The 72,089-nt window shown below is 39.9% G+C and overlaps 2 protein-coding genes and 1 long non-coding RNA gene across 5 annotated transcripts; 1 reads left to right on the forward strand and 2 right to left on the reverse strand.

Moving 5' to 3' along the window:
- Nucleotides 1-21,633: 21,633 nt before the first annotated feature.
- LOC137290527 (chondroitin sulfate synthase 1-like) lies at nucleotides 21,634-34,669 on the reverse strand. Of its 3 annotated transcripts, XM_067821546.1 has the most exons (4): nucleotides 34,572-34,619; nucleotides 30,134-30,237; nucleotides 23,637-24,442; nucleotides 21,634-22,262 (listed from the first exon to the last, which is right to left on the reverse strand). In XM_067821546.1, exons 3-4 carry the CDS (start codon nucleotides 24,411-24,413, stop codon nucleotides 21,663-21,665), a joined length of 1,377 nt encoding a protein of 458 aa, XP_067677647.1. In that variant the 5' UTR covers nucleotides 24,414-24,442; nucleotides 30,134-30,237; nucleotides 34,572-34,619; the 3' UTR covers nucleotides 21,634-21,662. The 3 variants fall into 3 exon arrangements, with proteins under 3 accessions (XP_067677647.1, XP_067677666.1, XP_067677656.1); XM_067821565.1 differs by lacking the exon at nucleotides 30,134-30,237 and having other exon boundaries at nucleotides 34,572-34,669; XM_067821555.1 differs by lacking the exons at nucleotides 30,134-30,237; nucleotides 34,572-34,619 and adding an exon at nucleotides 28,688-28,850.
- A 5,276-nt stretch (nucleotides 34,670-39,945) lies between these two features.
- On the forward strand, nucleotides 39,946-40,395 carry LOC137271957 (uncharacterized). The gene has a single exon (XM_067804341.1). The coding sequence runs from the start codon at nucleotides 39,946-39,948 to the stop codon at nucleotides 40,393-40,395; it is 450 nt and encodes a 149-aa protein (XP_067660442.1).
- A 5,584-nt stretch (nucleotides 40,396-45,979) lies between these two features.
- LOC137278537 (uncharacterized) lies at nucleotides 45,980-46,585 on the reverse strand. Its single transcript, XR_010956664.1, has 2 exons — nucleotides 46,515-46,585; nucleotides 45,980-46,066 (listed from the first exon to the last, which is right to left on the reverse strand). It is a non-coding gene; the product is annotated as an uncharacterized lncRNA (long non-coding RNA).
- Between the last annotated feature and the right edge of the window lie 25,504 nt (nucleotides 46,586-72,089).

Below are 72,089 nucleotides of genomic sequence, written 5' to 3' on the forward strand. Positions count from 1 at the left end.
AGGAAGCAGAGAATGTTGTTATGTTGTTATGTCACGTTCGGGCGAAACATGCATACGTTTAACTGGGTTGATTTTACAGTCTTAAGCTGTTTAGGTTGGTTAGAAACGAACATACAGTTGCTCACACAAACGTGTGATAAAGCAAACTAGCAGATATTACTGTGACAGGTCAACCCTGGTGTGGAAGGGAGTGTGGCTTAAAGGTTCAACTGTCAAAAAACGATCAGGTCACACACAAGCCAAGGTGGCACACATGTTACGTTAAAAGAAACAACATGCCCCCTTCCCCCTTCCTTCTATACACCATACTGATAAGCCTTTGTGATCGGTAGGTGAAAACGTTTGTACGTTTTCTTTTTAATATAAGTTGCTTTACAGTTAAAATAACTGGCCTTATGTACACTTCTTGCGTATGAGGAGACACTGATTATTACAATAAAACACAGACAGATGTGTACACACAGACATGAACCAGTAGTTCCCTAATTTTATTACACACTTGTATGAGTTATCCGGCTGATCATAGCTGCACAAATTTCATCTAAACTTTCTAAAAGGATGATTAGAATGTGTTAATGGTTCACGGTTTTCTGAGATTTTAGTTACTGAATATACTGAACACCTATTTTGTTTTCAGGTAGATAATAATTTCGAGTGATTGCAAAGAAATCATAAGCTTAGGTAAATAAGCACTTTCAATAAATACTGAAAGCTTACATTCTTAGAGCATTTCTGTTGCCCATGAGTTTTCATTTTTGATTTTGCTTTTTGTTACGAGAGTGTATGTTCTGCAATTTGTATTTGTTATTGATTCAGTTATAGTAAATATTGGGTCAGAATGTTTCGAGTTTTGAGCGATAATTATTATGAGTCACATTTCGTATCATCGGTAATGGTGTTTTAACTTAAGAGTTGCTCCCTTTTATGTCTTGTGATTGTTGGTAAACGAGGCCGACCGCCAAGCTTCGATACTTTGCTCGAATGCTCAAGAATCAGTGTTGGACACATGGACTTATATTCGGAGTTGTATCATCAACTATTTCTCACTGAAAATCAAGACTTTGATGAGTTGATATGATATTTGTGACCAATTACTTCAGGTTTGACTCAGATGCATCGTATTGGAAACCTCTATTTGGAATCTTTGTATCTTGCCCTTGTTCACTCTATACATTTTCTATGAATTGGTTAGACTTGTCCGTATTATTTTGCTAGTTCTGAGGTGATCTGTTACGGCAAATTATTAACCGTAACGAAATTGGTGGCTTCTCTAGACTAGAATTCATTTGACATTTGAGACCTATTGTGAAATTTATTTCAATTGTTTTTTGCAAATTTCCAACAAGATATTTGTGGAACCAGCAACACAGTGTTTGAACTAGAGAAGTTTGTATTGTCCCCTCACCCTGAGACAGTCAGTCAATTGCGCAAATTAGATTTGTTGCAAATAGCTTCACATCTCAAACTTGACGCCAAACCTGTAATGATGAAATTTAAGATTCTGAAAATTGTTTCGAATAACTATATTGATAAGGGAGTTTTGGAACATGATGTTTTGGAGATGGTTCAAGAGAAATCTTCAGATCAACTGGAATTAAAGAAATTTGAAATTCACTTACATTTCACAGAGCAGTTGAACTAAAAAGGTTAGATAAGGCATCTCAACCCTGAAATTCTTCCTCTTTTGATATTACAAACCATGATAGTCTGATACTGCCTTTTAATGATAAAGAAGTAGACAAATATTTACTACATATCGAGATTCGTGGGCTATATGCTACTGCAAACTGTTTTAATTCACAAACTGTGAAGGATCTTTTTATCAATGTTAGTCCTCGTTTAATTATAACATTTTAAAGGAATTTCTTTAATTGAATTGTAAATTGATTAATATTTTATAATTGGAAGATTAAATTAGTAACTCAACTTTGTATAAATTGCTGACAGATGACTCGATGTCTCCAGTTTAAAAATCAGGCTGTAGGTTCCCCTGCACTTCTCTCCTCCATACCCCTTACATTTGACAGATCGCAACTTGGTGCCATAGAAGACTTCAACGCACAACTATGTGAACGACTGATGTATGCTAGCTCCCTACACATCCCGCAATATGTATATAGATCACACTTGAAGCCCTACTGGAAAACTGATGACTTACACGAACCTCCTTATGAAATGAGAGTGACTAGACCAGAGTGGATAGCAAACAATAGGCCAAGGGGACAGACTTCAAAATTGTACATTCTTTTAAAAATGCTAAAAGGGAATTCAGGCGCTTACATCGAAAATCAGAACGTAAACAATGTAAAGAGATACGGACAGAAATAGAAAAGACGTGAGACGCTGACATGAATACATTTCATAAACATGTCCGTACGCTGAGACGTGAAAGTCCACTTATTGAAAAACTAGTTCACATTGAATGCAGCGCTGTTTCATCAGCTGACATATGTAATCTGTGGGGCGATTACTACTCACACTTAGCGAAACCTCACCAATCTGACGCATTCGATAAGAACTTGGAACGCACCATTGTACCACAACTTCACCCAATTATTAAAAACAACGGCTGTATACACAATCAACTTGACGATATCCTGCATACAGACATCACCGACTTAATTTAAGAAGAAAGAAATTGATCAAAAGAAACAAGTCTCAGGACCTGACGGTATCACAAACGAACACTTAATATTTGGAGGAGAGGCACTTGTAGTCACACTCAAACACATATTCAACCACATACTAACGTGTCAGTACTATCCACGAGCGTTCAGGCAAGGTATGATAATTTCTATTTATAAAGGCACGAACGACAAGCATGATCGACGTAATTATAGAGGCATAACCCTCACATCGCGCCTGTCTAAACTTAGAGAAAATCATTTTAAGGAGAATAGACACATACACACACGATAACCTCCAATCCTTTCCTGATGCTCTACAATTTGGTTTCAAAAAAGAGCATGGAGCAGTCATGTCTGTATTCACAGTTTTAGCAGAATGTGTTAACAAGTATTTGCTGCATTTTTGGATAGTGAAAAAGCTTTCGACTGTATTTGGCATGCGGACCTCTTTGTCAAATTACACAACCTTGCGATCAAAGGCAAAGTGTGGAATCTTCTACGGTACAGCTATACAGATATGCTTATTTATCATAAAACGGGGAAAGGTCTCATGAGTTCCCTATTAAACAGGGTGTTGGGCAATGTAGAGTTATGTCAACCTGTTTTGGTTTTTTTTGTTTGTTTGTTGTTTTATTTTTTTTGTTTCTTTTTTTGCTTATGCTTATTAACAACCTTATCTGTGAATTAATGAAAACAAACCATGGTCTCTTCATTCATGGAATACACATACCTTGTGTGTTATTAGCCGATGATACAACACTCCAGACCAGATCTCTCACGTTACTGCAATATTCACTTACGATTACAAATGCACGTTCTTTATTATCTCATCCATGTCTATCCACATTTAAGACAACCCCTGCAACTCTGTGTCGAAATCGGACCAAGAACAAAAACATCAAAAGAATGTAAGCACAGTAATCGACATTGCTTTGACAATGACAGCCATATCATCCTACACTGTGAATTATTTAGTTTATGTCCCACAGAAACAATTTCTTCTCCAGTTTGATTGATAAACTTGATGTTGATATATATGTGAAAATAGATATACTCGACGACGAAGGTATGCTGGCACTATTTCTCGGCGCAGATATACATGACTTAACTGAAATAAACTATGATACATGGGAATACATAATACTGTCATTTGTCATTTCATGTGGAATGTAAGGAAACATCTGATGTTCATCTATTAAACACAGTCCTATTGTTTACAAATTGTACATTGTAAATTATCTTTTAATGAGCAGCCTAAAAAATACTCCCATTTTGTTACAAATGTTCCATTTTGCTAGATGTATGTGATGTATTTTAAATAATGTATCTGCGTTTGTATGATCTTCGGATACATCTCTAGAGGAAACAAAGACTTTCAGTCAGTCACTCATTCCCGTGGTTCTGATCCTGTTTGTGCATATTGCAAGAAGCCAGGTCATTTGATTTCTGCATGTTACAAACTCCAGTTTATAAATCAGGCTACAGGTTCCCCAAATACTTTTGTATCTGTCGCACTAAGCCTTACTTTTCAGGTGATTCTGAGGAGAGTTTTATTTGTGAGAGTAAGTCCCTTAGATTCTGTAGTTCGGAAGGAATTTTTTGCCCTTTGTTTCTAAGGGTTCTGGGTCGCTTGTGAGAGATAATCCTACCCCACGGCCCGTTATTATTTTGGCGGATACTGGAGCTCTTTAATCTCTGATTTTGAAGGATATTTTTGCCTTTTGTTGATGAGTCTTCAGTGAACTTGATGTTTTGCTTCAGGGTTTAGGTGGCAATATCTCTGCTCTTCCCCGTTTTGTGAATTTGACTTTAGATCTGATTTCAGGTGAGGTGAAATGACACTCTTTCCAGAGTGCAGGTTATTAGTGCGCAGTGTGACGATCTTGAGGTACAGAAGTTGGCTAGTAAGGGTGTTTCTTTTGAGGAGGTAAGCAAGGTTCCAATTTGGTATTACTACAAGGATGGCGTTCTCTGATGAAGAAAAATAGGTCGCTGGATGTTCCTGCGGAGAAAGAATAGAAATTGTGTCATCTAATTGTAGTACCAAAATTATTTCGAAAGCATGTACTTTCATTGCCACATAAAAGTCCCATGGCAAGTCTGGGTGTAACAAACTTGTGAGAAAATTTTGGCACATATCTTTTGGCCCAGTTTCAGACAAGATGTGGCTGAATTTTGCAAGACCCGTCATGCATGCCAAACAGTTGGGAAATCAAATCAGAAAATTCCTTCCTATTCCATAAAACCTATGGCTATTCAGGAACCTTACAGTAGAGTTATTATTAACTGTGTTGGTCCACTACCTAAGACTAAGTCTGGTAATCAGTATCTGCTCACTCTCATGTGTGCTTCTACCAGATGTCCTGAAGCAATTTCACTTCGTATGATTGTTGTTCCTGTGATTGTCAAGGCTTTGATCAAGGTTGTTTTGCTAGATATTGTTCAGTCTGATCAGGGCTCACATTTTATGTCTAACAAGCTATGTACCAGCTGGGTAGTAAGCAAGTTAAGTCTAGTGCTTACCATCCAGAGCTCTAGAGAGGTTTCATCAAACTTTGAAGGAACGAGTTCCACCCGTAACCGCCAGTAATTTCCCCTACCAATCTGCCAAAGCCAAAATCTAAGCACAATGATTCCTCCCCAGATCCTTTGTTAGATCTTCTTCAACATGGACTGAGAGACGATGCAGACAATTTCTAACGTATGATTTCTCTTCTACTAAATCCATTAATTCACCACCATTCCCTCCAGCTCCTGTTTCTGTTGACACACCTTATCGACCCAAACACACATTTAAACATCCCGCTTGAATCGCAGTATCTCAGTCCTTCACCCCCTCGTCCCAGGAAATGCAAGACCAAAACCCGGCACATGACTCTCTCTACACCGGCCAATCCCCCCTCCGATACCCCGCTATCCTCCTCACTCACTGCTGCAGCACCTAACCACCCCTCAGTTTCTGATCCTATGGCCAGAGCTACCATGCCCATTAATTGTTTCCACTTTATGTTCTTATGCACGCCTTAGAGCACTCTAGATTTTTGTAAACGCCACGGATCTTTAAGAGCACAAACTCACTGCCCTAGCTGTCACTAAATACTAACTCGAATCTATGGTATCAACAGGAAGGGTAAGAATGTAGTGTTCCGGTTTCAATGTAATATAAAACCATGCAAAAACTCTAACAATAAACACGTTCCTGGATGTATGGATACATGGTTTTCTAGATCCAATATGTCTTTGAATAAGTCTATTGTCCTCACTCACTCACTGTGCTCATAAAATGAGCTAAACTGACACAGAAAGACCAGTTTTGATAGCGATGCTAGAGTCCTGGAAACATCTAGAGAAACGGTATCGGACTATTTCATGTACTGTACCGAGGTATGCTCTTCAGTCGTGGAAACATGATAGGGGGTGCTAGCATGACGGTAGAAATTGACGAGAGTAAGTTTGGTAAACGTAAGTATCATTGGGATAGAGTAGTCGAGGACCAGTGGGTTTTGGGTGGGATTTCTTACGGACAATGTGGCTCGGGGGAGTCATGTGACATGAGACTGTTTGAAGGGTTACAACGGACTTGTTGGCGTGAGGTTAAACACACTATCGTCGATCATTCTGAAAATTTCAAAGGTGTTTCATGCTGTTGTCATGCTGTTTGGATTTAGAAAAAGCCTGTGAGACTACATGGAAATACGGCATATAAAAAGATTTACATGACTTTAGATCGCGAGACCGATTGCCTCAATTTATATCCAACGTTTTGAATGACAGGCAATTTCACGTCCGAGTGGGTTCTACCCTGTCTAATCATTATAATCAGGATCAGGGTATCCCACAAGACAGTATTTTGTCTGTCACTTTATTGAGCATTACAATCAACAGTTTAAAGTTTTTAATTAAATCGATTGATGGATCACTTTTTGTGGATGATTTTTAAGCATACTATTCAAAGGCAACTGCCGCTGTGTTTAACAAAATCAGTAAGAGGTGTCTTGAGAACGGTTTTATAACTTCTAAATCGAAAACTAATTGTATATATTTTTGTAGACGATCAAAGACGCATAAAGACACTGAACTGTTTTTAAATGGCACTCCAATCAACGGTGTAAAGGATTCTAAGTTCTTGGGCTTAATGTTTTACTCATATTTAACGCTTCTACTACATATCAAATCCCTTAAAACTAAATGCCTGAAGACACTTGACTTGTTGAAAGTCATTTCTAACCTTAAGTGGAGAGGGAATCAAGCTACCCTCTTACAAATGTATCTATCATTCGTCCGTTCAAAACTTGATTGTGGCTCCATCGTATATGGTGGAGCCTTCAAAAGCAACCTCAAACTTTTAGATTCTGTTCACCACCAAGGGCTACGACTTTGTCTTGGCTCCTTTCGAACCTCGCCTCTTGACAGCCTCTATGTCGAGGCTTATGAGCATTCTCTTAAACAACACTATAAAATTATCTTTACAGTATATATTGAAACTATATTCCATTGAGACAAATCCTGCATATAACTGCATCTTTAATCCCCTGTATGAAGATCTGTATAACAAGAAGCCTTCTCTTGTCCAGCCTTTTGGACACAGAATTAAAAGTTTTGCTGCCGGCATTGAGTTGTAAAGTTTATCTCCTTCCCGTCTTCTTTCTTGGCTGCCTTGGCAATTGGTTCGGCGACAAGTCGACCCAATATTAACCACTTTCAAAAAGTCAGAAAGAAATGAATTACAATATTAACAAGAATATAATCTATTAAAAAGTACATATACTACATACAAATCACTATTTGGGTCTAAGGATGGTGGCCCAATAGCTTGTGCCACTGTCATTGGATCCAGAACAATATCTTTTGGATTTCCAGACCACAGCTCCATATTAACAGCTTTTAAATATATTTAAAGACACCCTAAACTTTAAAGCTGTCCACATTTGTTTCAATGACACAAAAATATGCGATCACAAAACAATGCCCAAGCCAATTATATATCCTGTGAGACTTGAAATGAAAATAGTGTTTATCGTATATCGGTTATCACGGGATAGCACAGGCAGGTGCATTGTCTGGGTATACCAAAGAGATGTTGGATGTCCGTGCCTTTAGTCAAATTAGTTTTGACTGTCCTGTTTCAATCAAAGATCATTAAACTCATAGTGCGAGAAAATGTCACACATGTAAATGTGATGTCGCATTAGATCCAGATTTCACATATGATAATCGTGTGGTGCACTATCGCTACCTACAGCTCTACTTATCTTTGTGGGTGAAGCTGAAAAAAAGTACATCGAGTACTCAGACTTGATCAAAGTCATGAATGGAGTCATACCTCCGCATGACCTGATCGGATCTCGGCATAGGTTTTATGCGATGGTTTGGTTCCTGCGATGGTTTGGTTCCTGGCATTTTGGTTATTCCATATACCTATAATATCTCTAATCAGGGTGCACTTTCTATGTATCTTTTTTGTCTCCAAATTGGTATGCAATATTCAACACAAATGCAATAAAAGTTTTACTGCACCTCTGGTTTTCCCTGCAGATTTGCAGGCGATTTCGCAAATCATTTTATATACCACTAGAGGTTACGCGAACTCTGATTTCACACGTACTAAAACGTCCGCATCTGAAGTTTTGTGCATGCACTAGGTTGTTGTGTTTGGGCGTTTGAATCAAACATGACACTGGTGTGTTTCAGCACACCTGTTGTAAGCTATTTTTTGACAATGTTTCATTTCGCTCAAACTCAGCCAATATTGAATGAGTTGCTTCACTGAATATTGAAACTTCATGTCGTTCAAGCTGCCCATTAAGCATACGTAAACTTTCATTTACCTAATTATAGTTATATAAATGACCTTGCCACATTAAAGTTTATGTATAACTATCAACGTTTAGGGTGGCCGCATGCCTTTTGTATGTAGTATACATTCAGGCTGATACTGTTACAACATTATGTTTCCAGCAGGGAAGTAATAAATTACCACTAATAGTTGTGTTGTAAAGAGATAAGCAGACCTTCTGGCAGGAGGAATGCGTGTTATTGATGTCTTGGTGTTTGCCGTTGTCTTATGTTTCAGCACCTGAAAGGTATGGTTTTCACAAGGTCAAAAGCTGGAAAAAAGATATAGTTCACTTCATGATCAGCAATACAAAAACATAAAAAATAAAACGTAAAAATCCGACTGCGACCTTGAGTATTGATGCCCTTAAATAAGTGGACAAGAATCGTATGACAGTTAAATATTCATGCAGAGGCAAGGTCCGTTGTACTTCAGAGTGAAATGTGAACGTCGTGGGATGTGTGTATATTTATTGCGCGACGTCAAGGATAGGTCAGGAAGGGTGTGAGAGTGAGTATTGTTTTACGCTGCGTTTAGCAATATTCCAGCAACATAACTGCGATGCACCTGAAATCGGCCTCACACATTAGACGCATGTGGCGAAACTATGGTTTGTCATGGAGTTGGTGGGGTAGCCAAGTTGGTGAAGTCTATTCACGTCAAAGACCCAGGTTTGATTTCCAACATAGTTGCAATATGTGAAATACATTTCTCGTGTCCCCTGCAGTGGTACTGCTGGAACATTGCTAAAAGCGGCGAAAAACCATACTCACTCAACGGCCCTCAGCAAAGCACATGCTACAGCACATGTTAATGAAAGAATGTCTGAGGCATTTCCAATGTTGACGTAACAAAAACAACAATGTCTGATCATATCGATCATATCCCCCGTTTGGATTTAAACTGTAAACCCCCTTGTTGATGGGCTATTTCCAGATTGCTTCAGCAAGAGGCACCAAACTTGAAACGCTTGAACTTTTCTGTAAAGAAGGCCTATCCTGTTCCTAAACCACTGAATTGTATGGAATACCCAACACTACCCTTAACAACAATGTGGTTAAAGAGTAGTTCTTCAAACCAAAGAGTTTCAATACCACTTCTTCATCCACCTTTGAAGATGGATAGGCCAGGAAGCTGAAGACTAAAGCATCCCAAATGGTGTAAATCCAACTGGGGTCCATGTAGGTAGCAAAGGTACTGCGAGTCCATGGTCCCTTGTCTGGTGATCTACCTTCTGTTGTTCTGCTGTCTATAGGCTGTTTTATATGGTATTGTCCAAATAGTCACAGTTTTAACATTCCACACCAGTTTTAATTAAAATTATGATATTCTAGTTGTTTTACTGTCCTTCGTCGACAGGGTATTACAGGATACATCGAGTCATGTTCAGTGTTAACTGTTCTCGTCACGATATGGCTGCAATATTACCGAGGTGACGTTAAAAATTAACTCACTCACTCACTTAAGCATCCCAAGTCACATCTCATTTATTATTAAGCTGTGGGACCTACGTATCCTCTCAGGAGAACAATAATGTTAAAATATTTAACTCCCTTTAAAGGTAAAGACACTTACAATCTAAGATTCTAAGTTAAACGTCCAATCATTAAAAATATCCATCTACCGTCTAATTAAGCCTTATGTAATCAATCATAAACCACCACCACTCCCCCGGGTACCCTTTCGACGCGGGTATGTTTTCAATGTTACACCGACTGAGACTGAAATGGGTCAATCACAGGAAACCATCACGACAACAACGCCCGGTGTTCAGGACAATAGGGACGTGATACAGTGTTTCTAGCGTAACAACGCTAGAACGTGTAGGAATACTTTTGCATGACTTTTTGTCAGAAAAGAAAGGTATCTATCTGTTATATTGATATTATTTACATTATTGAAATATGATGAGAATACAATGAGACAATTCTTGGTGAACCAATTATGCGAACAGTTTTTTTTATACATGCAATGCCAATTGTATCTCATACTGGATTTGAACCCACCCATGAGAGCACCTGATCGCCAGCACACACATTCAGCCGCTTAACCCGCTCAGCTACTGCAGGATTACACTTTCCTAGTATAGTACAGATTGTCTAGAGAGAGAGAGAGAGGGGGGGGGGGCAGACAGGGAGAGAGATGAGAGAGGGGAGTGAGAGAATAGAGGAGAGTCACAGAGAGATGTCCTGAAAAAGATAGTTGCAGCATGACTCAAAAGAAAATTCCATGTATCATGGTTCAATCGATTTTGATTAAACTGAGCCCAAGTGACAATTAAGTGACACAGGTGACAAGAGTATTCTGTGTAGAAACGTGAAGGTCAAGAGCACATACATAAACATTGTTGCGCATACAGTAGTATATCTGAATACATTATTAATTCGGTAGGTTTCTTTCTATAGAAAGGCTTTTTACCTGTTTCACATTGTGTGTTGACAAGAGTTTGTTAAACGTATTCTTAGTATGAACTGCGTGGTATAAACGGGATGTAAGTTGCTCATTCTGTTCATTATAACATGGACACACTGACTGAGTAAGTTTAGTTTTACGCTGCTTTTAGTAATATTCCAGCAACATCACGGCGGGGAACACCAGAAATCAGCGCTACACATGATGCCCATGTGGGAATTCGGACTCGGAACGCTTTAACCACTAGGCTACCCCACCGTCCCTGGACACACTGATATCAGATGGAGTTCATCTTCTATAACCACTAGGCTACCCCACCGCCCCTAGACACACTGATATCAGATGGAGTTCATCTTCTATAACCACTAGGCTACCTCACCGTCCCTGGACACACTGATATCAGATGGAGTTCATCTTCTATAACCACTAGGCTACCCCACCGCCCCTGGACACACTGATATCAGATGGAGTTCATCTTCTATAACCACTAGGCTACCCCACCGCCCCTAGACACACTGATATCAGATGGAGTTCATCTTCTATAACCACTAGGCTACCCCACCGCCCCTAGACACACTGATATCAGATGGAGTTCATCTTCTATAACCACTAGGCTACCCCACGGTCCCTAGACACACTGATATCAGATGGAGTTCATCTTCTATAACCACTAGGCTACCTCACCGTCCCTGGACACACTGATATCAGAGGAGTTCATCTTCTATAACCACTAGGCTACCCCACCGTCCCTGGACACACTGATATCAGATGGAGTTCATCTTCTATAACCACTAGGCTACCTCACCGTCCCTGGACACACTGATATCAGAGGAGTTCATCTTCTATAACCACTAGGCTACCCCACCGCCCCTAGACACACTGATATCAGATGGAGTTCATCTTCTATAACCACTAGGCTACCCCACCGCCCCTAGACACACTGATATCAGATGGAGTTCATCTTCTATAACCACTAGGCTACCTCACCGTCCCTGGACACACTGATATCAGATGGAGTTCATCTTCTATAACCACTAGGCTACCCCACGGTCCCTAGACACACTGATATCAGATGGAGTTCATCTTCTATAACCACTAGGCTACCTCACCGTCCCTGGACACACTGATATCAGATGGAGTTCATCTTCTATAACCACTAGGCTACCTCACCGTCCCTGGACACACTGATATCAGATGGAGTTCATCTTCTATAACCACTAGGCTACCCCACCGCCCCTAGACACACTGATATCAGATGGAGTTCATCTTCTATAATATTCACGTTACCTTTAGAACAAATAAATTGATTGTCATTCAGTGTTAACTTATTAGACCGGAGACGTAGTTTACAGTGTATACGGGGTAAATCTTTGTGGCTTAGTTAACAATTCTAGTCCATGTGCTTCTATTACAGATTTAAAGTTACAGTAAAATAAGAGTTCCGACCTAACTCCGACCTAATAGCTTATCATACTATTCTTGAAACGGAGCTTCTACATTAGAGGCGTGACGATTTATCGATACGCATGATACATCAATCCATGGACCGCCGATACAATGAATCGATATTATAGGATATTAAACGATCTTCCCCTTTCATATCAAGTTTATGTCCCGAGTTAAATAATTTTGATGTGTCACGAGCTTTAGCTTTGAAAATATCGTTAAAATAAAGCAATATTTTGCTTTCCTATATAGAACCATGTAACGCGGATTAATACATCATATTGGTGATTGGAAAGTCAACCGCTTCACTCCAGGGAAACGTACGCTGCGTATACGGCGCCTAATCACAAGAAAATAAACAAATTAAGACAGAATCAAGTTGTAATCAAAATTTAATTCTTTTCAGTTGAGGATTTGTTTTCAAAAACAATGTAATTCATCAAAACACTTGTGAAGTGTAAATATTTTGAACTTGAAGACGTGAAATTATAGAAAAGTGTCTCCTTAAGAAGAAGAAGAAATTATATGTAGCTTTCACAGACTTCAAAAAAGCCTTTGGTTCTGTTGATCGGTCAAAAATATGGAAATGCTTATGTAAAACTGGCATGGGAGGAAAAGTGTTAAATTCAATTCTTAGTATTATATCACTCTGTAAAGGCTTGTGTTAGATGAAATAATGAACACTCCAACTATTTTGATTGTCCAGTAGGTCTAATACACGGGTGCGTTCTTAGCCCGATATTGTTTTCTCTTTTCATAAGTGAACTGTCAGATGAGCTATCAAAGTATGGAAATATGGCGTACAACTTTCCCTTGATTTGCTAGATATTCTACTACTCATGTTTGCAGACGACATTGGACTTATCGCAGATACTGTCCCTGGATTACAAAACCAACTGAACACATTACATGATTTTACGAAACACTCCGTTTTAAAGGTTAACCTCGACAAAACCAATACTGTTGTTTTATGAAGAGGTGGACGTTTAGCTAAACATGAACAGTGTTTTTAAAGTGAAAACAGAATTACTGCAGTAAATAGTTATAAATACCTCGGTATATTATTTTCCTCAACTCATAAAATGAGAAGCTGTATTGATGATCTAGCGACGAGAGGTAAGCGAGCACTAATGGAAGTTAATCTAAGTAAAGTGGGAATGATGAATAGTAATGTCTTCTTCAAAATATTCGACACGCGAATACAACCAATCTTATTGTATGGGGCAGACATATATGGGGTATAAAAACATTTGATAAATTAGAAAGAGTGCATGTAAAAGATTTCTTAATGATAACCCCCATACCCCGAATGCCATGATTGTATATGCGGAATGCGGCAGGTATCCGCTTTGTATTAAGGCAATGTGTAAAACCTTAAGATATTGGCTGCGACTTTTAGTTATGCATGAAAACCGGATACCTCTCAAGGTATATAAAATGCAATTATATTATTCTAACTGTGGTTACACGACTTATGCATCGTATATTCGTAAGATCTTGTCCTCGTATGGGTTTGGTTATGTGTGGATGTTCCAATCTATAGCAGATATATCACCCTTTATTTATGACTTTAAAAGTGTTTCTATTAATATGTTTATCCAGTCTTGAATAATAGCTCCAGATATTGTTTATATCGTGAATGTAAAAGTATTTTAGCTCCTGAGAAATATCTAGATTGCACTATTGACAAACATCTTAGGAATATATTTGTTATGTTCAGATGTGGTTTATTAAGATTAAAATGTAACGAAGGGAGATGGTTAGGAACAGATAAATCTCAGCCTGTATGTCCATATTGTAATGTAGCTACTGAAGACGAGTACCAATTTCTGTTCATTTGTACATTATATAACACGCTACGAATTAAGTACCTCCCTTCTATGTATCATCAAAATCCGAATATGTACAAATTTAGATTCCTTCTATCAACGGATAATGTAGTAGTTTTAAACAGCTTAAGTACATTCCTATGGTATGCATATAAAGTAAGAGAAAATACATGTACAACTTTAGATAATAGATAGATATCACATAGATAGTATATGACTACCATAACATATATAATATACATTGTGTATACAGCTGTATGTACTCTGCATTGTATATGGGCCTGAGGCCTTCGTACTACAAATAAACACTTGAACCGAACCTAAATCTTGCCTGAAATCTTGTCAGTCGGCCATCACTGCCGGACTGGTCGTTATGTTGAGAAGTGTTCACAAAGAAGAATATTATAGGGAGCATTTAATTAGGTGCAGCAAACTCAGTAGCAAAGATGAATGTGAATAACAGGGAGCTGTATGTCTCAAATAGTTGAGCTTAATGTTCTTCATCGGAGGACGAGTTACTGTAAATAATTCGGCGACGCTTTGCTCAGGATGCCAGTGACGCCTTCTCATCTCGGCTTGGAATTCCCACTTGTCGAGATTCGATATTTATGTTGAAGACGCCACCGAAAATTGGGTCTGAAAACACAGTCTACAATCTCGGACGACGACGATTTCAAGCCTATTGTGTTCAGATTCTGGGAAGTGCTTTTAACCCCTACATAAGAAACCACGGGAGGCATGGCAGCGACAATATGTTTGTGCGGGAGGACGCGAATGGATGCGGCTGACATTGATACAGATACAAGAGCGCCGCTCGTCTTTTGATGTTGTGTGTTACTGTGCAGTCCTGACAATATACACGCAGAAGGTATTCAATCTCTTGATTATATTCACATCTCTTCCAAACAATTGTTCTTGAAATCAATAACTTTTACGGACGACGCCATATTTGCTTACACTCATGAGAGACCTACTAGACGTATTTGTTTACTTATTTTTATAGATTGTTTTATTTTCGTTTTTATTACAGAAACTTGAGTTATTAAAGAATTGAAACTAATGCTGGTAGCCACACTAAATGAAATAAATGTTATCAAATTCTAGAGAAGTGTTTTCGTTTTAGATGCTCTCAGGTTTGAAAACCCTTGCATGAAAATTTGTTATGAAACACATTTACGAAGTACCACGTGTGTAATAACAAAGTTTATATTGTCGTATATCCCGATACGATATGTCAAATAGACCATGATACAAAGATGATTAAGTTTAAAATACATGTATTGCCGAATCGCGCTATTTATCAAGATACACCGTATTTGCAATCAGCACAAATCTAATTCTATTGTGTATTCGATTTCATAGTTGATGTTAGAATTAAAGGTTTTAGTATCGTGATACGTATCGCCACCCTTACATCGGGATTCGTATCGAATCGTAGATTCAGGGCGAACTACTTTGGCGATATATTTCGTGACAAATTTTAGTGTCGCATCGCAGGTTGTATGCCAAAACCAGCTCCGGGCTACACTTCTTTGGGAAAGCATACCCATAAACATTATATAATCACAAATGTCCTGTTGAAAATACAAGTCTGCAAATTCCAGTTTGCAAATTTACCTTTCCAGTGTCATCAAAGATCTTTGAGATTATCACAGCTAAAGTTGGACTATCGCCCCGAATGCATGCATATACCTGTGCATCAATAGCTGACACAGCGACTGAGAAATATTTAACACAACCTGAAGACCGCATCTCCTAACATACGAGATGGGTGAATTTCGGTTCATGTAAACATCGTTTGAAAAGACGCTATGTTCTATCTAATATTGCTACAGCTTCTTTAAAGGAAAGGGAATGATATACATTCATCAATTTATTGAACAGTGTTCGAAATCAAAGTTGATGCAAGAATTTTAACCTACTGTATAACTAACACAAGTGAAATTTCTGTCCGTATCATTAGGTTCCCGGCCTCTGGCAATATGGATACTCCAAAGTTTACAGTTTTAGAAAACAAAAAAAAACCATCTAAACTATTTCTATTGCCGTTCAAACCGGCAATTTATGCCTGAGTGCATGCGTGATGCACGTGCATCTAGATTTCAGTGTTGTGTTTTCAACTCTACGTTGTAACCGACTTAAACCTGAACGTTTATGGAGGCTTCCGATGGCCTGGAACGTTTGTCTGATGTACTCAATGATATAGCTGATGAGAATATCCCAACATCTGCTGCAGTTCCACACATACGAAAATCATACTTCATCGATGCGTGCAAGGAGACTACGCAGCCACGGAACAAGCTGAGCAGTATTTCCTTCGCCATCCTGTGGTCAATAATTTGAATAGTTTCAAACTTTTAAACACCACTTTAAGGCAAAGTTCACGTTACGCCTTTGCGAAATTATGTATCAAAACTAAATTCACAAACGCCTATATCAAAAGTATGGAATATGATCAAGAAAATATAAGGTTAGGGCCCTCAACCCAGCATTAAACATCTCACAACCGGAAACGAACCACTAACTAGGAAATCTGATATTGCAAATAAACTTGGAAAAACTTTGGCCAACCTCTCTTCCTCGTCGAATTATGTACCTCAACTCCAAAAATATAAACAACAACAGGAAAAAACTATTATTTTGAATGCAGATAATGGGGTAGATTAAAATGAAATTTTAAAATAAAATTTCTGTTCATGATCTTCATACTGTTCTTCACCAAGCTCATGACGCTGCTAGAGGAGCTGATACATTATCAGCTTCTGGAGCACTTTCCGGAATCATGTTTAGAGAACCTCATAAACATTTTTGATGATATTTGGACCTCTGGAAAATTTCCCTCTTCTTGGTGCGATGCTATTATTGTTCCTATTCCCAAACCTGGACGTAACCTTCCTGATATTTCCAGATATCGACCGATCTAACTGACTGCGTTAGCAAGACCTTGGAACGCCTGATAAATAATCGACTTGTTCGGTACTCGGAAACCAATAACCTTATAACAGATATTCAACGTGGTTTCCGTACAATCGATCATTTAGTTTGTTGAGAATCCTTTCGTTAGAAATGCCATTATTCAGAAACAACATGCAGTGTCAGTCTTTCGATTTAGACAAGAGTCATTCGAAGATGACATATCCCCCGGCCCCCGCATATTTGAAAGGACAAATCATCTGACAGTTACCTCATGTTTTTTTCATCGTTTTCATGGAAATCATGATAAATATAAATGATCAAGATCTGTCTCATACATCTGCCAAGATCTGTTGAAAGATATCAAATGGTTTTTGAGTTGTTCTCTGGAAACGAAGCCCATGCCACCATTATGAGACTAAGTCCAAATTGTTTCCATGGAAACCGGAAAAAATAAAAATGCCAAAACTTTGTAAATAGCAAAAGGCACTACCTTGGGGTCTGCCTCACATATCTATCACGTTTTGCTGAAAGATATTAAATAGTTCTTGAGTTATTATCCGGAAACGAAGCACACCCCTCCAATTTGAGACTGTGTCCGAATCGTTTCCATGGAAACCCAGAACATGATAAATCACAAAAAAAATGTAAATAGAAACACACCTCTCACTTTTTAGACTACGTCCGAAACGTTTCCATGGCATCCGGGAAAACTGAAAATGACAAAACTCTGCAATTAGCAAAAGGCACCACTTTCGGGTCTGTGTCAAATATCTGCCAAGTTGAAAGATATTAAGAAGGTTTCGAGTTCTGCCCCGGAAACAAAGCCCATCCCTCCATTATGAGAATAAATCTGAAAGGTTTCCATGGAAACGAAACAAATATTAAATCAACAAAGCCTGTAAATAGTAAAAGGCACCACTTTAGGTTCTGTCTGGAACATCTACCAAGTTTTGCAGAAAAATATTGAACGGTTTTTGAGTTCTGCTCCGGACACGAAGCTCATCCCTCAAGTCAGAAACATTTCCATGGAAACCGAGAAAATAATAAATCACAAAAATCTGTGAATAGCAAAAGGCGCCACATTCGTGTCTGCCGCACATATCTATCAAGTTTTGCTGACAGATATCAAGACGTTTTTGAGTTGTGCTCCGGAAACAAAACACACGTCTCACTTTTGAGACTAAGTCTTAAACCTTTCCATGGAAACCGAGAAAATGATAAATCACAAAAACCTGTAAATAGGAAAAGGCACCACATTGGGGTCTGGCTCAAATATCTGCCAAGTTTTGCTGACAGATATCAAGAAGTTGTGCTCCGGAAACAAAGCCCACCCTGCCATTTTGAGAGTAAGTCCAAAAATGTTTCCAAGGAAATCGAGAAAATAATAAATCACAAAAACCTGTAAATAGCAAAAGGTCCCACTTTAGGTTCTGACTCTTACTTACAAGTTTTGCAGAAAAATATTGAACAGTTTTTGAGTTCTGCTCCGGAAACAAAGTCCGAAACGTTTACATCGAAACCGAGAAAATAATAAATCGCAAAAAAACCTGTAAATAGCAAAAGGCACCACCTTAGGTTCTGTTTGAAATATATGTAAAGTTGTGCAGAAAAAATATTGAACGGTGTTTGAGTTATGCTCCAGAAACGAATTCCAACCCACCATTTGACGAACACCAAATCGTTCCACGGAAAAACAAAATAAAAATGCCAGTAAACCTGTTGAGATTATCATATCTATCAATTTTGGTCTAAAATATTGAAAGGTTTTTGAGTTATGCTCCGGAAACAAAATGATTACGGACGGACGGACGGACGGACGGACGGACGGACAGACAAGGCGTCGACTATATCCCCCGACCCACACATGAGAGAGAGACCACATGGAAACATGGTATTTTAAGAGATTTGGTTTGAGAGGCCGTTTGCATCAATTTAATGCCAAGTGCATATCCAACAGGCAATTTCAAGTCCACGTGTGAAGGTACTCCTATTGAAATTTAAAGAGGACAAGTTCATGGATGTGATTTTTTATCAACATTTGACCATTCGGCCACATATTAAATATCTGCAAAATAAATGTCTGAAGGCGGTAGATATATGGAGTGTAGCTTACAAATCCGGTCAAAAAACTTAGCTCTGAGTCTATCATCAGTGGTGGAGCCCGCAAAAGGAAGCTTCAGCTTCTTGATTCAGACCATCACCAAGGTTTCAGACTTTGTATCTTTCAGAATCGTCGCTGATGGGAATCGCTGATGAGCCATCTTTAAAACATCGCCATATCAAATTATCTTTGCAATAACCATCTCTTACACAACGTCGTATAAAACTGTCTTTACAATACATTACTAAATTATACTCTCTATAAGGATTTATACAACAGGAAATCTTTTCTTGTCCCGTCTCTGTACTGAACATTAAACCGTTCATTTCTGATGTCGGCATTGAACTGGAAAGTGTATCTCCTTCCCGTCTTCTTTCTTCTCCTCTTTGGCAGTCGGTTAGGCGAGACGTCGACCTGACATTAACATCTTTTTGAAAATCAGAAAACGATGAGTTACAAAATAAACAAATATTCTTCAAATTAAAAACAAATAGACTGTATGCATATCCTTATTTACAGATGGGTCCAAGGATGGTGGCGCAGGTGCTTGTTCTACTGGCATTGGAACCAGAACAATATCTTCTAGTTCTCAATTACGTGTATGTACATTTCTCGTCACTATGTGGCTGCACTATTGCCAATGTGACGTTAAACTTTAACTCACTCACTCTTCTCAGTTACAAAATAACACCTCTGTTTTCACAGCTAAACCTAACGACATATTAACAGTCTTAAAGTATATTAATAAACACCCTAAATATAAACAGGTCATAGCCTTTTCCGGCTCTCTTTCCTCTCTTGGGGTTAGTAAAAAATCACTCTTGCAAACATCCACTTTTAATCAACATAACTGAATTATCTAATGATCTTGCTACTGGCATTATCATCAACATCGTCTTTTGTTGGTTACCCAGCCACGATGGCATTTCTGGGAACACTCAACAAATCTGACACCTCTTCTTATTCCATACTATGATCACAAAGCCAGAATAGGATACTATATTCATGATCTTATGCAAAAGAAGTGTGACAACCGAGTAGGTATAAATAAATTACGTACAATTAAACCAACCATCAGTTAGACATACTTGGGTTGTCAGTCCAGACTTGAAGAGATCACCCTATAACGACGCCGTATTAAGAATCAATTCAGGTGTATTGTAATTTGAAATTCCTTCAAGTGCCTTTTTCATGCCACATGTTTTTAATCGAGCATATGGTCCAATATTGTAATATATTGTGGAAAATGCTTGACAATGCGCCTTTAACCTCTCAGTCTGTGCCATATGGCACGTGAGGACAAAGACATTTAAAACTAAGAGGGGGGGTGAGAAACCGAATTACGTGTTTACGGAAATAAAGATGCAGCCCTAATGCTCTTCTCTCGACGTAAGATTCGTGCGTCGTGGTAGAACAGGTGGATGAATTTCAGACGCCCTTTCAATATGTAGAACTTAAGTAAATAAATCGTATTTAATGCGTATCCTACCTCAAAGTCTTCTTTAATCTTAAGTAGAAAAGTGTCAAAGACGAGGGTTTCCGGCTTCTGATACTGATTCCAATATTGCGGTGTTTATACAATATTCACTCACTTTAAATACTATAAACAGCACATTATTATTAATTATGATCATAATGGAGCATATATAATGATCATGGCGCTGGAGTCTTCCCTTAATCAACAGATGTCATTTTTATGGTACAGTTTTAACAAACTGCGTGTTATGCGCAGCGAGTTCTCACACACAGCCTCGTCATCACTGTTCCATTTCGGTGAACTGACACACATAGACAAAGTATTTTATCTAATGATAGTGCATGTTACTATACCCGCAACTGGGTGTCTGCGCTTGTTTGTATCCACCATCGACCCGAGAAGGTCCAGGGTAGAACAGGCCTTCAGCAACCCATGCTTGCCATGAAAGACGACTATGCTTGTAAAAGGCGACTAACGGGATAGGGTGGTCAGACTCGCTGACTTGGTTGACACATGCCATCTGTTCCCCATGTGCAGATCGATGCTCATGCTGTTGGTCACCGGAGCGTATAGTTCAGACTCGATTATTTGCAGACCACCGCCATATAGCTGTAATATTGGTGAGTGTGGCGTAAAACTAAATTCACTCACTCACTGTGTCCACAATCTGGTCACCTACCATCGGATGACGTTGTACTGGTTGTGTACTGCACTCTAGTGGTTGTGGGAACTTGTGACAACACTGAAAGAGCCTGCAAGTAATGTTAGCTCCAAGGTTTTTACACCCGGTCAGAAATGGGGATCGATCGTGAAGGTCCGAGGTAGAATGGGCCTTCATGAACCCATGCTGATCTTAAATATATCCTAAATCGGATGTATTTGATTCCTCTGGGGTACTCAGTCAGCCGAAATGTAGCTGATACAACGTCAAATTGTAACTCGCACATCCAGACATTTCACGAAAATAACTGACACTCTGAACGCCAGCATAAAGTGAGATCATTTATTTCCAATCAAATCAGGACAGCTTACCCCTTGCGGGTATTTCACGAAAATGAATAGGGTCAAATTTTTGTTGGCAACGAAATATCAAATATTTGGCCCTGGCATACCGAGTGACCAGCACGTGTTCAAAGCCACTTTGTGGAGACACTCGCTGATATGAAATAGGTGAAAGACGAAGTCGTTTCCGAATTCTCTCCCTTTTCAAAAATTGTCCCAAAGCGTGTCGAGCTTCCGCTAAACCAAAGGCCCTTCCTCTGTGCAATATGGACGTTCTGAGATTGGGTGAATCCATTGAAAATACGTCGTATGCGTTCACACAGGACCATATCTCCCCATTGTCGACGTCACAAGGACTGGACCAACAGTTTTTAACATCAGGGTCATCAAAAGAAACTAGCCCGGATGTTTTTGTATAGGATATTTCTTTAGCTAGGACGGCCATGTGTTTCATTTTCTTCCGTAAAGTCTTTGCCAAAAGCATGATGCCAAGGGAGAATTGGTACATTGGTTGTTTTATAGGGTGGAAGGAAATAGCGTCTTGCTTCTCTGCTTTTAAGCCTACTGTCCAAGCTCCGGTTTCTTCGTTGTAACTTTGAGAAAACATGCCATCGAACTGAAACAGAGTCAGTAAGCTGAGTGACTTGAGTGAATGAAGTTTTATAGTCACATCGGCAATATTCAGTCTTATTGTGACTTTAAGACATTCATAATAAATTCAATTATATTATAATAAAAGCTGTCGAAGAATGACAGTAAAACAACTACTTTATCACAGAATGAAAACCAGCATGCAACTTAAGGTAATACAAATATAACAGTGAGTGAGTATGCAAATTCACATTTAGCGTCATGACGGCCGTGTTTCAACCATATCCCGGACAACCTGACTATCATAAGCATTGACTTAAACTAATATGTTAGCACAGAGAAGATGGTACTAGAGACTGATACAATATGAAAACGGACTGCTGCTCGTCAGCAGCTGAAGGCGTATAGCAGGGAGTAGGTGAAGTTAGTGGTCCTCAGAAACAACTTTTGCCAGAGAATACGGATGGTAACCGGAGTTGAGGCTTTTTCCCACCATTTGTAGACTGATCACATGCTATTTAAATATAGGATTAAAATTCTTCACACGTTACCGAGTTGTTTCTGTTCAGATGCAGAATACGCTCAGCAATAACCGTGTCTCTATATGTCAAGGACTTGCAATACATATAGGAACTGCTCGGAACTGTTTCCCATCCACTTCTATCTTCACAGGATATTGTTGACTGAAAGGACTATTTCTCGGATAGTTGAACACGCAGTGATTAACTTCAACAGTTCCCATGTTACTCCCATCACAAACTGCTTCCAACACCAGTGTCAAGGAATAACTCATGTAAATAGATTTGACTTCCTAATATTAGGGTTTCTCGTCATTGTGCGCAATATTTGAACTACACTGGCGGTCTAATCATAACACCTTTTTCACGTTTCATGAAGGGCGTTCTGTACGAATGTGTTAAAACACACATTTCATTCACCTTTCCTGCCTTGTGACGTCCTGTCTGTGTCTTACCTAGCTCTACGTGACTTGGATGAGCAAATGAATCTCGCCTAAACCCCTCTTAACTTTTATCTTTAAGTTTAACTTTATCACATTAAACTGAACATAGTACTCTCAACCAGACAATCCTATGATCTACATTGCTACAACATGTTTGACTCGTTTCCAGCCACGTGGCAGATGCTGACCTCTAGGTCCGTGTGGTCGCCTCTTACGACCAGAATAAGTTGCGTCACCTACTCTGAAGAGTTGAGTGAGTTTACTTATACGCCACTTTTAGCAATATTCCAGCAATATCATAGCAAGGATCGTGAGGGCCTTAGAAATGGACTTAAAGCATTGCACCCATGTGAGGAATCGAGCACGGGTCTTTGGCGGATGTTGCAACCACTAGACTACTCTTACGGAACCAGTATCATGTCCACATAATTTACATACCTCTCTTGCGATTGTACATGACAGACCCGTCACTTTCTCCACACACCTGCCAAGTTCTGAGTCTTCATGTGACGTCACTGTGTCGTTCAGGCATCCAAGCAGATGAGGTGCAACTTTTCTAAGGGTGGGCCCGCTAAGTATGACCCCCGGGCCACCCATACAGTAAGGTTTGTCGTCACGGAGACCTAGATGACCCTTTTCATCCACCTTTCCAACGCCCGGATGACCTATGTAGGCGTGTTTGGAACTGTTAATGGAATTAAGGAACGTACGAAGGTGTTCCGTGTTGACAAACACATCGTCGTCAAGTCTCATGAACCAGTGGAAGTCGTGACCATGTTGGCTGGACATGTAGCGGAGCATCTCGAACGACTTCCTCTGCGGCGGATAGGCGTCGTCGGCGACGTCGCTCAACACTATTACTGGCAACGACGTCTCATAATTCTCTCCCGTACCTACGAAAAATACAAGCCGACCCGGAGCGTGTTTACCCCATGCTTTATAAATGGCGTCGGCACGTGTTTTCAGATACTTCCGTGCAGTCATTACGCCGATGAAAACAAGTCTCTCTGTAGGAATGTCTGAATCACATTGCGGCTTGGGGTCTGTGGGTGAAGGACGCGGTCTTCCCCAACCCCCAGGCAACCTGCACGCAGCCTCCTGCCTGCGCCATAACACGACGAAGACGGTGTGGCTTGTGATGAATCCAGTCAGGAAGCCGACAGCGAGGCTGCACAGGAAGTCACGGAACATCCGGGTTGACGCCCGTCTACCCATAGTGCATTAAACTTCCTGTCTTTTGTCAACTGAAAAAGATAATGTATGTAAAAATAAATCTATACATAAACCTTACGTTAGTTCAGCAATATTGTTATATGGTGAAAATGCATCCGTAAACAATTAGAGAATAAAGAGACTCATAGACCACGAAAGACAGAGTAAGCTTACATTGATTGATGCTCATTGTTTCAGTCACTAGATCAGGTGGCCCAGACTCTATTATTCACAGACCGTCATTCAGGTGGTCTGGATCTCTCACTTGGTTGACACATGTCATCATATGCTTATTGCGTAGATCAGTGCCTATGCTGTTGATCACTAGATTGTCTGATCCAGACTAGATTATTTACCTACCGCTGCCATATACTGCAATACTCACTCACATCAACGAGCACTTAACATTACCTTTGAGTATTGCATGACTGGGCCTTTCCTTGTAACTAATTGCTGCTTACAGGTAGCATGGATCTACGCAGTTGCGATACGACTACATGTGTTCAACGAGACCACCCGACCACTCGATCCCGTTAGTCGCTTCTTACAAACATGGGTCACTGAAGATCAATTCTACCGCGGATCTTCATGGGTACGGTCGTATTAACTATATATATTCCCTGCATGCCCCTTCTCCATTGCTATTCGAGACACGACGCTCGAGCAGAATAAGTGGAGTGCCTTAATCGTGAACTCGTTAGATTCCGCGTTGATTTGTTAACTTCACTTCTCCACAAAAAGTCATACAACAAACAAAGCAATTACAACAGTTACTGTTAAAATATGAAAATAACCTCGGCCAAACTTGAATATTTTATTGGCGATTCGTTTAGTTTTTAGTGTGTCGCTTTTCAAACATTCATCCAGTGAGTATGGTTTTTCGCCGCTTTTAGCAGCATTCCAGCAATATCAAGTCGGTGGACACCAGAAATGGACTTCACACATTGTACCCACATGGGAATCGAACCCGGGCCTTCCAGATGACAAACCCACGTTTGGACCACTATGCTACCCACCGCTTCATTCATTAAGAACAAGATGTGTGGCAGTCTAGTTTTTCCTCTGACAGGCAAATAATCCCCGACTGCCAACACAGTAAAAAATTATTAAAAAAAGACAAACTCCCTTCGCTTGACAATGTACGACAGTGTGCCAACAATATCGCTCCTTTCCATAATGAGTAAGTGACAGTTTCTTAACCCCGCAGGTGAACGTAATCCTGGCTATCCTATATAGGCGTTCTGTAAATAATCAAGTCTGGACCGAACAATTCAGTGATCAACATCATGAGAATCGATCTACGCATTCGGGATGCGAGGGCATGGGACAAACAGTTCAGCGAGCCTGACCACCCGATCCCGTTAGTCGCCACTGACGAAAAGCGTTGGTCACTAAAGATCAGTTCTAACCCTGATCTTCAGGACTCTCGCTACTAAGAGAAAACACGATCTTTACAGGGAACGTGTAAGGCCCATTCAGCCGTCTCTGTGCTGGTCTGGTATTACTGCATATCACCACATTATCCTTTTATTCACCTGAAAATAGAACCTCACTCACTAACTCGGAGTGGATAACACTGTATCCGCCTTGCTACCTACACTAACGCTTAGTCTCTGAATAGAGCATAATTTAAATTATATATTGTAACATATAAACCATGTAAATTGAAAACACGTCTCATAGAGATGCGCAATCCTGAACCTGAGGAAATCTATACTTGTTTCACTTGGGGCTTTAGCATTGCAGAGAGGGCTAGATAGTGGGGAACAGTGTGGTACAAGGACAGTTATATTTTTGGCTATCCTATAGCCCCTTTAAATTTGACACCTGCCTCACCTAAATATGCCATGTAAAGTGACTCGGTAATGCAGAACAGAATTTTATTTCAAATCGGAAATCAAAGTCGAAAACGTACAAACAATCCCACGATTAAAGGGAAAATTATAAAAATAAATATTACGTTGATTTCCGGTGTTGGACATCGGATCTGGGCGAGTCGCGGTTAGCGTTTTTAATGAAAGCGTTTCCCTTGATGCAGTCATATTCCTCACTGATTAAAGCGCTACAAGAACAATGCTGGCTGCCTTAGGCAAGCTGTTCGTCCACGCAGTGTAATGATCCGATATGTGTTGAAAGGAAACGACGGCAACACGTGTTCCCAAGATTACAACAGCCCAGGTCGACCACTTTCCTGTGTTGTGTAATACGGGCACGGAGCTATTCTTTCATATACACACCCACTTCTTCGAACATGTTAAAATCTTTTCCCCAAAGCGGACAATACGATTTATGAGATTTAAAAGATTCTCGGAGTAAAGGATGTGCTGTAAACTATTTTTTTCATTACAGATACGCCGATAACGACCTGACTGATATTCCGAACTATTATGTGCCATCTAATGGCCGTATATTTCAGTCAAACTGCGTAAAACCAGCTACGGTTACAACGAGCTAAATGCAATGATCCTCTTGCGGTCGTTATAGCCGTAGTGTACGATGATAACCGTAGAGTATGTACATAAAAGAATGGCGTTATGCCGTGTTACATTGCTTGCGCAATGTATGATATAATTTGTCTGAAAGGTGGCCGACGCACTCAGCAATACTTCAGCTATTTGGCTGCGGTCTGTAAAAAATCGTATAAAGACCCAACATTCTTCAAGAGCAGTGCTGCCTATGGCGCAAGGGAAGATTTACATGTAAACCATCATATTACCAATTACAAGACATGTTTTTTAAGTCATGCAAGGTCCAGTGGATACACCACGAGCCTGTCATTGAAGAATTTTTTTTCTTTTCTTTTTTTTTAAGAAACTGATTTTGTGATCTCATTGAAGATTTGTCATGAAATATTGACGCTGTGACGTTAAATATTATTTCACTCACTCACCCCACCTACAGTTTACTATCACAGGCCATATCCACTACACTTTATTGTTACAGATCATATCCAGCTACTGTCCACTGTCACATCTCATGTCTATCTACTCGTGGCTGCCCCACATACCCAGCTACACCTTACTGTCACATATCATATCCACCTACACCTTACTGTCAGATATCATATCCACCTACACCTTACTGTCACATATCATATCCACCTACACCTTATTGTCACATATCATATCCAGCTACACCTTACTGTGACATATTATATCCAGCTACACCTTACTGTCACATATCATATCCACCTACACCTTACTGTCACATATCATGTCCACCTACACCTTACTGTCAGATATCATATCCATCTACACCTTATTGTCACACATCATATCCACCTACACCTTACTGTCACATATTATATCCGCCTGCACCTTACTGTCACATATCATATCCAGCTACGCCTTAATGTCACGTATCCTATCCGCCTGCACCTTACTGTCACATATCATATCCAGCTACACCTTGTTGTCACATATCATATCCAGCTACACCTTACTGTCACATATTATATCCACCTACACCTTACTGTCACATATCATATCCAGCTACACCTTACTGTCACATATCATATCCAGTTACACCTTACTGTCACATACCCTATCCACCTACACCTTACTGTCACGTATCCTATCCACCTACACCTTACTGTCACATATCATATCCGCCTGCACCTTACTGTCACATATCCTATCCACCTACACCTTACTGTCACATATCATATCCAGCTACACTCTGTCACAGTTTATATATAACTACTCGTGGCTGCCCAACATACCCAGCTACACGTTGATGTCACACATCGTGTCCAGTTACACTTTACTGTCACATATCATATCCACCTATACACTACGGTCACACATCCTATCCATCTACACTCTACGGTCACTTATCATATCCAGCTACACCTTACTCTCACAAATCATATCCACCTGTACTTTTGTCACAAATCATATCCACCTATACTACTGACACACATCATAACCAACTACATTGTACTGTCACAGTTCGTATCCACCTGTCTATTACTTTCACACATCATATACACTCGTGGCTGTCCTACATATCCACCTACACCTCACGGTCACGGGAATCACTATGGTATCATTTTCACCTTAAGTCTACTGACTGATCACGTTCTTTAATTTATTCAATATTGAAGAGAACAGTTTTGTTTGTCGACCAATTTGTTCCACAAAAGACTTTCAAATAATAATGTGTCGTCAAGTATTACACAAACATGAATTATTTATAAAAAAATCAATGCAAATTCGCCATTTTGAATTTGTGATCAACAAAATAGCCTGTCTTTAACAAATCGTAACCACACTCACCAACATTCCAACACAAATAATCACTGATGGGGCCCTGGCGAACGACAACGGGAAACAAATCGCACTTCCAAGAGACATTAACTCGTTTTTTCCAAAACGGCGTACATTCCTACCTACACTGTCGCCCGGATGAACGAGGATTCTCGTGCGTCATACACTGACTGAGGTGTTAGTTTGCGGAAGAAAAATAAATGTAACTTCCGGTGTCCCAGCATTGTACGTTAGTACCGGACGTGCAGGTCTAGTTGTGTTGGTGTCAGTGTCGTTCCGGTAACGTCGTGACATATACCATAAACAGTGAGTGAGTTCATTTTTACGCCACACTTGGCAACATTCAAGCTATATGGCGGCTGTTTGTAAATATTCGCGTTTGACCCGACAGTTCAGTGATCAACAGCATTTAAAGCATCGATCTACGCACTTGAGATACGATAACATATATGTGTCAGACAAATCAGCCAGCAAGAAGAAGATGAGGGTACAAGCTAGTCAGTGGGTGGGAGTTACGACAGTGGCGCCAGACAGCTTTGTGTTTCTGTACAACCAGGTAACCACACCGTCCCTTCATTTACAAATGTTTTGCATGAAATGAATCGCTCTTAGTAACATTTCAATAATATGGCGGTGGAGGACACAGGAATGGGCTCCACATATTGTTTCTATATTTGGAATCGAACCCAGCATGATGACCGAATGCCCTAACAACATGGCTACCCCTCCGCCTCTGCAAGGGGCAATACTTTCATACCTATGAGAAACATGGGAGTTATATGCAAGCGACCGAATATTAGATTGTCAGTCGGCGTTCTGTTAGTGGTAATACTTACTTGCAATATTGTTGATGCTATTAATCAGTACACGTTAAGATTCAACACACATATATACAAAAAATTGTTTGTTTTTATTTATTAAGACATACGTGGACTATAATTGTTCATTATTATGTATATTAGACCGGACGACTGACACATCCAATCGTGTCTTGTCAATACGAGCTGTTTAAGATCAGTTCTCATGGAACCGACAAAAAGGATTTCTAGAAGACTTCCTATATCTCACAGCTGACTTACAAAATAACACAGCTATCAAACATGCATCATCGGGGGCACAGGTATAGTAATAACAACTATGCAGCGTGTTCCTTGAAGCCTGGTATTATCTGCAAATCTCGTTTCTTTAATCACCCCCAGAATCTATCATATTTGAGGCCGTTTTGAATATTTGCGTGTAACGGTACATACAAACAAATAAATAAAAGTTGGATAAAAACTATAATTTTACTTTTCAGAGAGTAGCCCAGTGTTGTAAGTCGACAACCTGTTATTATTTATAAACAAATACGAGTTCACATTCAGGCGCCTTTGTCACTACGTCAGTCTGAGCATATTTGCGACTGAAATATACTCGTTTTTTGATATCCATGTAAGCATACAGTAAACCCCTTACCTGATCTCTGTCATCCCTTCTGCCCTGGGTAACACTGGGATGCCTCTCAACGCTTGGGGGCTCGGGATTTACTGCAGCGACTGTCGACACCCAGCCCCGAAACGCTGTAAGGAGTTGTGATGCATCCCGCGTTCAGATATCAAAAATCACAGATACGAGCTCCAGAGCATGGCAACGTGAAGTTTCTTTTTATCATATGTATGGTAAAGTCTGGAAGCGCTTGTTATCCATGGCGCATTGTTTTCTGTACTCGGCGTGGAGAAATGTGCGCCATCTTGTTCCCATGTGTTGGTGAGGGTAGGGATCACATCGCTCTGACTTATGAAGTGCATGTTTCTCGGTTGCGTAGACTGAACATTCAGGCCTACCATGCGACTAAAATGTGATCGCATGTTACAAATAAAAATAATGTCAATGTATTCAATTAATTTTCTTCAGTGACGTCACTTTCCTATTGATTAAATACAGATTATAGAGTAGCCCTGTCGTATATTTAACAACTTCTGTGGGAGGGTTGGGGAAGCGAAGTGGTTTAAACGTTCGTCCGTCACACCGAAGACCCGGGTTCGATTCCTTTGAGGAGTGATCAGTACAATGTGTGAAGTCAACTGCTGATGTCCCCCGCCGTGATGTTGCTGGAATGAAGCTTAAAGCGGCGTAAAACTAAATTAATTCACTCACTCATCCTCTGTGGAACTCATGTCAGGAACAGGTCACCTCTTCGGTGATTAATGTCCGTTAAACGGATGCGGAGTTGAAATTACATCCATGACGCCGCAATATTATTTCAGCTGTGGGGTTTATTTTACGACTCGTCAGCTTCCTAATATAACACCCGAAATGCACACATGTTTTGTAAATCATGAATTCATTCTAGGCATGTGTTTGACGAATGTACGATCGATGAATCACAGACACATGCACGGACAGGGCGAACATACGATCAAATGCATCACGGATGTCCAGGACCTAGATTTGCGAAGCTCTCTTTGCGCTAAGATAGTCGTAAGTTAATGTTAATGTGTGTCACTTACGACTATTTTAGTGCTAGGAAAGCTTCGAAAATCTAGACCCAGGGCACATATTTTCGAAACATTCGTAGTCCTAAGAATTCTTAACTTTGATCGCAACCAGTGTGTTGAGAATAGGCTTAGAATGTTCGTAGGGCTACGAACGATTCAAGAATAGCTAGCCAGGTACGAGGATAAATATCATGCATTACCAATGCACTTTGGGATATTTACACATTTATTTCTATATTTATATTGTAAAGATATCTTTTTTAAACTTGAGAACTACAGTTAGTTATTTAGTTGTCTATTATACCGAACTTGTCATGGGCGGAACCAGGAATTTTGAAGAGGGGTCCAGATTGGATCCACCCATGCCATACAGCATTCGTATCACTACGTGCTCTACAGGTGAGTGAGATAATAAGGGATCACAAGAAGGGAAATTGGTCCTTTATTTTTCCAAGGTTTCCTCACAAGTTTTGAATGTGAAGATACATGAGAAAATTAAGGGAACACTTATGCTTCCATGTGATCCCCTATTTTTCCCTGAGTAGATATTACTTAAGATATACTATGGTTCCTTTTTGATCGGTTTAGATGCCAATAGATGTTCTTTCTCCTAGGAAAAGCAGCGTTATCTCTAAGATAACTTTTATCTCAAAATGTGTCCAAAACCAACTCCAGGATTTTTTTCCAGAGTAAGTGTTAACTGTACTTATAATAACAGGATGAGAAAAATGGTTTCGTTTATGATACAGTGATATAAATACCATATCCCATCTCTAGTGACATCTTCAGAAATATTATTCGAAACTATATTGAAGGTTTTATAAGTAATTCTTTGAATTCCACAGAGATTGCGATGGTATAAACAGGCAACAGTTAAACAAAAGAGTAATTAATATTCGCCAAAGATTCTAAATTGAATTTAAAGGCTGGTGTTAAAATACCGAATACAAACATCACATTAAGGGGAGTAAGATAAGGACATACTTTAAGCTCTCTCTTATTCTTATCTTCTTTTGGTTGATTGGTTGGTTGTTGTTTAACGCCGAACAGAAATAGTCCAGCTATATAGCGATGGAGTGTACTTAATCCAGGATGGACCAAGCAATCCAGAGATCAACTGCATTGGTATCAGCCTACGCAGTTGGAATACGTCGACATACTTCAAGCAAGTCACCAAGCCGCACCACCCGATCCCCACTAAGGCTCTTATGACAAGCGTGGGTTAGTGGAAGAAATCATTGGCCAGGGATATTCACGGGTCGTATAATGTTTACATGTACAATATCTGGTAGAATGCCCTGCCTAACTCAAAATACGACATGCATGATATTATGTTCCACTGCATTACTATGACCAGAGTCATGAAACTGAACACTCTGCTTACACCTGCTATGTTAACAATCCTATCTCACTCAGCAATTATAAAAATCATTGTAATTACTGGGTAAATGTATAATGCTCTTGCATGGCTAGTTACCGTGTCATTCAACTTGACTACAACATGTCTCTTTAAACACAAAACAAACTATTCTAGAATGCACTAGCTGTGATTTCATTCATTCATCAACTACAACTAACATTACAACTACTGCAGCTGCTACTACTACTACAACTACTACTACCACTTCTACTGCTACTGTGCTGCTACTGGGCTGCTACTACTACAACTACCACATCAACAACCTCAACCACAACTATAACTACTACTTCTGCTGCTACTACTTCTACTGTTGGTACAGCAACACTACATTCTATTATCATCACACTGCCGCTGCCACTACTGCTACTTTGACTACTCCTACAGATACAACTGCGTTAAACCACTACTACTCCCACTTCTACTACTACTGCTACTACTACTACTACTACTACTACTACTACTACTACTATTGTCTATCAATACTACCATTAATGTTGTCATTATTACTACCACTATTACTACTACCATACTAAAGTGCATTATCATCATACTACCACTACCACTACCACTACTGCTGCTGCTGCTGCTGCTGCGCTACAATACCCAGACCATCTGTACTCAGTGTTTACCCACGGAACACAGGTGTTTGTACAGTACAGAGGATGTTTAGGGAAATATATACCTCGGCTTAAACAGAGTCAGCTTGACCTTAAGCGGTTCCAGATCTCGAAGCCATTATACCAGCAGGCCTGAGCGATCGGACTAGCCCATAAGGCTCGATGGCGAGTTTCCTCCAACACGAGCGTACATGACCCAGATGATAACCCAGGGGCGATAAGCATATTTCCTACTTATCTATTCTCTATATCCAGTCGTCATCCTCCTACACTGGTAGCTTATTCACTGTTCTGGCCCCATTGTAACCAGACCTCGCCCTTATCGAGCATTATGTCATTAACGTCGAAGTGTGATACTGGGAACACAGTCAGCGATATGCACTGACACATGCTATGATATGTATACTGGTTTGCGAAAATGTAATCTTTTTTCACGATTCATAGCTATCTTACATATTGTGCAGACTCTTAGGGGTTGCTTTTGTGTCAGTGGATAGATCAAACTAAAAAGAGGTTGAGTAATATTTCGCGTTTTGTTTCTCGGTCTTTAACGTCAGTCTGAGTATAAAACAAAAACAGCAGGGGAAAGAATATTTTGCGATTGATTGGAGGACATTTTGGTTACTGGACATAACAAATTTAACTGAATATTGGGGTGACACTGTGTGCTTTTCCCCCAGTTTATGTTATTATTCGTTAATGTTTTAGTTTTCTTTTTGAATATCGCCTAGGTAAAATAACAAATCACAACAAGCACAAAAAATAGACAATGAATGAAAAGTGTTGTATTCTATTTAAAAAATGTATTGCCAAGACCTATACTCAGCAAGCCATGTTTTCGGATGACTTGTTACAAGACTTTACAGGAAGGGGTAGAGTAGGCCTTCAACAACCCATGTTTGCCATACAAGGCGACTATATTTGTCGTAAGAGGCGACTAACGGGATCGGATGGTCAGGATCGCTGACTCGGTTGACACATATCACCGGTTCCTAATTGCGTAGATTGATGCTCATGCTGTTGATCACATGGATTGTCTGGTCCAGACTCGATTATTTACTGACCGCCCTCATATAGCTGGAATACTGCTGAGTGCGGCGTAAAACTGAACTCACTCACTCACTTATGTTTAGGCATTATTGATTGTCCAACTTTCATGCTCATCTTCAGCACATATCAGGTGCAGCTCTGAGCTTTTCATAGTGGTAGTTATACGCCACTGAATACATACGTGACTGATACATAAACATAATGCTTTTCAACGAGCAGTCGGCTTAACTGAAAATGTCCAGTCTCTACGACCGATATTCCGACTGCACTTGAAATCTTATAAACACGCATATAGATACTGAATCAAAGTATGTTTGAAAAAGTCTTACCTGTTGTTCATAGCTACCCTCTTGTTTAAGCATTTCGTGTCATATCGTGGAATCTCGTGGCATCTCGTGTTCTAACACACAGTAGTGAGGGTTCAAGTAACTTCGCGTGTTTCCGGAGCAATGTCCGCGATATGACGTCATGGTTTCCGTAGGCGGCCACGCCAATATCTTGACCTAGTGCAAAACTCATACACAGCAATAGAGTAACGGCTTGAAACGGTCACTCTGCGTTACTTAGTGAAGACTATATGGTGTGATGTACAATGCGTGAACCTACTGGTGTGTACGCCATGTCTGTAGAAGAGCAATATTGCGTCATGTACAATGTCTGTGAACCTACTTGTGTGTCTACCGAGTCGGTAGAAGAATTATATGGTGTGATGTACAATGTGTGTAAACCCACTTGTGTGTTCATCTAGTCGATAGACGAGTTATATGGTGTACCGTACCACGTGTGAGAACCTACTTCTTTGTACATCGAGTCGGTAGACAAGCTAGATGTGATATGCAATGCGTGAACCAAACTTTGTGTGCACCGAGTCGGTAGACGAGCTATATGATGTGATGTACAATGTGTGTGAACCTACTTGTGTTTGCACCGATGTTTGGTTGCTGTGCATTCCCCTCCCTAATATTCACAGGGACTACATTTGAACATTTTGCCAAAATTTATTTATTAGAATGTGAGAGAAATATTTTCGTAGCCATCTATAGATTTTGCAAGCAACACAAGAAAAACATATTTAGATCTATCTCCCTTCCATCAATTTGCATTGTGCAATGTCCGTGCATCATGCGTGATTCAGTGTTATCCGAGATAAAGATGTACCCACACGAAGTGCCGAATGCGTTGCCATTGAAAGCCTGGAACGTTAAAATGTATCTCGGTTGTAAGTGGGGTACGCTGAAAATGATAGAATACCGCTTAGCCAATCAGAAAACAAGACTTATGTGTGAGGTAAGATAAAGAGTGATGTACAGTGTGTGTAACCTATATCGGTAAACGGGCTATAGAGAGTGATTTACAACGTGGGTAACCTATATCGGTGAACGAGCTATATAGTGTGATTTACAACGAGTGTAACCTATATTGGTGGACGAACTATATTGAGCTTTTTTTACAGTGTATGTAACCTATATCGGTAGACGAGCCATATAGTGTCTTTGAAGGGCATTTAGAAGTGAAATACATAAGAATGAAGGTTTTATGGATATCAACTTCTTTATATGAGAACACAACGTTTCAGGTGATGAAGGAGTAAGCATTAACTCCGAAACGTTGTGTTCTCATATAAAGAAGTTGATATCCATAAAATCTTGATTCCTGAGCCATATAGTGTTATTTACAATGTGTGTAACCTATATCGGTAGATGAGCCATACAGAGTGATTTACGATGTGTGTAGCCTATATCGAGAGACGAGCTACATAGAGTGATTCATAGTGTGTGTAACCTATATCGGTAGACAAGCCATATGGAGTGATTTACAATGTGTGTAGTCTATATCGAGAGACGAGCTATACAGAGTTATTTACAATGTGTGTAACCTATATCGGCGGACGAGCTATATAGAGTAATTTACAATGTGTGTAACGTTTATCGGTAGACGAGCTATACAGACTGATTTACAATGTGTGTAACCTATATCTGTAGGCGAGCTATATAGAGTGATTTACAGTGTGTGTAACCTATATCGCGATCGGTATCTTTTGCTTTCAAACTGATTTGGAAATGCGCATTTATTTCAAATCATGATATGAACACGTGACATGATCTGGTATGTGTAAAGCAAAACATTTTATTCGTGGATGTTTTGTTTAAATATATTATGAACATAATTTTAAGGAATGTTTAATTATATCTGTAACAGGTAGGGGCGGTGGGGCAGTCAATTGGTTAAAGCTTAGGCCCGTCACACGGAATGCTTGGTTTCGATTCTCCACGAGCACAACGTATTTCTGGTGTACCCTGCTGCGATGTAGCTTCACAGTTCCTTAAAACGGCATCAAACCATGCTCACTCACCCACTATAACATGTATGTTACCACACAATAACGTTGTAACAACCGAAGCATAACGCTGTGACAACGTAAAGGAAGTCCACAGAATATCGTTGTAACAACAGAAGCATAACGTTGTGATAAGGTAAATGGGAGTCGACATTTACAGAATAGCATCATAGCATCGATATCCACCAAGAACATAAAACGTATCACAATTTCAAATATTTGATGCAGTCAGTTGTACCAGCATACCTTATGCTTAATGTGTGTACACATATTTTCAAGTAGGTGATATACGGTGCGGAGCTGGAGCTGGTGGTTTAAGCAGCCTGTGCTGGGACAGCAGACATGAAAAATACGACCGAACTTATGTTTTATTGTATTTATAAGGTCAGTACATGGAAAGGTGATGATATCATACAAATATAACGGTTCTACAGAGATAAATGGGGAAACATTTGGCTTTGTTTAACACATAACATACCAAGAGTTATCTCCCTTCTATTAAGTCTCATGTACTCACTTCCGTTCGCAGACATGCGTTGGGTAAGTATTGAGATATTGCATTGGTCAGAAAACGACACCTTCGCAAAATATTACGTTTATCGTTACGTCGGCAATATTTAAACCATATCCTGACTAAAACAAGGTATACATTTAAGTGAGTGAGATTAGCTTTACGCTGCAATCAGCAATATTCCAATATTTGTGACAACCATGGGTTGCTGAAGACTTATTCTAACCCGGATCTTCATTCTTAACACATACGGTTCAGATATTAGCGGTTGTAGACAGTTCTGCCCTAGGCGGGAAAGACGTATCCCCGAAAGTAACCAATGAGAATCCAGTCACTTCATGTAATGACCAGCATCTGACTACGGGTAAAATAAACTCAAAGGATCACTAGTTCTAGTGTGGTAACACTGTAGTAGTTGGATCTTCGAGTTGATTACACAGCCCATGCAGGACCATAAAAAGCAGTTCGTCATCAGAAATAATCTTGAAGTCGTGCCGGTTTACAGAGAGTGAGTGAGTTTAGTTTTACGCCGCACTCAGCAATATTCCAGCTGTATGGTGGCGGTCTGTAAATAATCGGGTCTGGACCAGACAATCCAGTGAACAACATGAGCATCGATCTGCGCAATTGGGAACCGATGACATGTGTCAACCAAGTCAGCAAGCCTGACCACCCGATCCCGTCAGTCGCCTCTTACGACAAGCATAGTCGCCTATTACGGCAAGCATGTTTTGCTGAAGGCCTATTCTACCCCGGGACCTTCACGGGTGCCGGTTTAGAAATAACCAGATAAGATGCAAATGAAACAAACGTTATCCACAGCAATGTTATTTATTTCGCTGAATGTTTTGTTAATGTGACACTGTACCGGAACTCCTCCAGTGGACAGAACACCTCTCTCACTTCAGCTTTCTGCAATATAACGTAAGTGTGTCTGTTCAGGTCCAACGAAACAGTACCTAACTCAACTGCCTCATGTTCGTTTGTACGCACCAACCCAAAAACATCATCAAACAAATACTGGAATATTCGAGCTTGACAATGTCTCACAAAACACACACATTCACCTCACTCCCTTTGTCTGACACTCACACAGAAACTCACACATGCATGAGCACGCATGCACACGCTACTAAAAGCATATGAGCAAGCACATTACCACGTGTTAAAACGGGCCGCTTCTAACACAGGACAATACCGACGTTTACCACTTCAACTGGGACAAAAACACAGTAATACAAAATCAAACATTAACGTCTTGATGTCGAGTTTGATTCGAGATGGCGCGTTTAGTCAAATGCTGAAACGTTCTTCCTACACCTGGCTGAGATTTAGTCGAAACCATCATTTTCGGTACAAATGCGACAAAAGTTTCATGAGCGAATGACTCTATATACACGTACTTGAGGAGATGCTCCGTATAACGGTCGAAGTCCTCTTCGCTGATCTGCCCAGCGTCCCTCTTCGTCTTCAGACTGGCAATTGTACCTACATGACATTAGACAGTTATTGTAGCTAGACGACAAGCCATGACATTACACAGTTTTTGTAGCTGTTCTGACATAACCATTCTCGCCGTCAACCAAACGGACTTGATCAACTCACCGAAGCCATTCACATCAACCGCCAAAAGTGAACCATCAACCGAGATGATCGGATTCCTTTAAGCCCAACCAATAGCATAAACATCTCCCAGTTTAAACCCCCACTCTGGTTTTACATCTCTGGCACCCTTCCACAACTTTACCTTCCTTAATTCGCTGGTTTTGCCAGTTTACAAATCACATAACGTTATTTTGTTTGTGTTGTTTTCTTTGCTACCCACAGGATATATACATCCCCTCCACATGGTGTTCTTGCGCATGCTCGACAGCGATACCAGTAACTTACTTTCAGTGGCTCTTCTTTCTCTTTCTTTATCGGCGAAAGCCTGGAAGATTGCAGATTTGGATTGTTTATTCAGTTAAACATAAAGACATATTTATACAGCTAGAGTGAATACAAATTCAGTACATCATCAAATAGTGTTGCTTGACGAATAAAAACAATCTGCACAAAGAAATCAGATCTGATACGGTGATTGAAAATAGTCCGCCTCGACCGCTCATGATCAATAAAAATCTTCAAGTACATGCGAGACCTTTTGTGGCTATTCAGCTCTGAAACGACGGCATTAGGGTGCGTTCCATCTGTTTACATATGGTTTATGCTTGAGAACAGCCCATCACTACCAAATCATACCGAGGGAGAAAAGAAAATATACTAAGTTGGTTATCTAAAAACTCACTAAGTGACAGTGCATTAATATTTCGGGTATACCATCTATGAATAAAGATATGTTTAATCGCTGATTAAAGATGGATTAACACCCTGAGAAGTATAGGTTATACTGGTCAATGAAAAACTGTAGTTTTCAGATATCAACAACATGACACGATCCTCATTTATTCCTCTCGGAACTTCCAGTTTGATTAAGACAAGAAAGTTCAGGTATCATAAATTCCTATATACGCATTGTCAGAGGGGTGCCGGATATTTGTAAAGCACAGAAACAGCGCTAATATGTGTGCAAAACGATATTCTCCGATCGCTAGACAGACAGGAAGTTGTTCTACTTGTGCTGCTTGATCTGTCGGCAGCATTTGACTCCATAAACCACAACATTCTTCTTTCTAGGTTACAACACACGTTCGGGGTCGACGAGCCTGCACTCTCGTGGCTGAGGAGTTACCTCGCGGGCAGGTCAATGTGTGTAAATGTTGATGGATTATCCTCGTCATTTAAACCTATCCTACATGGTGTACCTCAGGGATCCGTGCTTGGACCGGCTCTATTTTCAATGTACATTCAACCTATGGGATCTATTGTAAGAAAGCACCTGCTATTGTTCCATGGGTACGCTGATGATCAGCAGCTCTACCTCTCCATAAAACCAGCCAGCCTCTCCACCGGTGTATCCAGACTGGAACGTTGTATCACAGAGATACAGGAATGGATGCTGTGTAACTCACTCAAGCTGAATGGTGACAAGACAGATTTCATTCTGATTGGGACTAAACAGCAGCTGTCCAAACTACCATCCATCAACTTAGAGGTCAACAAAGTCACGATAGAACCGTCTGCCCAAGTCAAGAACCTTGGTGTTATCTTCGACCATCTTATGTCCAGCAGGAAGCAATCTCTCAACATCGCCCGCTCAGCGAACTATCACCTCGCCAGCATAGGAAGAATCCGTAAATACATTGACTCTGATACAACAAAAACTCTCATCAACTCCTTTGTTATTTCTCGATTGGATTATTGAATCTCCAATCTCTAGCGCATTCAGAACAAGGCCGCCAGAGTTATCTCCCTCACCAAACCAACAGTTACTGATCATATCACTCCAGTCATCAAACAGCTCCACTGGCTTCCGGTTCAGCAAAGGATTGTCTTCAAGCAGCTCCTCCTCACGTACTCTGCACTCTTTGTTCAGACCTCGCCCCGCTATCTGAACGATCTCCTCACCACATACCAGCCTCAACGAACTCTTCGTTCATCCAACCAGTGTCTGCTTCACGTGCCACCCACAAGAACTAGGCATGGCGAAAATGCGTTTTCTGTGTTCGCTCCGAAACTATGGAATATCCTGCCAATCAACATAAAGTCTGCTGACTCCATCTCATCATTCAAACGACTCCTCAAGACCTACCTTTTCAGTTACCAACTCTCAGTATCTTCCTCCAACAACTTTATTATGCAGCTATTCTCTATACCTGGAAACTAGGCGCTTTATAAATTAATTATTATTATTATTAAAAGAAACAACTTTTAAAAATTATACTCACAGCTTGGGCCGTGTACTTATGATCATATGCACTGGTTTCCAAGACCAAGAAGAGGCAAACAAGTGCTACAACTGCGTAGATTCTGATCGACGACATCGTGATTTATTGAAAACAATCTGAAACGTGAATGGATGATTAAACACAAACTTTTAAACAAAGTAATTCCGACTGTAGCGCATATCCATCCAGCTAGAGGCGGTGGAGTAGGCAAGCCACTGGCTCCACGTTTCGCTTACTGATGCACGCCGACTTATCTTTGCTGAAGTACTTGTAAAAGCGGCGTAAAGCCATTGTCATCTACTCATTGTTACGTACAGATCTTGAGAGGGTTCTCCTAACGAATGTTTTGTTGAACATAAAGCAACCTGTTTTGATTTTACGACTCTCTCAGACAGTAGTCCATTTTCATCAGTTAGTTTTACGCCGCATTCAGCAAATTCCAAGCTATATGGAGGCGGTCTGTGAATAAACGAGTCTGGACCAGACAATCCAGAGATCAACATCACGAGCATCGATCAGAGCAATTGGGAACCCATGAAATGTGCCAACCATGTCCGCCAGCTTAAACACACGATCCCGTTACTAGTCTCTTACGACAGCCATGGGCTACTGAAGACCAGTATTCTAACCCGAACCTTCTCGGGTCTCATTTTCATCAGAGGATATCAATATGGTTAAACACGCTGGTAGAAGTATGGTACATAACGCTTAGAACAAAATCATTGAGAATCAGGTATATGAACCCACGATCCAAGCATACTAGCAGGCTCAAGGGACGCAACTCTGTAAATCGAATTCCGTCCCTTTGACTACTGTGAATTAGCATGGCTTTACGTGGCCTTTAGCAATATGCCTGTTACATTGCGGATGTACTTGAGTTACTTGTACAAATGTTACGTACAAGAAGAGTTAATATGCCTCTTCCATTACGTGGTTGGTTGTTGTTTAACGCCGCACCCATCAATAGTCCATCTATATGGTGGCTGTCTATAATAAACGAGTCTGGACCAGACAATCTAGTGATCAACAGCATGAGCACCGATGTACACTGTTGGGATACGATTACATATATCCACCAGGTCAAAGAGCCTGACCTCCTGATCCACTAGTCGCCTTGTACGACAACCATGGGTTACTGAAGGCCAATTCTTACCCGGATGTTCACGGGTAGACAACGTATTGGACTCCCATAATCATCATTACATCATTACTGTCATCACAGAAAATACACACGCGCAATATAATACAGACTGGTATCAATACGAATATGCATATATTGACAGATTATGAAATGAGTACCTTTTCTTTACTTACCAACTAAGTCTTGTGCGGCGGACTGTGGGCTGCGACAGGTGTGTGTAACATACATACATATATATGTGTTGGGGTTTTTTTTAACCAAAATTGTGACAGCTGATGGTATGAACGATTGATGTCATTCAATTTTCAATTTACGGATGACACATGTGTCGTTGGATCGAATATTTAATGCAGTGTAGACTCGGATGACTTTGAACAAATGAAACGATATTCTGCGTTGAATTACGGAATTTGTGTTGTTTGATAGCTATACTAAATTCTTTATATAAATCGACCAATGATTATGTGCAGCTATGCCACAGAAATGATCCAACAAGCCAGTCACAAAACCATCTGTGTCGGTGTCGGTGTCCTGTTACTTACTGTTCACAGGCTGATTACTATAGACGACCAATTTGCAATATGTATTTAATTCGGTTGAGAATGAAAAAATATTCTTAACAAATTTCACAATGCACAAGTTTCTAAAAGGAATATATTTATGAACCAGGCAACGAGACCAAGCTTGAGTGAGACACAACATGAGCAGACAAAGAGAGAATGAGATACACTGTGACATCACAAAGAGAGAATAACATACAGTGTGTCGAGACAAAGAGGAAATGCGATATAGTGTGACGACACAGAGAGAAAACGAGATACAGCATGTCGAGACAAAGCATGACTGATATACATTGTGATAAGACAAAGCGAGAATGTGAAACATTGTGACGACACAACGCGAGAACGAGATACAGGGTGGCAAGACAAAACGAGAATGAGAAACATTGTGACGACACAAAGCGAGAATGAGATACAGGGTGACAAGACAAAGAGAGAATATGATACATTGTGACAAGACAAAACGAGAATGAGATACACTGTGACAAGACAAAGCGAGAATGAGAATCGGTGTGACGAGACAAAGCGAGAATGAGACAACTTGACTTGACAGAGTAAACCACACAAAACGTGACACAGCTAATCCGTGGATCTAGGAATCAATGTTACCCACAAGACACCAAATTTGAGTCTCTTGACACAAACAACCATGAGTCACATGATGCAAGCAATCCTCAAACCTTCTCACCGTCAACTGCCACCAGTCTTTGTTTAATGTGAGATAAAGTGACCCTTATTTGTGTTACATGCACCTGCCCTTCACTATACTCTGTTGCAGATGCAATTCAATATTTAAGTGAAAGCATTGAAATTTGCTTCCTGTTCATCTGTCAACAACACAAAACTTAGAGAGCGAAGTTATTTCAAGTGGCGTGGACTAGAACTTTAAATATTTTACCGTCGTTAATTATTGCTCTAATTTCATTAGTTTTATTAACTCAAACATCAAATCAATATTCAACAGATGTTCATCAAATGGTTTTAGAAAGCCAGTATTTACATGTATTCTAAATAAGTTAAAATGTTTAGTATGTATAAGACAGCCAAGCAGACTGAATGGTACAGGTACATTTCATGAGATCATTGTGCAAAAATATATCACTCTCACAACTTGCTAGTACACATAAATCATCCAGGATTATTACCTAATGAAAATCTTAATCCCGTTAGCAGGTGAATCATGAAACCCATGTCATGTCGACAATATCTTATTCTGAACTATATTTGCAATATTTTGCTTAGTTCTTACATTCAAATTTCGGGCTAGTGAATTGTTTTGTGGGCTGGTAACTTTAAGGCATAGCTAGATCGACTGAGAAGCCAAAATTGAAAACTGTTTTCCACACTGCTTCAGTCTGCCGATATGTAGCTGGAACATTGCTGAGTACGGCGTCAAACTGAACGCACTCACTCACTCCCTCAGCTGTTGCTAGTTTTCGAACCGATGCGGTGTTAGTCACTGTATTGCCTGGTCCAGGATCTGATCGTTTCTCATGGGTTATTTAAAATAGTGATATACTGAAGAACAAAACATGTAGTAACACTTTCATTCATGAATAATATTTAAACCTTTGTTTTGCTGTAGATGAGGATGTACTGACGTACTGACTACAGGAGCAGTTTTTGACTCTTCGCGGATGAATCATTCAATAAATGTTTGTATCTTGTTAATTTGTGTGTGGTTATGACGGTGTCTCTCGTGGCTCATGGCTCAAGGCCGGTGGACCATGAATGCCTCAGTTTTAAAAAGTCCAATTAGACCAGTCAGACACCCCCACCGACCTCCTAAACAAGTAGGCACACACGCACAAATGTACACCAAACGACAAAAGAAACTTTACCCTCCTATCTTCGTGAATTACTGCAAAACTATTACAGGTGTGTCAGAAAGCATTATTTTACAAGGAACCTGAAGAAAACGGCTTTAAGCAGATCACGAAAAAAATTCAAATGTATTTTTATATAGGTGAAAAGCATTTTTTTTCAAAAGAATGAAACTGTCCTATGTTCGGCATTGCTGCAATAAACCAATAACAGTAATTCAGCTCAAAAGAAAAGGTGATATAAAATTCTGCTTTGAGACAAAGACATACCATCTACAGTCACCATTTCCAAACAACTGAAACAAAAAACAACTGTTGCTGAATGTGCGAATTGCAAGAGAATCACTTCTCTGATATCAGTATTTCAAAATCATTTCTACTGATTTGCATGAGTGAAAATAGTAAAACGTTTCTTTGATGCAGTATAAACGTGTTTACAAACATCTGAAATGATCTTTATTAATATTTTTGCTTATATACTAACATTTGTCCACTTTCTGTTTACACACAGCCATAGTCGGAAAAACGTAGCTTTATTCAAACAGGTTTTACATCCATTTCAAAACGAGGAACAAGCCACAATTGACTGCTGTAGTAGGTGGAGTCGACATGCAATGGTCTTGCCATTACCATCTGATGCCACCGTACTACGGATGGAGGACTTATTCAACCCTGCAGAGAGACTGGTGTCATCGTAGACAGACCAAGAAATGGACGTTCACGCATCACAACGCCAGCAGAACACAGGTTCCTCCATCATTAAGGAAGGAGAGTAATGTTTCTTTTTGGCGTTTAGTGTACACACTCATGGAGAATGTGTTTAAAACAAAGTTAAATACCACAACGTGAAGCCCCACTCCACCTGAAACATTATATCGTTCAAAAGTGGCTTCATTGGGGAGGATATTAGTTGTATGTGTTTTTGTTTGGGCAAAAATTCCCGACAACCTATATCATAGTCGCTCTGAAGCGTATTTCGGACATCCGCCCTACCAATGTCTATTTAACCTGGTACGCATTGGATAATTCATGCTCCAACAATCTTAAAAACCATATGTAGCAATGTTGCAGCAAACATCACAGAGGATGTCACCAGAACTTAACTTCACACATTGTAGGGAATGGAACCCGGGTCTAGGGTGTGAGCATTTTCACACGAACACGTATATATGTCTTATGAATGTTTTCTATTCCAGCCTGTTATATCTGTGTATGGTTTTTCACCGCTTTTACCAATATTTCAGCATTGCCAATATCACGACAGCGGACACCAGAAATGGGCTTCACACGTTGTACCTATTTGGGGAACCAAACCATGGGCTACGACCGCACTGACCACTGGACCACCCCACCGTCCCGATAAATATGTGGCATCCTGCGAATGACTCCACAACGACCCGACCCGACAGGAGGTATACCACCGATGTCAAATTCTGAAGTTTACTCCGCATAATAGGACACTTAATCCAGTTACAACACACAAAGATGTAATTACAACACACAAAGATGTAATTACAACAGACAAACAAGTGTTACATTAAACTAATGTTTATTTTTGTTGCATCTCCGTTTGCACGACATTTGACTTCAGTCATGGAGGAGTACTTCTCACTTCATCAGATTTCTGCAAAGAGGAAACAGGTTTTGTACAATACACTATGTCAATAGTTCCTCACCATAGCTATTATCATGTAATATGGGTGTCTATATAGCACTGTAGTCCATCCCGTCTACATGCGCAGAGAGCATTTTGTTTTTCCTTCATTCACTGGATGCCAATCTCAACTCAATTGTATTATCAATTTCAGTGGTTATCATACAAACTCGTGCAGCCCCAGGCGCGCCGGGTGGCTTTCATACCCTTGCATGGTACCCAGTCACAGCTGGGTGTACACAGACATAGTTCCAGGTGACGAAGGGTAATACCGAAAATAGTTCTTGACGTGACGAGCAAACGCCTTAACCACTGGACTACCCGACTGCCTAATAAAAGTCGAAGACAAATATCTGCTGCGGTGTCTTAGATTAATGACCTATTTCTAATAAAACTCAAATCAAATTGAAACACTCACCTGAGATGTTTGGAATATGTGTTGAAGTCCTCTTCATTGATCTGGCCAGCATCTCTCCTCTGTCTCAGGTTCTCAAAGGTTTCTGTGAAAAATAATTAGTTGATATCAGACGATCTTTATTCAGTCATTCCGCAGGCAGTGCTCGTTTTTTCCTTAGTAACCTATGCAATTTTGTTTCTTTGTCGCAGTCCAGTTAATTACATCATTCCCACCAATCCACGCAATTCGGAATATATATACTAGACATTTATATAGCGCCGATATCCAATTCGCCAGAGCAACTGCTCAAGGGCGCTTTGCTTTCCCCTAATCATTGAATGTCCATCATAACGGCACATCTTATTTTCAATTTCAGCTCCCTGGGGATCATACAACTCTTGCAGCCACTAGTCGAACCAAGTTAATGTTGCTTTCCCATCCTTACGACGTACCCATTCACAGCTGGGTGGACTGGGTGGGAATCATAGTCTGCACAGCATCTACTGCACGTTGCTGTACCCGCAACTAGGTGTTTGCACGTATTCACGTGGTCACCACATGCTCATCTATCGGATGCGTGGGTTGTTTAAGGTGCACAGGGTTGCGCACTGCACACTAGGAGTTGTGACAACACTGAAACAGTCTGCACACAAAGCTGACTCCATGGTATTTATACCCGGTCACAGGTGGGCTCGATCCCAAGCTAGGTGGATTACTGGCCTGGCGCCTTAGACAGCTCGCCCACTATACGTGGATCAAACACATCAGCGTGCCTGACCAACCGGTTCCGTTTTGGACCTCTTTTGGTCTAACCTGGATCGTAACCTGTCTTTTAGATCCTGTGGTGAATGGTAGAATAACAGAAATTTACCTTCGGTAATTTGGCTGCTGTCGAAGTCCTGAGTCTGGAATGAAGAGCGTGGAGAGCACATGAGCACACAGAGAGAGGATTCGTAGTTTCAATTTTAAGACTATCCCCAGAAAGAAAATCCGTTGTGTGAAGGTACTAAATTACATGAATGGACCACGAAAAGTCATGCTATGATACGATATGTACCTTAGATACCTGTACCTGAAGGATAATGCATACTTCATTTCATTTGAAATATCCCTAAAAAATGATACAATATCTTGTACCCAAGCTGGCGGGAAATGCCAAATTCATCATCATGCATTATAACAAAACGGATTTCAGCAAAATAAACTCCTTCATTACCTAAAGGTATATTTAGTGCATTGAAATTAATGAAGAATGCCAGGCTTAAGGGTATTTGCTCACCTCAGCAGTGGTCTGAACGACCAAGAAGACACACACGAGGGCGACAACTGCGTAAAGTCTGAATGACGACATCTTTGACTGAAAGAGAAACGTCAAGATAGAATCAAGTGATTTCTTCAAGTGGGATTTAGAAAGTAGTATGATGAAGAGCAACAAATTTACGGATAGGTAACTTCTTTATTACACTTGGTGCGGCGTTTCGATGTAGATGCTAACATCGTTACACCACTTCCTCGGCAACGGTGTTAGAATCTCCAGCGAAACACTTCTCTTGCATTAAGGTGTCTATCCATGTCTATTCGGCGTAGAGGGTAAACCATTTACTTGCTTCGTGACGATATCAACATCTACACCGATACGTCTCAACTATTGCAATAAAAGAAAAGTTGTATATCCATAAACATTGTTCATTTTCTGGCAGTAAATGATCAGTAGGCGATCTTGGTCAGGTAACTTTTGTACATTCAGATATATTGAAACGGTTGAAGGTAGAATGAGGCACTGTTAAATATATACATAACAGACACCGCTTTAGGCAGCATCTACTAAAACTCGGAAGTGGAGTGATTCAGTGAGTGAGTTAATATTTAACTTCACATACTAAAAGAAATGGACTGATCCAGGGATTTTGTAAGGCGGTGTTTACGGGATCGGTCAAGGCAAGAAAAAAATCTTCATTGCGGTCTGAAGTCATTTTCGAAAGGGGGATGGGATGGTTGTGAGAAGCGGGGCAGATTGGCCCATGTCGGACGGTAGGTAATGACGATGTGATGCAATCATTGTGAATGCTATTGGCTTTTAGTATTAACGCAACTGTTAGATGTTAATTATATGAGATCCATGTACAAATTGATATCATCTTTCTCTTCTTTAAGTGCTATTTTGTGGACCTTCATCAGCATGCATGTCTTGTAGGGGACATAAAATATCCCGCTATCCATACAACACCTGTGTACACCTTTAACATGCTCCCCTACCTTTAACATGCATTTCAAAGACGCGTGTATGCCACAGCATAGCAACATATAGTGGATTGAGGATTTAGTGAGTATGGTGGGTTTAAATCTGTTCTCAGTGGTTATGATATTCAGGTTATATCACGACGTGTCAGCCTTAAGTGTGAGAATAGCTAGGCGTGATGTAGGTCTCAGACCATTACAACTTCATGAACCGATACAAGCACTGAAGACGACTGACAAAACCTAGAAACTACATTGGGACGAAACAGGATTGAACCCCACAATCAGAAGTTTCTTTCGACTCCATAAAAAGCAATTGACTACGGCGCCTCGGCCAGCTTTGCAAAAGAATAGACTAAGTTTCGAATCCCACTCATACAATGAAACGCCTGTACACATCACAAGTTTCATTTTCTGACTCTCTGAACTAACAAATATTAAAAGAAAATCAGAAATATATCTTGTTGAGCTCATACATTGTGATATAGAGATCTCTAATTGAATATCAAAAATATATCAAACGTTAAGTCCACGAAAATAAACGTTGACTGTCATAGACCACGTTTTGGTTGATATTGAAATGCATGAAGACTGTTGACTTACCTAGTGAGTCTCTGGAACACGCTATGGACAATGAAAGATGAGCGTAGTATATATAGGGCTTGCCCAGCTCACGTGGAGCTCTGACGAAAAGACTCGTGGCTGTTGATGGCGTGGATATTGAATGGCCTTCAACTTGACTTTTGAACCTTGTCATTCGTCACTGACTGTCTATTACGTGTCCCATTTTGTGTTAAAACTGAATATAAATATGCTTTGTGGTGGTTAGAGGGAGATGAGGTACTACAGTGGCTTGCTTTTCAGTTGTAATGTACAGGTTTTGATCCCTCATGTGAATGAAGAGCATATCTCACTTACTGAAGTGCTGGTACAATGACCACAAAATATGACCATAGACGTACTTTTTTCTTTGTGTGGTTTAACGCTGCTCTGTGGCGGAAGTCTGTAAATAACCCATTCTGGACCAGACACCTGAGTGTTCAACATCAGAAGAGTCGATCTACGCAACTGGGATACCATGATACGAGTCAAGACCACAAATTACAGTTGCTGTAACCACATACCGTGATACGCATTTCGACTGTAATATATTCACAAAGAAAGCATCACCTGAACTTTTGCAATCATAGGTTTTCGACATGTGCATAAAATTTCTCGTGGAAAAATACGATTTTTCTGACCCATGTGCTCCTTTGACTCATAAATGCTGACAAAATCCATGTTAATTTCATGATGATAATTGCTCGTTTAAAACACGTACACGTGTTTTGCATACAAAACTATGTCTGTACAAGTATGGTTCTGGAATGTGTAATGCTGAATTTATTGGTGAACGTAAATATTCAAAGTGTCATTTTGCGTGTGTTACTCGATTCAAGTCAATATTGAGAGTAACCTCTGTGTGACTACATGACAAACTGCAGTCTCCTCCTGATACCTCCTGTAAGTCTCCAGATCCTGTAGAGGGGCAGTCTTCTCGATTCCTCGTGTAAAGCATCTTCCAAGAGGGCCACGTTTTGTACAGCCACGATCCTTTTGTTGCTCACGAGGACAATTCTGTCCAATGTATGCTCCAAAGGATGAAGGTCGTGTCTCATTATATATTATACATCGTAAGAGATGACAAGGGTGCTGAACAAAGGCTAACTAAAAGAATGAAATGTTTCTCGGGCATCGGCGCGTCACTTGTATTTGTTTGCGTAACAATTTGTATTGCTATTTAAAAAAACAATTTGACTTGGCCACGGCTCGATCATCCATTTGTGATTTTTTCATGCTGTCTAAGGTATTTGTGTGTACAGCCGACCAGGACAAAACAGATGGTTACTTCTGTCCATCGGTTTGGTTTATTTTCGTTTGCTGTGCTATATGTGTATGAATTGATGGTGACAGAGACCTTACACTTTCAAGAGTTCCTTGACAGTTGAAAAGAGAGGACGCTTAGTGTAAATCCCTGCTGTCTCAAAATCTCGAATAACTCCGCAGTACTTTGTAACGCTGTTGGGTAAGACAAGGGGTTCTCGGCAATGAACAGGTGTCAATCTGACCAGGTGTGACAGAAGAGTCAATTGTGCTGCCATGTATCGATTGAAAACGACATCACAATCCACTCTCCACCACATAGAAAGATATGCATGTACGTTTAAACCTGACATATATTATATTTATCAAAGTGTATTATAAAATATGTTAGAATGGGTGAGTAAGTGAGTTTAGGTTTACGCAATATTCCACCTATATGGCGGCGGTCTGTACCTAATCGGGTTTGGACCAGACAATCCAGTGATTAACAACATGGGCGTCGATCTGTGCAGTTGGGAACCGATGACATGCGGTTTGGGGTTTTGTGGTTTTAGCAATATTCCAGTCATATCACGGCGTGGATCGCAGAGATGGTCTTAACGCGTTGTACCCATGTGGGGAATCAAACCCGAGCCTTCAGACGCGCAAAAGCTTTAACCAGCGGGCTACCTTACCACCACGAACATATAAAAGAAGGTACATTTCGAATATTACACTGAACAAATGTTGTTTTATTTTTCACTGAAATCTGACGTTTGTGAAGTCCTGGTCTATCTTTCCTACATATATCCACCAGAAAATATTGACAAAAATATGTGTTAATTATAATAATGGACAAATTCCGGACAAAAGTGTAAACATGTTGGAAATTAGTTTCAACAATTTTGAATTTGAAATATTTTTCTTAAATGATATAGTGATTGTTTCTGATGACGTGTCATGATTTCACATTTGTTTCTGTGGCACAAGTCGCATGCATTTGATCAACCTACGCAAATTTAAGTGACGCTGGCTTGGTAAGAGATGGAGACGAAGCCAAGTCCACAGATGTTGCTGTCGAATTTCATAGCACCCCTGCTCTGAAGCACAGGTGTGTGACATACACGATGTACCTCCCGCTGGCCAATCAATGCGTCACCTGATAAACGGAGGAAAGCAAAGTATGGTTATTTCTTTTAAAATATTATATCGAAAATATTCAATCGATACATCGCATTATAAACGACGGTAAGCAAGGTGGAAAATATTGGAACTATTCTATGATGACGAAATGATACTGCTTATAGCTTTCGGGTATTTTGCTTTCCGTTTTAGCAACGTTCGGTCTACCTGATGCTTTGAAAGACAATAAGACTCTTCAACTACTTTAACTCGAACGCGTGTGACCCGCACACGTTTTCTTCCCGCTCGCAAATCAGTACCTCACCCGATACACGTCAGTAAGCAAGATCGGTATTTTTGGTTTAAACACACACACATACACACACGCGCGCGCATGCACACACACACACACGCACACACGCGCGCGCGCGCACACACACACACACACACATTTTATATACATGAATCAGGCTATTGTTAATCCAAGACGTACTTCCAGGGCAGCAAGGGAACATAGAACTACGTTGTACTAACTGCCATACTCTAATATCGTGTTTAGATAATTGCAGCGCAAAGTGGACCGAACCCAGGGTGGATATCGCCTTGAGATATCACTAAATTGTAAATGCTCCAAAATGCATAGACTATTATTTCGTCATAAATCACCTTGACGTCACATCATAATGATAACATTCTTTTGTGATTATCAAAATGTACAACACGCAGGACACTCTTATTGCTGTTTACAAACTGCAACATGTTTTTTATGATAGATAGAACCTCACACTCGCACAAGGTGCGGTTAATGTATACATATGAAAATACAAATACAGCCCATGGAGGATGAGAAGACAATAGTTTATTAACGTGTCACGCGGTATACAATTGACGTGTAAAAATCACACAAAATTCGCAAGAAAAATAAACACCACCCGCCCCTACGGCCTATGAGACAAAATAACAGCTTTAAATCCGCATACAAATTATCAAGACAAGACTGAAACATTGAAGTTATTAATAAACATCATGACGAATAGTGACTAGGGCTAAAAAGCACGTTTTCGGTTAATGTACACTATTTTTTTTTAAAAAATAGAAACGCATAGCCTAGGAATATGTTGCGAAACATGCATAACTCGTCAACAAATAGACTTTAGTACGTCAGTTTTTTGCATCTGTGTAGAAGAAGAAAATGTCTAAGTAACCAAGTGAATGGGTTTAGATAACGGTGACGTTGTGCGCCATGGTAACGACGTAGCACAGGCCCGACGTCGGGTCTCCAATCTCTCTCAAGCTGTTCCGTACAGTTTGAACGGGTATCTTCCGAAGTCCAACCATATTGGCTCCTGTGACCTCTTCCGTTGCAGCACGATCTCTTGAAACCCGTTCAAAATGAATGCCAATTTGTGAATATAATCTGGATTTTCATAGCCACACAGATTTCTGTTGCGTTGGGGTAAAACCTTCTCAGTTTAAGAAACTCAACAGATAAAGTCGAATTTTTAGATGTAAAATTAGGTAAAATCATGTTATCATCACATCAACGTTTGTGTTACATAATTTGACCATTTTTTGATGACACGAGTTAATGAATTGCTAATTCGCTGGCACTCACTCACTCACTCACACACCCAACACTCACTCACTAACCCAACACTCACCCGCTCACTCGTGTAGCAAGTATTATTTGAAATACCAAAACTGAACACCTGGACCAGCTAAATAAAAAATAGATTCAAAAGTTAACTAGGACAAAGCACATCCTGCAATTTCGCCGGGATACAGCTTGGTCAAGACCCGTACGTGGAAGCGAGCGCGAGGCTAATCATACGTCATGTTGCAGACATATTCAGTTTGATCACTTGTGCAAGTTGTCAGCGACTTTACTGTAACATGTTCTGGACTAACCTGAATTAACACTGGATTGATACAAATGAATGCAATAAATACCAACATAGAAAAGATGAACCAAATGACAACTTGGTATAACTCATTGAAAACAGTGTAAACGTTTCAAATTTCATTTTCATTGGGAACATTTTTAAAACAATTCTGTTCTGTTCGATTTGAGAAGGTTCATCTTTTTTTACGAGATTTGGCCATTGTAGAAAATGATTTGGGATCAAAATGGATCTTTGTCAACGCCAACTTACACGGTGTATGAAGAATTAGGACGAAAACCTTCAAAACACTATTTCAAGCCACACATTTCTAAAAATAAAGAATGCATTTCTATCAATAATAGTAACTATTAGTCCCCAGGGAAGCTACAAAATATTTAATTCTCCAAATCATTACTTATTCAGATTGCATCATTAAACCATTTAGTCGAATAAAAACGGCTGGTGTGTAATCAATACGCCATACACTGTAGCCATGTTGGGAATCGAACTCGGGTCTTCGGCGTGACGAGCAATTGCTTTATCCACGAGGTTAGCCATACCAGAAAGAGAGAAACGGCTTCTGTCGGATGCGCCAGTAATATGCCCATTCATCGTCCAGCAATCGTTCCCCCCACTCGTAAAGTTGAATGCAATTACATTGCATCATTGTGATGTCATTGTGAGCGCCAGCTGTCTTTAACTCGTCCAAAACAATCGCAATAGGAAAATGATATTATGAAACTGAAACTGAGTTTCCACCAGATCTTCTTGAAATCATTTCTATTGTCCAGGCTTGACCGTCCTCAGAAATAGATTCAGTTTGGTTTACATCGCAAAATAACTGTGAAAGTTTAAATTATTGATGACACCGAGTGTTCGCTAAAAAAGGCATGCTATTTTTGTTTTGCGATTTGAACAATATTTCATTTCCATTAATGTTCACATTATACATGTTACGTGACATTACAAAATGGAAATAGGACAAAGGTCAAAAGGACTGTATTAATGCTTTTCCGCATGAAGTACATATTAATCAATTCTTTGAAGCACACATTAACATTTTACTCAACATGAAAACCAAATACTAGTAAATATAAAATGCAAGACACCTAAAGCATTTTTTCACTCTTAAGTTGTAAAGGGGTTAGTTTCAATTATGTAAGTTTCAGCTGATTATATAATGACCACCAAATCCCTCTTGCGAAAAGCAAGGGTTGCTGAAGAACAGTTGTAACCCGCATTTTCACTGTTTACGGTAACATTTCCTGTCCAAGGTAAGAGTTGGATACATATGTATGAATGAGAGAGACGCGTTTTGGTGAAAATGACATATGCTGTAAGGGTTAACGTTATACATTGGATTAGATTTGTGTGCCGCTACAACGGGCTGAAAAGGTCTGTTTTGCGCAGTTAATGGAACCCACCAATGAAGTATTCAGGAGCTTTAATGGCAATTAAAAACGCTACAGGAAAACAACCATCCAGCACTTTTCACGTTTCAGTTTAATTTTGGACATGAATATGTAGCCCTCCAAACCCTAGTTTAAGAACGCCATACCATCAAAGTTGACACAAATTCAGCCTCGTTTGACAACCTCATCCACAGCATCTAGCTGCATCAACAGCTCTTTGAAAAGCTCAAAATCAGAGGTCTTTAAGTCATTCTCCATGGCTTCAGGATCAGGAAATTCCAAGAAGGAATACACATAAAAAGACTCCAACCATCAATAAACCGTGATACTTCTTGCTCATTGTCAATTCATCAAAGCTTCCAATCAGTCGTTGTCCTTGAGTCTCTAATTACTGGCTTCATCTGCAAGGGGTCATCTTTTCCCACGTTCTGTACACGTTCTACATACATAAGAGGATTCTCCACTGTAATCACACCCAGTCTAATTGTGCAGCCCCGCCTCATGCTTACATATACGTTTCTTGTCCATAGCCTGTATTTTTACCAGCTGCGGTAGAGCCTGTACCGAAAAGACGCTGCTCGTCGTGTGCTGTATAACTTGAGTTGGTCATCATTCGCTTTGCAAATCTGTTTACTGATTTCAATTGGATTACAGGAAATTTAGAAAAAAATAGATGTGCCAAATAATGAAAAATAGACACGTCGACTTTGACTTTTGTTTTGGTACGTTTTATACCCATCTTCAAAAATATGTGTTGAAAATTGAAAATTGAAAATTGAAAATGTCTTGACCAGAGTTGAGTGTAATTACTGGAGTATTACTGGTGTATTACATGGATTATGACTATCTGCAAGTCGCTTCTTGACAAGGAGGAACTGGAGTTTCTTAATTCATAGTTCGTTCGATTACCTACTGCAGGACGGAGTTAATCATTGAGAAAACTTGAGCAAGGCATGTATGTATCTTACAAAATAACCTGAACATTTTCAACTTTCTTCTCTCAGACAGTAATTTCCACCCCGTTTCAAAATATAATGATCTATAAGAAGCATATCTCGATAGACCAGTAACTACACGAGCCGCTTCTTCAGTGAAACGACCGGCCCATGCCTCAGATGCATACTCGAACAGTGTTCTGTTCATGAGAACTTTCGAAATGCTCCAATCATTTTAGAAGTCTTTTTAACAATACTTTCAATATGATAGTGCCAACCCCCTCTACTTGAAAAGGTTAGTCCCAAATGTTTATGAAAGTTAACTGTTTTACTGTGTGGCCATCTTTCATCGTAAATAGCATAGCTTCTGTTTTGTCCGAATTATAATAAATCAGCCAGTCCTTTGCCCAGTTACATAATATTTCTCATTTTTTTTCATTCATTATCCTTTCCACTAGCACTGAACATATATATCAGGCAGAAAGAGAAGCCGGTAGATAAAAAGAGGGAGAATAACTGGATATACTCGTTCATATGTTCCGCTCATCGTCTTCAGACAGTTTGTCAGTTGTTTCATTAATGTCCCTGTAGCTATCCCTTTGTCTCTTGCTTACTTTAATACAACTGTCGTTCGACCGGTTGTGCTTAAGGCTTGTGTTCTCGGTAATAACGTCACTTCATTAGGTCTGTCAAGAGGTAGAAAGATAACTGCAATTAGTACAAGATTTGTACACCTGCTCCTCGAGGTGCCCAAGGATAGCCGATGTGTGCATACATTGTGCGCTGTGAAAATTAATTGCACTTAATGTTTTAATGAAGTGACTTACATACGCGGAGATGATACGCAAACACTTGATCTAAGACAGGTGGTGGAAACTGGATTGGATAATTCGCTTCCTTGGCGTCTCAACATTAGCGGGATTATAGAATTAAATGTTTTTAGAATTAAGAGAATAGTATGATAAGAGTGCTTGCTTGCCAACAGTATAAGAATCTATACGTCGCATCTCGTTTTCCCTTAATATTCAGGTTTTATTTTATTTAGGATAGTAATACCACTCTTTGAAATTTTCTATATTTTGTACCCCCTCATTTCTTAATAACTGTACAACCCCTTCGCCAAATTACCCTACTGCAACGTTACATATAGTAAATAAATAAGTCGCATTACGATATTATAAAGACGTGACCCGTGAAGGTCCCGGGGTAGAATAGGCCTTCAGCAACCCATGCTTGCCATAAAAGACGACTATGCTTGTCGTAAGAGGCGACTAACGGGATCGGGTGGTCAGACTCGCTGACTTGGTTGACACATGTCATCGGTTCCCAATTGCGCAGATCGATGCTCATGTTGTTGATCACTGGACTGTCTGGTCCAGACTCGATTATCTACAGACCGTCGCCATATAGCTGGAATATTGCTAAGTGCGACGTAAAACTAAACTCACTCACTCACTTATAAAGACGTGGTGATACTTAGAGTATCACACCTTTCGTACTATTCTGAAGCACATTATTAGAATGTTATATTTAATAAGCCATTGTAGAAATCTGAAACTGCTTGTCAACAATGGTACAATTTTCGTTGTTCGACTCATATGTAGTTCTTAGCATTGTAGTACTGTACACTTCAGATACTGTACTTCGTTTCAATAATTCGGGGAAATGGTACCATATCATTTCAATTTCATGTTGTTGTTTTTATGCAACTGAAAGCACAGACTATTAGTTCGTTGCATTTCATACCACATGGACATGAAAATACAATAAATGTTTACATTGCATTCCTCCATGTTCTGCTTTCATAGAACTTACATTCACCTCTTCTGCATCTTCGTCAAATGGTATATTTATGACTGAAACATTTTCTATTTCAGATTTCTTATAATCATTTCAAAGTGGTACAGAATGCAATAATTTATAGATGTCACAAATAAAGAAGCTGACCTTCGTAAAATGCTCGAAATTACTTTTTATTCTAATTGCAATGACGAGAACGCGATGGACAAGCAAGGTCTGAAAATGTTAAAACAAAGATACAAAGCAATAAAAGTACATTTATTTTGCTTTTAGCGAAGAAATAAAATTATATATGACCGATAATATTAAGGTTTGTCTTCATGCACAAATATTACAACCGGTGGTACATTAACTTTCACGTTAAATTCACTTCAGATAACAGTTTTAACTTTGTTGAACAAAATCGTCATTTTGGACCAAACGCTATTTGCCCTTTAAAATTAATTGTTCAGCCGCTGATATTTAATATCAGTTGAATGTGTCACGACGTGATTGACACTGTGGTGAAAGAGGTTCGTTCCTGTGAAAAGCAAAGTGTAGTTATACCTTCCAAGTGTATTTTCATCTGCTACATGATGACGTGTTTGACAAACTGTCAATAAGACACGGCTGTGTATATGACACCTAATCAACAGGAATCGTCAGCGTGACTGTTCTAGTATCGGGATACCATAGTTGTCAATATTGATACCGGGAATTAGCGGATTATTCTGACGTAATATGACGTTTACTGTACATTTGTACCTAGTGTCCTTTTACTAGTTGGCGTAAACCGGAAACATGGATTTTATGGGTGGATTAATGATGTGTCTTTGTTCAAATGGTGACTTTCAGTCTTAACTAAAACATACTCGACAAAACCACTTCCGTAATTATAAGAATTCTCTGCTGGCATGTGTATTTTTTTATATTTTGTCATTTTCGTATCTCTCCTCGTATTTTCGTTTTATTTTCAGGTTCACTCCCGGGTGGATATTGTCCGGGTCGAATTTTCCTGCTGTCGTCATAAATATTACTTTGCTGGAATCGTACAACAGTTTCCATACTGATTGTACCCAGATTTTTGTGAGTGTGTACATGGACCGGATTTGCAATGAATCTATATCGTGTGTTAAGCGGGTTCCGAAAAAGGAAGAACGCAAACGTACACACAGAGAAATGAGTGACAGTTTGTTTCACTAGTGTAATTATTCTGCCTAGCTAAGTTAATGCATACATACGCTGTGAAGCGGTCGTTCTAATGGTTAATTCGTAATATTTCAAATCGGTCTCATTTCAAGAAAATATGAAAGAATTTCAAGGCATCTTGAGAACTATTAGCAAACAGCTGGTTTCTGTTTCCTTTCATTACTGGGGTGACGCATCCCCTTTCTTTTAAAAACATGAATTGGTTTAAACATATTTATTTCATCAAAAAAAAAAAAACCGACAGAATGTTCATGAACTGGATTGGTTAAGACAAGCCCAAGAGAACTTATGTGAAGACCGCTCCAATGTACATATATTTTTTCTGTCCCTGTTTTTCATGAAATAAATATGCTTAAACCAATTCATGTTTTTTTAAAAGAAAGGGGATGCGTCACTATCTATGGAATAGTATCGTAAGAGGAAGATGATATGTAATGATAATTAATGTTAAAGCACATGTAGTCAGAAAATGAAATCATGATGGTTTTATACAACAATGTCGCTTGCTTGCAGTCGGGATTCATGGCGCTAAGGCTTCTTATAATTGTAGATTGTAGTATATGGTTTGCTCAACTGAATCGCCTAGTTTCAATTAAAAATAGGTGGGCTGATTTCAATATATTGGATTGAATTTGTGGATTTTAGGGGGACGTTCCGTAGAAGATTGTTTCTAATGAAAAGCCATTAATATAAAAAAAATTATTTACTCCTTTAGTATCAAATCTGGGACAGTATCTTCCACGGGCGAGTAATAAACACATTTACAACACTATTTAAAAAAGGGTCGCGGGAACTAATGATATTTTGTATACTTCATACGGATATGGTGAAGGTGATCCTGAAGCATGTTGGATAATCTGGCATCATTGGTGGAAACGGTAGATCGTAGTCAGTGGAGTAGGGTGGTCCCGAAATATTGGCGTATTTTAATATAACATTCCCATTGCATATTCTTCCCAAGAATGATTTATATGAATAGCGCTCAGAAAATATCATGACTATACATATGTGTGTATGAAATAGATATGTCAATCACACAATATCTTTCGTTTGAGGGACATTCTAGAAGTTGTGGGTATAGAGACAACCAAACATTATGGATGATCAACTTCTTTATTTAGACAATAGCAACTTTTCGGTACAAATACTTATACCGTTTTCAAGCATATGCCTGAAGGGTATACGAATCTATACGAAGTTGGTCATCCATGACGTTTTTGTCTTCTCCATTATCTTCTCCATTGTCTTCTTCATACAATATCAGAATAGGATACATCACCAAACCATAGATGTGCTTGTGACATTATTTTCGTAAACACTAGCAAAAAATGGAAGTCTCTCTCGACGTAATCCTATTCACAAATATATGTTCTCTGGTCTGATATCGTGTAGGTCATGACAAAACATTCGAGAACAAGTTGCATTCATGAACATGCACAAACGTAGTTGTAATATATTGTTGATATAGTTATATAGATGTTTTCATATAAGCACGGCTATGTACGGCGTAATTATTGTATAACAGATCTCATTTACATGCAGGTTCTAATAAAATGTTTACCGAGCGATGAAGGCATAAGTGTTTTTAATAATCAGTCAATACATTTTTGTATTTAGACATAAGCTATTTCAGTCATCAGCTTACAGACCACAGTTATAAACCACGACACAACGTCAACCGTTAATTCAAATAAGGAAAATGTTTGTATGTCATGCTTAAAATCGTTTATCCAAAGCGGAAACATTATTAAGCTATAATTGTGTTTTCATCTATCAGAACAAAAAGTGATGCAGCAATTTACCTTTTCATGTTCTAAGAGATTATCTTCTCTAAAAAGGGATTATCTGTTTCCATTGTCTCACTAATCCCCATCGAGAAGTAATGAGCAGTGTTTGTGGAGGGATCAATACGGCTGTATACTCGCGTGTAGCAATATTGACATGAAAGAGACCAGGCCATTGTCTGCTTGTAACAACTCATCATTGTTAATTAATGTTGAGAAGATGAGATCTGATTTGTTGTTCTCCCTTCTCTGTGCCATACATGTCAGCCGAGTCCTGAATACCAATCAGGGGGAAATGACATCGTCAATTTTCATCGCACAGATTAAGGTGAATTTGTCATCTGTCACGAAAGGTGTAAATGTACATGTCAAACATGCATTAATTACTTAAAGAATAATTTGGTTTACAATGTTTGTAGTTTACCTTTGACACTTGGCGATTATATTGTTTTCTTCTAAACATACGACATATATCAAGTCTGTAATTATATGAATGCATCCGTTTGGAATTGATTTCGCTGTAACATTTGACAATCCATAATTCTGTTTGCAGAATATGTCCCTTTTGCAAATCACATAACTCTTCAAATATACAAACATTCCCCCCAAGAAAGTTTCATATGCGAAATCATTTTTGCCCAGTACTATTGAACTTTTACCCAGTACTATTGGAATTCTTGGCCTGCAGCACTCAGATTTACAGAGTCACCAATTGAATTCAAGAATATTATTACACTATTAATACTCCATTCTGGTTTTATATCAACATTGGAAACAGGTTCTATAATAAAATAACCCACTGCAGGCTCCGACCAGAGTGCAGCGATTTGAATGCCCATGAAGTATGTAGATATGTATCCGATAACTCCTATACCATGTACTAGTGGAGCTGCTTTCGAGGACACCCTTCGTTATTTGCAATTGTCCCGACTAGAATGCTATGAGAAATTATGTGGTATATTTTCAACATGGTTGTAACATAAATGACGAGATTTAATACTACGTTTTGGGTTAAACATATTTTTTTGGTAAACAAGCAGAACTGTGCTTATATCAATACATCACCAGTACATTTGGTTTAAACATACTCATTCATACTTATTTGAAGGTCGCTCCCATAAACAAATACATATACAAGTAAATGTTAAAAGCAGATGGGACATTGATACAAGTTCTTATTTTTCAGCAATCAAGGTAAGGATAATGCATACACACACCCATGGTACATACATCATTAACAAAATATACAAGAACTGGATGTAAAAAAATAGTTATATTTATGCATTGTTTTCATATGGCCCTTTGGCTGTTTCGATATTCCTATGCATGTATATCGTATGTTTGTTTATGATATATGTACATTTGTAATAATGGTATATAAGGGAAGTCGCATAAATGTTTTGTCCGGAGAGGAATCAACATAAGATGTTTGTTTGTTTGTTTGCCAATCCAGTATCAGAACAAGCACGATTATGAATGGCACTTTCCGCGCAAATCCCACATACCAGCATACCACACTCATTCATAAAAAAGACATGATAATTCCGGGATCCTTCGTTGGATTCATTCAATAGAATTCTTTTTGGTAGCTTTTATTTAGCAGTGAAGGGTATCAACATGTTCGGCAATATATTTGTAGTCGCTGAATAAGGTTGTAAATCCACTGTCAGTCAGTGCAGTTTGTCCAGGATGAATGTATGTTTACAAAATTTATTTACTATAAAATATGTACATATTTTCGTAAAGCCTGTTATCTGTAGGGTTAGTCATGGATTCTATACATGAAAATAACTTTGACCGTCACTAGAAGTTCAGAAAGTGACAAATAAAACCATCTTGTGATCGCGGAATTCTCAAACATGTGAAAACTTACATTGCACTTTCTACGTGTGTCTGACAACCCATGACATAAACTGAAGAATTAAGCACTTCCTTAAATGATGTAAGAAAATGATGCTCGCGAAAGTAGGTGATGAATTTTCAAGATAAATTCATAACTGTCGGATGATACATTTAAACGACATCAAGGCAAAGAGTTTGTTGGTAGATTACATTCTGACATTAATTACATCGTTTACTCTAATAACATTTCACTGCTGGAACACTCATTTCTTCTTATGATTTTATTTCAAATTGTACGTTCAGTTTTAAGCGCAATACTTAACAATTCTTCCTTATTTCAAGTACAATTGTGGACATCAAGCATGAACTCAACAACTCAAATGTGAGAATTATACACATTGCTGAATGCATTTTATGCTCAACCAAAACAGTCAAGGGCCACCCCAGTAATAAATGTTTAAGCATCCTATGGATCATAATATGAATTATTACATATCTGTCTATTGAAAATCGGTCCATAACCTTTTTGTTAAGTATATTTTAAGTGATACGTTTAATTTGATGCGTATTGAAAACACTTGCACATACAGATCATTCTGAAGCTCAAAACTATTGCTTTATATCAACCATCTTATTTCAATGTGTTTCCTGGTTGAAAGCACAATAAATGAAATATCCGTTCAGCTTCTGTTGACCCTGATCTGATCTCCAGACATATAGTTATTCCAGTTAATAGATGTAATGTGATCGAAAAGGAAATGTTGATGTTCAATCCGCCATTATTTACCCTCTGTCTGACAGCAAGTCACTTGTTTAGTTTGACCATTTGATGCCTATCAGACCTCTGACCTGTAAATCACCGAGTTGAAACACATTTCCCTATTCATCAGTAATTTGTTTAAAACAAACTAAACCCTTTAACATTACACCGCCAGAACAACATACTCTAAACCGACCCCAACTCGTAATACAATATGAGACTTCTATCTTATAATATCAACTGCAATATTTACATAGGCCCTTTGTTAAAATAGCCCCTAACCATTGTCTTGGAAAAGCTATTTTAGCTCTTTTGTCACCCACATAGGTGCGAGTCGTGTTGCCCATCACCTGTAACACCCCAACACCCAAGCCCGTCCCACGATACGCTTGGGTGGGTCCCTAGGGATGGGCGGCAGCTTTAATCTTACCCCCTCTGTTATGGTTGTAATACCACGGGGAGACGAATGTGTGTACACCGAGTCTGGGTTGATACAGTTAGGGCACTAAGTGGGATTGATTGGCGGAGAGGCTCATGTTGTTATTGCCATTGTCTTGACAGGGTATATCTACCCGAGTCTCCCGGTCCTTGACATTACACTCGTCTACTTCACCTGTATCACTACCTGAATCACATTGGAGTACCTCACCAGCTTTCCAAACCATCTTTGGATTACCGAAGAACTTTAGTATTTTTTGGTGTTACAATATCTTGAATCAGGTAAGTCGAAGTTCCATTTATCATGACACGTGATGGTATCATAGTTTATTGATGTCGAGCCAACATCCACATCCCTTTTCGAGCTGTGTTTAATACATCTTTTCAGTGTGCAATAATTAATTGAAGATATCATGGTTAAGGAAGAGAATTTTATGTGTGTGAAGTATACTTTATTTTATGTAAATATTTCTTCTGAACAATATCAAGAACTCAGAATGCCAATTTCGAAATGCGTTTGTAAAATACTTCAATGCTTGACCATCAAAACTTCGACTGCGATTACTTTCTGTTACAAATGTGCACATACATATTCAAGCATACTAATAATATGGAATAGATGTTTGACAGCTATGACTCACATTCCTGGTTGAAGTTGTAAAAGCATTGCTCGAGGGGGATTAAAAGATTAACTCAGTGTGTGTGAAGATTAACTAACCCGAGTAAGAGGGAAGCCAGAGGTGGTAATGTCTGATCAAAGGCATCCGCGCCATTATAGGGGCAATTGGGGGTTTGGGGCAATAGGCGTGAAAGAAAACTATTCAAGATTACATAAGATCCAAGCCCTCGTTGATCTCCTGTAAACTCACATTATTTCTTTATTGTTTCAGAAATCATGCTCCGCTGGATTAAGAAGAAGGTGAAGAAGACAAAGCAGCCTAAGGACAGGCTTCCCGATGTCACACAGGATGATTCTGTACACGTCTACGAGGAGATCAACGACGACGTTTTTGTCAACATTGAGAAGACAGCATCGCTTCCTTCCCGATCACGAAAAGGATATCCCCTCTTCAGACCTGACCCTCAGGTTCGTGATGCCCTCTACTCTATCGCACAGATCCCTGGTATTGATCTTCCACGACCTTCAAGCACATCCAGTTCAAGAAGGAAGCTCAGCTTTGACGGAAGCCAAGACGCCCCCGGGAAACCTTGGGCACCATCTCCCAGGGTGATCGGACCATCTAGCGTCTTCGTCGACGATTCTGATTCCGAGTCCGAGGAAGCTTGGTACGAGTACGACGTGGATGGTTTGTCTGACGTCGCCGTTCGCATGGACGATGTCCCCTCTCGTATTAGTCGACCACGTGGAAGGAAGCCAAGCAAGACTCATTCCGATATTGTCAGGAAGATTACACTCGAGAGAGACAGTTCTATGAGAAGCAGGGCATCCGACGCTAGCAGCGGTTTCTTCAGTGAGGACACCGACTCCGACACCATGCACAGAACTTCGACGCGAAGAAAGTACCGTTCAGCATCCCATCACAGAACCAACTCCCACCACACGTTCATCCGAAATCCGTCCATCACGAGACCAAAGCACCAGCAGATCAACTACTCTGCAACTCCGTCAGTACACAAGCCGAGTCACCCAGCCAGAGGTCATTTCCGACAGTTTCCAGCTCACGAGCAACACTACAACGACGATCTTGCCGACTACCTCTCCCCGGTCAAGGTCGTTTCAGCCTCACGCCTCTACAGTCCACTATCATCGTCAAGTCTCAGTGCACCACGTCCAAACAAGAAGGTCAACAAGCGTCGCAGCGAAGGTCACCAGAGGGACAGCAGCTTCAGCAAGCAGCACGGCGTCACCGACGTCTTCAGTGTCTACGAGATCCCGCAGTTCTGTGGCGTGACATCAGCGTTATCGACCGAGGCCGGTTTCCGTCGCCCCACACCGCAGCAATTTACCCAAGACCAGTCAACCTTTTGGAGGCGAGACAATAACCGCTTACTACAAGATGTCATTCGAGGGAACTATGATCGTCAGATGTCTCTGTTCGTTTAAAATGACAATGTGTATAACATCTTGTGTGACTCTATGACTGATATTGTACAGCTGCAGATGGTGCGATGTGAAACTGGTTCTGTGACATTCAGTGCTAATTTTAAATGTCACATTGTATTGCAATTTTAACAATGCCTAATGTTGAAATGATGTCCATCACTGTTACGATGATGTTCATTAATAGTGCTCATGTTTTTATGCTTTGCTATGCGAATAAAGAGTTTTATGATTATGAAGTGTTTCTGTAATTACATACATTACATATATTTTTGGGTGCAGTTAGATCTAAATTATATGAACTGTTTCTCAAAGTATACACACTTGTCAGTCATAACACATGCTATGTTGGAATACACTTTCGCAGCAATAATACAATTCTTCGGTCACCGCGTCACCGTCAAAGGCCCGCGTCCGGTTCACCACATGGGAGCAATGTGCCAAGTCCATATCTTGTCGTGATATTGTTGCTGAAAATCACTCACTCTTTGTCTACCATTTTTTTGCCACGCGGTCACTGAATGGGTTAGATTGACTAACTAGAATATATAATCTGAACTACATTCTGTAGCTCTGAGAAAGTGCGATTCCATTGCACGTTCTTCATGGACTTACTGTATTATCAGAGAACCCTTGTCTTACACAAGGCAATATGCCCCTTGTTCTTTGCAACATGAATAGATTAGGCTGCATATAAACAACATAAATGTTTCTCGGGCACATTTTGTGGTAAGGAGACTTGGTCTAAATGAGCTACATATCAATCAGGGAAGACGTTCATCTATTATAAAATCAGAAAGGCTCTGTCCATTCTGTAACACTGGTTAGAATGAATTTCACTTTTTATCTATTTGTCCTGTATATACTTATTTAAGGCAGTTGTATTTCCCACCATGGCTACGATCACACAAGAATGTCACAAAACTTAAAGCATCCCTATTACAACATGAGACAACTCTTTTTATTCACCACGCGCTCATATTGAGAAGAGATTCACTGTAACGTGTCATATGTTGTATATGCTGTACATACTATACATATATACTTTGTATATGGGCCACTGGCCTTCATGCAATCAACAGGCCTAGGTTAATTTGGTATGACTATATAAAAGAATGATAGAAAAAGAGGAGGGATGAAGACATTTTTATTTTTTCTCTCATATAGAGAGCACGTGTTAATGAGTTGTAGATTCAGTGACACTCCTTACAGACACTTATTTTTGTTGTGAACGCGACCGAGTCAAACTTATTTTTTTCAAACGACAATAAAAAATTGTCACGCACACAAACAAAAGTGACGATGTCCGAGAAACAATCCCTTACATAACCAGTCGCAGCCATACCTTTTCATTGCTGTGACTCACCCTACTCTATGGGTGGTTGTAGTTAGGGCCTCCCGTTGTGTACATTGTGTCACACATTTAGTGTTTCTTCATGCTTGTAGGCACGTGAGTGAGTAAGGGCTTTCGGAGCAATATTTTAGCAATATCACGAGAGGACACCAGAAATGGGCTTCACACATTGTACCCGTATGTGGAATCGAACCCGGGTATTCACGCTTTAATCATTCGACTACCTCGCCATCCATATCATATGTAAGAACATCGTGCATGCATCACAATATATATATTTGGTGCGCCCATTAACTGTTATGAGGACATTCCTTTTTCTCACTGATTTTTGTTGAGCCGTATATGAGTGGTAAAGTGACCAAGTGCTTAAAGCGTTGAACAGACCCACCTAAGACCCGGGTTCGATCCTCTAAGTAAATGCAATATGAAAATCTTATTTGCACTGGCTGACCCTCCCCAATCGATATATTGATGTATAATTCCTAGAGCATCTTTACAAACCACTTCGCTTTGTGTAAAAGTTTTTAAAAGTGTGTAAATATCACGGCTAACTCTTTTCAAAAGTCCACTATTCTTGTTTTCGTAACAATTGTTACTAATCGTTTGTGTTCTTAATCAATTTCATCTTCTTTGATATGAATATTTTCTGCTCATCATCAGTTTGCCGTGCCACTGGACCACGCACCACCTGTCTTTGTTAAGAATTATAACACTTAACTGTCATATTGCGTTCTGTAAACAGTGTCCAGTGGGTAACATGCGTTCAATCAGGTGCACTTCACGTGAAGACCTTACAAAGTTCTCCGCGTCAGTCAACTCTCATGTCTCTCTGTTGATAGCATTTTGCGGATGAGTCAACAGTCATGGTGATGGTTGTCAGATTTATTTCCGCGTTATGGATTTTTGGAGTTTTGTTGGTTTCAGAATCACCAGAGTCTTGGTTCTCTCCTGCTGTCTGTTTAAATGTCCTTCCCCGTCTCGTCCTGTGCACTGGAGGCGCACTGTGTCTGTTGCCATAGTCCTGTACTCGTTCTCTTTGTTTGGAGACACGGACTGCGTTTGGTTTAGATATTGGCAGGCCTGGGATCACCTTGCGTTTAATATTCATAGATGTTTGAGTGCATTTGTTGAATAGTGACCAATATCTGTTTGTTTGGGGTCGTGTGCGTATAACATACATTTGTGCACATAATGATTGTACAAAAGTAGAAATGGAGAGACAGACAGCGGAGGAGAGGGGAGGTGGGGGAGGCTGAGGGAAGAGGGATGGAGGTAAAAGAGATTTTGAAAAGTGTTATAAAATGAGAGAGAGTAAGGATGAAATTGGCGACCGGGAGGTGAGAGAGAGTGCAAGGAAGAGAGGAAGAGATAAGGGGTGGAGGTGGAGACTGAGAGGTGAGTGAGAGAGTGCAAGGAAGAGAGGAAGAGATAAGGGGTGGAGGTGGGGTCTAGGTGGTGAGAGAGAGAGAGGGCAAGGAAGAGAGGAAGAGATAACAGGTGGGGGTGGAGACTGAGAGGTGTGAGAGAGTGCAAGGAAGCGAGGAAGAGATAAGGGGTGGGGGTGGAGATTAAGAGGCGAGAGAGAGTGCAAGGAAGAGAGGAAGATATAAGGGGTGGAGGTGGAGACTTGGGGGTGAGAGAGAGTGCAAGGAAGAGAGAGGGGTGGAGACTTAGGGGTGAGAGAGTGCAAGGAAGAGATAAGGGGTGGAGGTGGAGACTGAGAGGTGAGAGAGAGTACAAGGAAGAGATAAGGGGTGGAGGTGGAGACTTAGGGGTGAGAGAGTGCAAGGAAGAGAGGAAGAGATAACGGGTGGAGACAGAGAAGTGAGACAGAAAAGAAGAGAGAGGATGAGGGAAGGGTGAGGAGGTGAAGACAGTGAAATGGAGAGTGAGAGAGAGAGAGTTTGAAGGGGAGAGAAAGGTGAGAGAGACAGAGGAATTGAGAGAGAAAGAGGTATGCTAGAGGTAAAGACAAAGAAAGAGGTGAAACGAGAAGGGGAGATGGAATAAAACGACAGCGCAGGGGACAGAGATAGTGAGAGCGAGAGAGAGAAAGAAGGAAGAGAGGATGAAAGGGGGAGAGGGATTAGTAGGGTATAAGGTGATAATCTGATCTTCCGACGAAGTATATTAACAGCAAACTTCATAATACCCAAGCTGGTAGTTAAAGATTAACGCCCTACTGCAGGAGACGGTATGCTCGGGGCTTGTACCTATAGTATTGACTCTACTTCATTAGATCTGGTGTGAGGTCTGGAACATAACTGCAATTAACGTTACACCTGTACACCTGTACACCTGTACACCTGTACACCTGTACACCTGTACACCTGCATCTCAACAGCTTAACCTAGGGTAGTCTCTGAATCTACAATTTATATGACGTGAAGACTAATTGCAATCAGTGTTTTTTACACTGATCCGACCATGATCCAATAACTGAGGATGCTATTTCAGCACTTTATCTCCGTCACGAGCAGGAAAACGAGGATGTGGTGATAAGCCGGTATATGATTATCCTTTTCCGCAGTATTACTCCAAAACATAAATTAGCATTAACTAAGTACCATTTTTCAGTTCACACAGACCCTCCAGTAATGAGTTATCTGGGCGCTTAGTCTTTGAATAAATATCATTTTTCTAGAAACAAATGGTTCTTTTCAAACTGAGGGATCCCACTGAGATGGGAGCTTCAGAGACTAATAAAGTCTGCATCGGGGCCACTCGTAGTGGGGTCATTATTAATTAGATATGATATTCTACAGCCATCAGGTAGGAGATTACATGACAGGTATTATTTAATTTCATTTATGTTTGTTTACTGACATGAACCACAGGAAAAGAAGACTTGTTTCACTTAGAGCTTTGGCATTGCAGGCAAAGGCTTTGTGGAAAGGTCAATATTGCGATTCAGGGATTGTGAGACACACTATAAGTATATGCACTATTAGTAAATTACCTGCATTATATACTTCAGAGTGTAAAGGATACAAAACCTATAGCAGGGGTCCCAAGCTACGAAGTTATGCGACCCGTCAAGGTCCCGGGGTAGAATAGGCCTTCAGCAACCCATTCTTTCCATAAAAGGCGACTATGCTTGTCGTAGGAGGCGACTAACGGGATCGGGTGGTCAGGCTCGCTGACCTGGTTGACACACGTCATCGGTTCTCAATTGCGCAGATCGATGTTCATGTTGTTGATCACTGGATTGTCTGGTCCAGACTCGATTATTTACAGACCATATAGTTGGAATATTGCTGAGTATGGCGTAAAACTAAACTCACTCACTCACGAGGTTAGGCAACAGTAGGATATACAGACAACTGCCGTTAAAACGAACTCAAAGAGGCCACTTATTGTTCGAGTCGCGTGAAGAGATCCTAAGTAGAAACCTGAATTGGCTCATAACCTTAGGCTCATGTTAACGCCGCTCCAGTATACAAAATTTACATACGCTTGATGCATAACATGATAAAACTGAAAAACACAGCAATTAGAATGTGTAAGAAAGGCACATGATTGTCGTGAGAGGCGACTAACGGGATCGGGTGGTCAGGCACGCTGACTAGGTTATCACTCACTCACCCACCCACTCACCCGCTCACCCGCTCACCCGCTCACTCACTCACTCACTCACATAATTCGACACTATTCGACTTACACAAACAGCATGTGGGTGGAGTAAAAAGCAGTGCTCAGTCATTTTGTTATAAGTATGTTTGTCATAAATGCACAGTACTGTAGACATTTGAAGATTTACCGTATTATATCGACTAAACGTTACGTGATAAAACATTATCTCCTACAGCATCACTTATTTAGGTTTAGTCTATTAAGATATAAGTCTCGTTATGCTTGGCGAGAATATGATAGGGTTGTGCTTTCTATAGGACGACTGTTAACATAAGGAAAGGCATTAATATTCGTTTGTGTCCTATGTTTTCATCAATGAAACCGGACGGAAGTTAAATGTAATTGTAGCCCCTTTACGAAAGAAGACGGTAATTCCTGTAATAGTCTAAGGGATACTATATGCATTTTTTTAATTAACCCAAATTATCATCAACATATTCTTGAAAAGGGGATTTCACTAGATAAAACAACAGTCATTTTAAAGATAGACAATGACCGAAAGCAAACTCATGGTCAACACATCATCTTCGAATTAGTATATATTTCGCCCTTTTAGCAATATTTCAGCAATATTTCAGCAATATTTCAGCAATATCAAGGCGGGGAAAAGGCTTCTTGCATTTTTCCTAGGGGTCATCGAAGACGGGTCTTCGGCCTGACGAGCGAACGCTTTCACAACTACGATACCCCACCGCTCCCTAGGACAATTTAAACATGCGCGTACAATGCACAAAAGAGACGTAAAATAGAATTATCGATTTCTTATTATCTCTTGTTAGAGAGATCACACGCGATCAAACCTATATTATTAAATACTGCACTACTTAGATAACACATGCTATTTTAAACCTTCCACACCCAGGGGTCTGGGACAAATGTCCAAACTCTCGCATATATGCGAAAATACCCGGAATAGTATTTGAACAGAGCTTGACTCGGAGAAAGTACTTTTTTTCAACATACATGTTAGCACTCAATTATTAGGTGAAGAAAGACTGACAATAAAAGAGAATTGAAAATGGCGGTAAGCTGAAAGAACAAGGATATAAAACAAAAGGAATCCGATAAGATTTCATGTTTCCAAAGTTGAATTCTTTAGAAAAAGACATTTCAAAATCTATATGACAGGTCGATTCAAGCTGTGAAATTTAATTTGGATGGAGTTTGTTATGTCAGAATATCCCTCAAAGAGTGGTAGGACAGGAGGTTGTGAGATTCTTAAGAGGGCCACATGTTCGATATGAGCTGAACACGTGGGTGTCGTGTTAACACCCCGAGATTTGAAAAAAACCCACAGAAATGC

Source organism: Haliotis asinina, chromosome 1 (genome assembly GCF_037392515.1).
Source record: "Haliotis asinina isolate JCU_RB_2024 chromosome 1, JCU_Hal_asi_v2, whole genome shotgun sequence".
In the NCBI taxonomy this organism is placed as follows: Eukaryota; Metazoa; Mollusca; class Gastropoda; order Lepetellida; family Haliotidae; genus Haliotis; species Haliotis asinina.

Coding starts and splice junctions, on each gene's coding strand:
- LOC137290527 (XM_067821565.1), bottom strand. CDS start 24,413: ATGGGTAGACGGGCGTCAACCCGGATGTTCCGTGACTTCCTGTGCAGC. Junction 22,263..23,636: donor CATGTACAATCGCAAGAGAG/GTATGTAAATTA, acceptor ACTCTGTTTCAG/TTCGATGGCATGTTTTCTCA.
- LOC137271957 (XM_067804341.1), top strand. CDS start 39,946: ATGGGATCTATTGTAAGAAAGCACCTGCTATTGTTCCATGGGTACGCT.